The sequence below is a fragment of the Hoplias malabaricus genome, chromosome 2 (genome assembly GCF_029633855.1).
Source record: "Hoplias malabaricus isolate fHopMal1 chromosome 2, fHopMal1.hap1, whole genome shotgun sequence".
In the NCBI taxonomy this organism is placed as follows: Eukaryota; Metazoa; Chordata; class Actinopteri; order Characiformes; family Erythrinidae; genus Hoplias; species Hoplias malabaricus.
Window position 1 is genome coordinate 69,152,896 of NC_089801.1, and position 72,089 is coordinate 69,224,984.

The following is a 72,089-nucleotide window of genomic DNA, read 5'->3' on the forward strand; positions in this document are numbered from 1 at the left end:
TGTGGGGGAAAGGAGAGTGAGAGAGAGATAGATAGAGAGGGAGAGAGAGAGAGAAAGAGAGAGAGAGAGCTTGGCGAGGGCTTGTGTTCCTGGCTCGGGTCTCAGCACTGTCTCAGAGTGTCTCTGTTCGGATGGAGAGAGCGCTGTTTTTCATGGCGAGAGAGGAATATGAGCTCACTCTCACTCCAACCTCAACATTCCGACACACACTTGCCACAGCTGAGCTTGTGGCCTGCCATGCTGCATTACTGCACTGCTGCAGTACTGGAATTCTGCATTAATGTGATCATGCCATGCTGCATTAGTGAAGCAGTGCAATGTTGGCATTCTGAATTACAGCAATACTGCCATGCTGCATTACTGCACTGCTGCAGTACTGGAATTCTGCATTAATGTGATCATGCCATGCTGCATTAGTGAAGCAGTGCAATGTTGGCATTCTGAATTACAGCAATACTGCTATGCTGCATTACTGCACTATACCATGATATGGCAATGCTGCATTACTGCCTTACTGTAAGGGTGGCTGCACATTAGAAACAACCCAAGTAGGCATATGTGTGCAGAGCTTGTCTGTCTAGAAGATATGTACACGGCCAGAGCAGGGGCAGAGTTTGTGAAGTTTATAATCCAGCAGGAAACAAAACATTTGGACCATTTGAAAGAGTAATAACACTAGCCTGACATACCAGAATACACACACACATACACACACACACACACTGTGCCAGGCTGGCACACCAATAACATTATCATGCCAATAACCATTAGCCAGTCCTCCATCTTGGATTGAAATATTTGATTTTTTTGACCCTCCGTGAACAGATTTTATACTGGGATTCTCCATTAGTTCAATACTGCCATACTGTTTTATTACTGCACTAATACAAGGCTATAATACTGCAACATTGCTAAACTGGATGCTGCTACGCTTTATTACTGGATTGTTTGGATTGCTGCAAGGCTGAATTAATACACTAAATTAGTTCTGCCCTTCTGAAATGTCGCATTACTGCACTGCTACAATACTGACATGCTGTAACATTGCGGTGAAGAAATGTTGCCATGCTGTATTACAGCAATACTGCCATACTGAACTACTGCACTACCTAGCAACATTGCGGCACTACTGCAACACTGACATGTTGATATACTGCTGAAATGTTGAAATGGAAGGTTGCAATAATGACATATTACATTACTGCACTACTGAAATGCTCCTCTGCTGCATTACTGCACACATCAATCCAAATAGGATTAATAGCACAATAGCACAATAGTGGGAAAACTGAAGCACTTTTCACAGCAAAATCAAAATAGAGTGTTATCGCAGAAGCTCAGTACTAATACTGCATTACTGGCATATTGATGGGCTATGTTGATGCTAGCTGTTTTAATGTTAGCAGGAATAGAGCAGGTGATTGAGAGCAAAGGAAAATGTAGGTCACTTGGGCAAGAGAAAAATGCACAACATTAAAAATGCAGGTAAAGTTTAGGAACACAGACAAGTGACCAGCTAAGGTTAGAATTTTTGTTAAACAGCACTCTATTTGTAAAGCAGCCAGTTTAGAAGCTAGTCACATAGTTAGTGAATCACGGAGTTTGCTTTGGGATGACTATGGGAAGAACCTAACTTTCTAATACAATGCTAGCTCACATAAAAAAAGCTACTGTGTCTCACACACTCAGTACCAAAGTAACTTTCCTGATGTACCCTCTGGTTTTGTAACTACTCTGTGGTGAAATATGAGGTAAACTGAACCATCCTCCACAACTATGAGGTCACACTACATCTCTGACAGACGTGATGAGGAAACTATGCTCTTGTTAATACAAATCATCCCTCCCTTCACTGCTCACCAAATTACACTGCCCAAAATAACTGTTGTACAGAAGTCTTTGGAGCCTTCAGCATTGTGTCTGACCTACATAAATGTATTAAACAAATGTCTTTTTTTTTAAATTACAAACCTAAACCCACTCATGATTGGTTGATTTCCTAAATCTGTATGTAGTTAACAACTTCTGTCCTGAAGTCCCCACAACTGGGTAATCAAACATTTTTGATGTGTATCCTTTATTACAGGGACTTGGAGGTTGTGGGATCGATTCCCACTCCAGGTGACTGTCTGTGAGGAGTGTGGTGTGTTCTCTCTGTGTCTGCGTGGGTTTCCTCCAGGTGACTGTCTGTGAGGAATTTGGTGTGTTCTCCCTGTGTCCGCGTGGGTTTCCTCCGAGTGACTGTCTGTGAGGAGTGTGGTGTGTTCTCCCTGTGTCCGCGTGGGTTTCCTCCGGGTGACTGTCTGTGAGGAGTTTGGTGTGTTCTTCCTGTGTCTGCGTGGGTTTCCTCCGGGTGCTCCGGTTTCCTTCCACAGTCCAAAAACACATGTTGGTAGGTGGATTGGCGACTCAAAATTGTCCGTTGGTGTGAGTGTGTGAGTGAATGTGTGAGAGTGTGTGTTGCCCTGTGAAGGACTGGAGCCCCCTCCAGGGTGTATTCCCACCTTGCGCTCAATGATTCCAGGTAGGCTCTGGACCCACCGCGACCCGGAACTGGAAAAGGGTTACAGATAATGAATGAATGAATGAATCCGTGATTACTAGAAATTATTAGGTGTAACAGGGAAACACCATGGCACCCTCCGAGGTTGATTTCCTAAATCTGTATGTAGTTAACTTCTGTCCTGAAGTCCCCACAACTGGGTAATCAAACATTTTTGATGTGTATCCTTTATTACAGGGACTTGGAGGTTGTGGGATCGATTCCCACTCCAGGTGACTGTCTGTGAGGAATGTGGTGTGTTCTCCCTCTGTCTGCGTGGGTTTCCTCCAGGTGACTGTCTGTGAGGAATTTGGTCTGTTCTCCCTGTGTCTGCGTGGGTTTCCTCTGGATGGCTGTCTGTGAGGAGTATGTTCTCCCTGTGTCTGTGTGGGTGTCCTCCGGGTGACTGTCTGTGAGGAGTGTGGTGTGTTCTCCCTGTGTCTGCGTGGGTTTCCTCCGGGTGACTGTCTGTGAGGAGTGTGGTGTGTTCTCCCTGTGTCTGTGTGGGTTTCCTCCGGGTGACTGTCTGTGAGGAGTGTGGTGTGTTCTCTCTGTGTCTGCGTGGGTTTCCTCTGGGTGACTGTCTGTGAGGAGTCTGGTGTGTTCTCCCTGTGTCTGTGTGGGTTTCCTCCGGGTGACTGTCTGTGAGGAGTGTGATGTGTTCTCCCTGTGTCTGCGTGGGTTTCCTCTGGGTGACTGTCTGTGAGGAGTTTGGTGTGTTCTCCCTGTGTCTGTGTGGGTTTCCTCCGGGTGACTGTCTGTGAGGAGTGTGGTGTGTTCTCTCTGTGTCTGCGTGGGTTTCCTCCGGGTGACTGTCTGTGAGGAGTGTGGTGTGTTCTCCCTGTGTCTGCGTGGGTTTCCTCCGGGTGACTGTCTGTGAGGAGTGTGGTGTGTTCTCCCTGTGTCTGCGTGGGTTTCTTCTGGTTGACTGTCTGTGAGGAGTTTGGTGTGTTCTTCCTGTGTCTGCGTGGGTTTCCTCCTTAGACCCACTCACACACACACATACACAATCTAACTTGTTCCACCTTACATAATTTAACACAGACTCCATTACTCATTGGGCTAATAATCATTTGACAGGAATATTCAAAATGTTCCTAAATGAGTGGCCACAGCAGTCATCCCTGACTAACAATGGGTATGAAATGTACAAAATAGCTCTCCATAAAGCTCTCTGACTCTGAATCATTCACTTTTAAACCCATATAGTGTTTTGTGCTTGTCATCACATAGTTTTGGGATTAGATTATAGCAAGTGCCAATGTGGGTGTGGCCCCACAGAGTGGTATTGGGGTGTGTATGAGCATATGAGTGTGTGTGCATGTGTGCATGTTAAAGAGACCAGAGTTTGCCCTTGGCTAGACTAACACAGCTGGCTTCCTCTCTCCTGCTGTTGTTCTCTAGTGCCAGGTCAGGACAAAGCTGCAGTGTTTCGAAGCTCCTTTCCTGCTGCTGCAGTACACACACTCAACAGCTGGGCAGCTCCAGGTGAAATACGCGAACAGCGATGACCAGGGACCAGGGCAGAGCCATACACACGCATGCATAATTATGGCTGATAATTTTATATGTGGCATAAAAGGAAAATATTACCGAAACCACCCTATATTTACATAAATCTCATTACTCTAAATGTGACTTGTTTGTTGTTCTTGGTTTGCTTCTTTATTTTGAGCTGCAGATATGAGGCTTTTGTAGATAACAACTAATGGAACCCTACAAGGGTCCAATAGCAGTGTGAAGACTGCATGCCTAATTCATCACATACACATCTCAGTGGTCTAAAAAAATCTGAAATATACTCATTTATGTGGTTTCAGACCCTAACGAAAAACACTGTAGCCATGTTCCCTTAGGCCCTTGGTAGAACCATATTTGGATATATTCACTTTGATATTTTCAGCAAATAAATTCATATAAATTCATATTTTTTCCCTTATCACTGTTGACATTGTGTTTGAATTACACTGATCAGCCATAACACTATGACCACCTCCTATATTCTACAGTCACTGTCCACTCTCTCAGCATCACTGACCTTACTTCCTTCATTTCTGTAGTTCTAAAATCACAGCCTGTAGTCCATTTCCTTGTCTGCATATTTTGTTTGCCCATTTCACTCTGTTCTTCAATGCACATGACCAACAGAGTGCAGATTTGAGCGGTCGATCACTTTCAATGTCATGCTTTTGCTGCTATGAAATTTGGCATAAAAAATAACATTTAAACACTATAAAACACATCGTTAAAATACGTATTACATGTTGTGGAATCTGTAATCATTTCCCCTTCTTTGTTAAATAAAATTAGAGCATATTTTCACCAACCATTTCTCAAGAGTGTTAAAGGTCTCAAAGGAAATGTAATGTTAATTTTTCACAATTTATTTATTTATTCATTTATTTTGCTAAATGGATCCACTAAAGACATCAATAGAGTAAAAAGAGTATTACTGGCCAAGCTGTAATTTGTATCTTCAACTGCTAAGATGGAATATTATCCCCTATATTATCCATGACTAATTATCCCACGATAAAGCCCTATAATGTAATATAATGTAACTCATTTACATAAACAACTTCCTGTTCAGAAAATTCTTATTGACGCTTTCACATTTAATTATATTATAGGGTGACGCTCTCTTAAAGAGACCATTCTTGGTAGGATTTTCTGTGTTGTTTTGTAGATGTGTGTGTGTCCATCTCAGTACTGCGCCAGAGATCGTGCCCGAGAGCGTTTGGGCCAGATGTTTCAAAAGTAAATTAGAACTTTTTCCGAGCTTTAAACTCAAATAAAGAAAAGGTAGAAGAGATAAAATGTGCGATGATAAAATGATCTTCTGCACTCCCTTAGTGTTATTAAGAGAGAGAGAGAGAGAGAGAGAGAGAGAGAGAGAGAGAGAGAGATAGATAGAGCTCCTGTAAATCTGTGTACAGTACAAAGTTGGCCAGCAGCTCTGGCCAGATGTTTATTTTGCTGGCAGTGGCCTCAGACTTCATTGTTTACTGACTGAATGCTTCTGACGCAGGTCCACTGCGCTCATTCACGCAAACACACTTATTTATTTATCCAGACATCGATATTCTTTTTGTCACTGTACTCTCGCTTAAAACTGAACACACAGCACCCCCCTCATTACAAAACTACTGCCCACAAACAAAGAGAGGTATTGATTTCTCCGGGTGAACCTCCATAACACCTTTAATAAATACGGCCAACCTCAAATCTCAAAGGCTTCAGTCATTTACGATAACTCAGCAAGGTTTGTTTAGCCTTGAAGATGTGCTCTGTAGTTTAACCGTCCAACAATGCAACAACAATGGCTTCGTTGGCTCACCGTCTCAATTCTCCGCCACAATTGTGTTTATCCTACTAGGACCCAATAAAATTCTCTGGTAGTTGCTTGAACGATTAAATAAAGCATAAGCAAAGATGCTTTGATTAACGTGAAGCTGAGTACGGGTACATTCTCTAAAGGGACTGTATGTTGAGAAGACATTGCAGACATTTTATTTTTTTGAGGTAATGAAAATAAAGGAAAAAACAATTCAAAAGAAGACAAAATGTCCTTAAACGTTTGATGGTGGTGAAACCATGATCTCAAACATGGGAGGCTTCTGACGGAGCCACTGGCGGACTCTGAACATACCTGAATACAAATGCTACATGGATATTGTTCCATTTTGAGTGTTATTATGCTTTGAGGGCGAGAGAGGCACATGTTACAGCAATTAGCAAAAAGGCCAAGTCTATCAAGTGTTTCCCCAAAGAGCTATGAGATGACAGCACACCTGAGAGAGAGACAGAGAGAGAGAGAGAGAGAGAGAGAGAGAGAGAGAGAGAGAGAGAGAAAGAGAGAGAGAGAGAGAGAGAGAGACAGCAAGAGATAGAGAAAGCTTGTTGCTGTTTTTGTGGTAAGAAAGACATCTTTCTCGAGCAGAAAAGCAGAGGTTGAAACCACATGCATGAACGCCTGCTTGACCTCACACTACATAGTTGTATAGGCCTTGATGACTTATTTCAGAATGTCAGAGTGTCAGTGGGAACAAGGAAATTGTGCAGATAATTTTGCTTTAATCAGATTAAATATTGCAATTGCTGACATCATTAATCATCATTAATTATTTACAAAAAGAAAGATAAAAATTCTTTTTCTATGCAGTCTTTCAAAGAGCACAAATTCTTTTGTAGAAAATGTAGGATGCTCAGTTTCTAAGCTAACCAAAGAATATCATTCAAAGTGGTATAAATGAAATTGTTTGTTTTTCTTTTAACAGCATTGATGACAGTCTACAACACAAATATTTTCATCTTAAGTGTTGCCTTAAAAGAACAATGACTCTTGTGTCTAAATGTCTTTGAGTTATTGTGAAACTGATAATGAAAAAAAAATCTGAAAAAAAATGTGTTGGGGGTCTTTTATATTTTAAAACACCCAGCACATACGTCACCACTGTGAAGTCTTCTGTAGTGAGATTTGGTTTTCAGTCAGTCGACAAACCCTTAGTGCAAAACGACTGTAAAACATCACCATAGTTATGAACCATTCTGGGATAGTACAGTTTTAAAGAATGATGAAACCCATCAGTTTACATATTCATTCATTATCTGTAAGCGCTTATTCAATTCAGCGTCACGGTGGGTCCAGAGCCTACCAGGAATCATTGGGCGCAAGGTGGGAATACACCCTGGAGGGAGCACCAGTTCTTCACAGGGCAACACACACATTCACTCACAACTACAGACACTTTTGAGTCACAAATCCCCCTACCAACATGTGTTTTTGGACTGTGGGAGGAAACTGCAGCACCTTGAGGAAACCCACGCAGACACAGAGAGAACAAACCACACTCCTCACAGACAGTCACCCAGAGGAAACCCACACAGACACAGAGAGAACACACCACACTCCTCACAGACAGTCACCCGGAGGAAACCCACGCAGACACAGAGAGAACACACCACACTCCTCACAGACAGTCACCCGGAGGAAACCCACACAGACACAGAGAGAACACACCACACTCCTCACAGACAGTCACCCGGAGGAAACCCACGCAGACACAGAGAGAACACACCACACTCCTCACAGACAGTCACCCGGAGGAAACCCACACAGACACAGAGAGAACACACCACACTCCTCACAGACAGTCACCCGGAGGAAACCCACACAGACAGAGAGAACACACCACACTCCTCACAAACAGTCACCCAGAGCGGGACTCGAACCCACAACCTCCAGGTCCCTGAAGCTGTGTGACTGCAACACTACCTGCTGCGCCACCGTGCCGCCCAGTTTACGTGCAGAAATTCTGAATTAAAATTTCCCTTAAAACAATTATAAATCTATTATATTTAAATGAATTACTTAACAAATAATTTTAAATAATAATAATAATAATAATAATTAATCACTGTGAGTTATATAATTAAAAAAAAGGATTAAAAAAGTTCATCTATGCATCATAAAACCCGCTCTACAACATTGTCAAATTTTCAGACAGAAATGCGTATCCTTCTTGGCATTACAACTTTTATTTCAAAAGACAGTAATCAGTTGGCTTAACTGCTAAAAGGAGGTGAGGAGGTTAACTGCTAGGGGGTGAAAACTGAGGTTGAAAAGTTTAAGCATTGCTTACTGATCTAAGATCAGTAACTTTTCCAATTCCACACTTAAGCTTTTAAAGAGAACCCACAAAAGAGGTGTGTGATCAGTTTTAAACTGATCAGACGTGTGTTTACCACCAGCAATCTGCAAAGTGCTGTTTGCATACAGTAAGGAAATGGTTTATCGTCTCGCGATTCAAACAGGAGCTGACTATCAGATGAGTGAGTTTGTTTGCATGCATCAACGAGTGTGTATGCATTTATGTGTGATTATCAGACAGCGGGCTAGTCACACAGGAAACCAGTGGGCAGACAGTCTTGCTTTCTGCTCCAGCTCTGGTTACAGAACTTCCTGTCGCTGGGTGAAGCGCTTCCTGTTCTTGCTCCAGCTCGAAAACTGATCTAAGACCAAGTCACGGGTTTCACTGATTCTGCTTTAAATAGCTATGTTAGACTAATTACACTCAGTATAAGTTAACTCTTATATCAGTTAACTGAATTTGAAATATGTGTGTTGGATATCATGATGGCAACATTGAAATATTTAAATTCCGGTTCAAATGGGCCTCTGCCTGGATTTGCTTAGAAATTCCATAAGCGTCGCCCAACATTGTGGAAAATAAGAAAAAGGAAATAGCTACTTTCATTGGAATTGCAAGTGTTTTGTGAAAAGCAAAAAAACACTAACAAGTTTGTTGTGACATGTATAATGTCCTCTCACGCAGCTGAAGAGGATAAGATGACAGAACCATGCTAAATGACTCCCATCATTGTCACCGTAGTCCCCTCAGGAAGAGACTCTGTAGTTGGTGTGGAGTTTTTGCCTAGATGTAGTTTTATTTTAGTTGTATTTGTGATGTTATTTGGTGCATTATTGAACTCTTTTCCTCGTTTGGACTGTGTGGAATTCTGTACATTTAAAAGGCTGTTGGTGATTCGCCACTTCAATAAAGAGCAAAAATAAAAATAAAAAGTGCTGTATTACCCTCACCACGTTTCACTACAGTTATTTCTACATATTTCTTCTTCATGACAAAACCTCATCTCTCCAAAAATATCAGTTTACCTCAGTCATCCAGACAGGAAAAAGCACAAGTTCCCTTCTCCAAGTGTTCATCTTTGCAGTGGATTTGTTTCTGTAGAGAAACATGATTTTTTGGTTCCTAGCTGAGGTGTGAAATTGGCAGTTATTTGACTGGGGACAAAAGGCAGCTTTAATGAAGAAAGGATACAAATCTTCTTAATATTTAACATAATGTAAAACAGTGCTTCCCAAAGTGGATGATGTATGGGCACTGCTAGCATTGTGTGTTGGAGAGGGTGGGCTGTACAATAGTCTAAATCTATGTTTGGGAACCACTGATGTTTAAAAAATCGCATTTACAAAGACTGTCATATTGGACGAGATTATAAGAAGTTGCCAAAACTGTGTCACAGGTTTGTTAATTTGGGAAAAGGCAAGCATTCATTGCACTGTGCATAAGTACTAATGTATGGTGACCAGACGTCCTATTTTACCCGGACATGTCCTCTTTTTTAGACTGAAATAAATGTCCGGGCGGAATTTCACAAACGTCCGGGATTTTGTTTTTCTAGAGCTTACATAGAACTTCGAGAAGCGTTTCGTTCACAAACTAGTCCCGCCCTCTTTTACTCCGATTGGTTCGCTTGAGTGAGAAGGGGGCGTGGTGAAGTAACCTAAAATCTTCTGATTGGACGGTCTTACTATAGAGCTACCGTTATTGGTCGATAACCTTCTCTGTAAACATTTAATTGGTCAGTCTGCACGTCAGTAGTCCTTGTTTACCTCAGGCAAAGCTCAAGTACCTACCCTCATCTCGAGCAGCTATGCCGAAACGTAAATGTAAGTTCTCGGTGAATTAAAAAAGAAATTCTCATGTTTTCCCATGTGTAGTAAATAAAAGTGTAAAGGACCTAAAAGCACACATAGGTTCAGCTAAGCATACAACGGCAGCGAGGGGCGAGAGCTCATTCCCCCCCCCGTTGGAATAACCGTTGGCTAAGCTAGGCAACTTTGGCCAGTCCCCAGATAAGGCTGTTTTTCTATTTGGAAATTATTTTAAATTATTTCAGATGTCAAAATTAGCGTATATTGGTGCATTTTGAACGACAATACTGTCCCCGAAGTCGTTTTTTGTTGCAGCACATACAGACAGGACACTGGGGCAGTCTGCTCCAGGTTTGTTGTTGTTTGTGTCGGCATTGTCCCAAAAGTTGTATTTGGCTCCATCATGTGGTAGACTACGGTGACACACCCTCAATTAAAACAGCCCTTAGTTAGTTGTTATCACTAGAGGGCGTGACCTCGGTATTAAAGCGTCGTGTCTCCGGCAGCAGGAGTTTGTAACCCACATCCTCACAACCGGTGTTGTTTACGAGAGCACTTTTAAGAAGCACGTTTTATTCGTGAATTGGTTCAGAGGGGAGGTGGACTGAACACTTTACTAACACTCCTTTAGGACTGCTCCCAGCAGCAGCAGCAGGAGACAGAGGAGGAGGAGGAGAAGGGTATTCAGGTGAGTCAGGTGATTTGGCGGCAAAATCAAGGTGCGTCTCGAGGCGAGGGGCCGCAGTGTTTCTGCAGCGTTCGACTAAAATCCTGAGGAAAACGTGTCATTTAGGCCATAAACAAAGCATAACTGAAATTTACATGTATTTACCAGGATGTTTTTAGTGCCTTTGCCGTTCAGACACAAACGTTAGTCAGGAATACGAGGCAAAACTGGTGTTTGTTTTTAGTGTTTACAAGTTACTTATTAATGGGAAAAAAAGTACTTATTTAAAAACTGCTTAATATATTTTTCGCATTGAAAAGTAGAAATAAACTTCCAGAAATCTGAAATTTTACTATAAGTTTGATTTGAGATGCTTTTAGTCAAAAATATAGGCAAAGCTTCAACACCACTCACCATTATCATTTAAAAATGTAGATATTTGGCAGTTTGACTCTCTCTCTCTCTCTCTATAATAACTTTTTTTAAAGATATTACAACTCTTATTTCCTTTCACCACCATTGTGAAGAATTAGATATTAACATATATGTATTATGCAGAGATACTGAGAAGTCAGTTACATTTTCTCCACAGGTACTTGAAAGTGTTTGGGGATGGAGTGGAGGGAGCAGTCAACACTCAGCTGTGAGGTGGCCTTTGCTGAGGCTCAGCGCTGGATGGAGGTGAGAGACACTGTGGTGGTTTCACCACTCTTGGGCACCCAGAACCATGCAATTTTTCAGCTATAGCCTGATCCTAGTGCTCATAATCTAGTTAAACATTAGATTGTTCAGTGTAGTGGGTCTCATTATTTCATTGGATACTTACTAACATGGTAGTACCCCCCCGTCATCTGGATTTATGTGTTATCCATGACAAGCAATATAAATTTACAGTGAAAAATATGTTTAAAGTGATGAATGTGGTCCACTTACGGTGGACAGAGCCAATTTATCACTACCTTGGCCAAACATTAGCTTTGCGTATTAAACTCTGATAACACATTACTGGACAAATATACACACAAATGTCTGCGTTCAGTTTGTGTGGTGTTTTATTGATTTATGGCCGTGTGGTCATTCCCATCATTTTGAATAATGATGTAATCCTTGGGCATCAACAAAGCCTTTAGTTCAAGTTTAAACTGATGGTTATTTTTGTGCTTATCTTCAGTTTAACGCTGGTTGTCTTGTCAGGCTTGTGGCTGTTATGCATAACATATAATATGCCGCTTTTTCTTTTTAACTTTCTTTAATTCTACATATGAATTTGGAGTTTTGTGAGTGAATGTTGCTGTAAGGTTTCCGTAGTAACCATAGCAGGTTGTGCGTGGCCTAAACCACCACTTCCTGCTTTGAAGTGCTGCCATTTCCTTTGTCTTTACTTTCACGGGTAGAGTGCTGGCTGGCTGTGCTTCTTTTGATTTTTATATTTACATGAGAAATATAGTGGATAATGCCTTGCATTTATATATTTTATTTGAGTTATGTGGATTGTTTGATAATGCGTTCATAAGCTTGAATGCTGAGCAGGACTATTAACTGAAAAATGTAGTGCAGTAATTTTGCTGTTTCATTCTATGGTGTAAAACACATTGCATCACGTCATAAATGAACAGGAAAAAATGTCATTCTGCAAGTGCACTGTGCTGTAACAGTGACCTCAGTGTTTATGGAAGTCATCTAAGAGCCTAAAAATGAAACCCTGTTTCCTAAAATACATGGTCCTTTCCTCGTTTCAGAGTATCCTTTTTATATACTCCTTGTTATATCATCATACCGCTTCTTAGAGCTTGACCACCACCTGCTTTTTTTTGGAGAGCTGGTCATTAACAGGGCTACATTCCATGTGCCCAAACAAGCTCATGAAAAAGGGCACAAGATCTGGGCATGGATGCTTCAGTGCCCTTCATTCTGAGCACAAAGACCCTGACCCTGCCTCTTGTGTTCCGGCCTGTTGCCCACTAATGCCTAGTTAACTGTGTGAATGCATGTCGGATGCCCATTTTATGTGGTTTTCTAACTCTACACATGTGTGAATGTGTGGAGAGGGCTCTTTGCATGTTCTAATGACTTGGGGGGTGCATCTGTGGTTTTTGGCTGAATATGCAAGGGTTAATTTCAGCAGAGTTCGAACAGTAGGTTTGGGAACTGTGCTGTATTCAGTGCCGCGGTTCTCTCTAATTGTTGTTGCTTCGGTTTCAGGTCCGTTCATGTGGAATGGCTGAGTGGATATGAATTGTCTTACTGTTGTTAATGTGTAGTGGTGCTATGCTGGCATGTTTGTTTATGTATTAATGGGGGAAAATGTCATTCTACTTTTGCAAATATGCGTTACTACAATGGTTCCCAAACGTTTTCTGCGGTTCAGCACATTTGTTGACCCCCAGTGACGACAAGTACATGCACACATTAAGGTTCCACACTCTACCGTCATTTATTTTAAACACTGTAGTTTGTACAAAGATGCAACTTTTACAGGTGACTCATAACAAGTGACTGCATTATCTCTCCTTAGTGATAACTTTGGGATCCACAGTGTTGCTCCATAAGTCTGTATAAAGCCTATGACACTCGGCTGAAACTGAAATTGTGAAACATTTTTCAAATTGTGTAAAAGCTTGATAAATGACAAATATCACACATTCATTCATTCATTCATTCATTCATTCATTCATTCATTCATTATCTGTAACCCTTATCCAGTTCAGGGTCGCGGTGAGTCCAGAGCCTACCTGGAATCATTGGGCGCAAGGCGGGAACACCCTGGAGGGGGCGCCAGTCCTTCACAGGGCAACACAAACACACTCACATTCACTTACACACTCACACCTACGGACACTTTTGAGTCGCCAATCTAGCTACCAACATGTGTTTTTGGACTGTGGGAGGAAATCTGAGCACCCGGAGGAAACCCACGCAGACACAGGGAGAACACACCACACTCCTCACACATGCACAGCAAACCAGAAATCGTCCAGAATTTAGTCAGCTCACGTGAGAACAGCACATCATCTCCGGACCCAGTAATCTAGAGTTTCTCTAGAAATTCTCTGGAGTTCATTTATGAAAAATAAAAATTAGATTTACAGAAGTCTACCAAGTTTAATTTTATTTCTTTCTTCTAGCCTCATTCTTTATCGCACTTGCATTACACCTCAATATAAAGTGATGATATAGAGGGGGAATCAAAATCTGGCAGATATCTGTAATGTATTTATTGTAATTTTCAATATTAAATCAATTGAACATTTATCTTACGGTACCTGTGAGCTTTCTGATTTTGACTCGCTGTGTTGTGGAGCTCCAGTGCCTTCCCTGCACAAATTATTTTATAATATTTTAAAGAAGGCAAATAACAGGTGGGATTCTCAGTTCGGTCCTTTCCCTTATGTGTGGAACAGAAGTGGTTGGATTCAGGGGTTGGTTGTATGATCAGTCTTATTTTGTAGGCTGTGTGTGTTCTATCTTAATTGAATCGTTTGTATATTTTGCATTTGTTAATTTATTGCCATTGTTTTATTCTCTGAAACAGGAAGTGACCGGTAAGAGATTTGGGAGCAGCAATTTCCGATCTGCTCTGGAGAATGGAGTTTTATTATGCGAGTGAGTGTGTTTTAAAACCAGTCATGGTCCTTTTATTGATGCATATAATGAAAAAAGTTTTTCAATCCTGTATTTTTATTTTGAATAAGTCACACAATTTGTATTGTTTGGTAAGATGGCTGAACACAGTAAGCACCAGTCAAGAGGCAAGCAGACATGCTTTTGCTTTGAACAATGCTTGATTAAAATGAAAGCTGTTTGAAAATCCGTACAGTAGCCTGTGGAGACAGTGAAATGAAAATGTTCTCTATAAAATATAACTGCTTACAAAATCAAGTCTGTTTAGCTGCAGTTGGAATTTCCTTCTTGAACACAAAGGACATTTTTATCCATCAGTTTGCTGCTAGCCTTCATAAAGTTGTATTGTCACATGTACCAAGTAGCACAGAAGTGTATGACAAACTAATAGTTGAAGGATAAGGGGAGAACATGCTACACTGTAGAGATGTTAATGTGGTTGTTGTGGTGCAACTGGTGGCACTGAGCATGCATTAACGGTGCCAGTGGGGCTAGGTACAGCCTTAGTCACCAGTGAGGCCAGTGTGGATTTATGGTTGTTGATGGTTAAGGGAATGGTAGGGCTGTAAATCTGATTTAGAGGGGGGTGGGTTTGGGATGCCTTCACTGAGACTGTGTCACTGTGGAGGTGTCATTCTTAATTCAGCAAAATGCAGAGGGGAAGTGCTTACCTGATGACCCCTGTGAAGAGCTAGTGATGCAGTGGGTGGTTTGGGTGGGTGGTTTATGGGGCTGTGCTCAGTGAGTAACCCTAGTTGTTAAGGGTAGATGGTTGCTGATCGGTGGCCATGTGTAGGATTTAAACAGTGGGTGATTACAGAATAAGTGGCTGCAGGTAGGAAGAATGAGGGGTGGACCTAATGTCAATCTCTAAAGGATTAGTAAAGGATATTTTACGCTACATCCTGTGTATGATCATAATTAATAATAAGATTTACAAAGGTGATTATATTTCAGCATTAATTCAATAGCTTCAATTTTGTATTTAGAGAGACATACAACACTTTAGCAACAGTGATGTTTGTTTTGACACTTACTGATTAGTAGGCTAAATCAAGCTGCTGTTCATTTCTTTAATTACTTATTTAATTTAAATTTAATTACTTATTTGCAGTCTGATCAACAAGCTCAAACCAGGGATCATCAAAAGAGTAAACAGGCTTTCTACCCCAATCGCAGGCTTGGTGAGCGTTGTTTTATTTGATTACACTGAAAAATAATTTTATTTGATTATCTACATTTTTATATAAAATGCTTTATGGTGTGTGTATGTCAAATATAAATGTGTGTTAGTTTCCCTCAACTCTCCTCCTGGAGTTATATATTGAGAGCTCTTGCACTACCTCCCCTTTCATATTTTCATATCTATCAGCCATACACATCACCTGATTGTACTTGGCAAGCAAAGCCCAACCTTGAGGAGCTCTGTAACTTGATCTTCTTTGCTGTTCCTGTCTGGTGTGAGCTGCCTTCTGATTTCGGGGGTTTGGTTGTTGCAGGATAATGTGAATGTGTTCCTGAAGGCCTGTGGCAAACTTGGGCTGAACGACGCACAGCTTTTCCATCCAGGAGACCTGCAGGACGTTTCTACTCGTGTCACAGTGAGGTAAGCAGGAACATCCAGGTTGTGATCATATATTGAGTCCAAATTTGAACTGAACACAATGTTTCATTGCAATGAGCTTCATAGAAATATATAGAGCTCTGGTTATTTAACAAACATTGTGAGCTTTTTAGCTTGGTTCACGTTAGAGGCTTAATAATAATAATAATATTAAATGTTACCAGAGCGCTATGTTTTTCGTGTAAATGCATATTCTAAGACATTGCATCAAATGAAAATCATAAAAATACATTTTCACAAGCCACAAGGTAAACCACAGCCCATATGGAAGCGTACTGTATGGATGGATGTATGTAAGAGCAAAAAGGCTTAATACTTAGGAAGCTATGAAGAATAATGAAGACCTTTATGATCACCTCTAGTTAAAGTGTCATATGCTTTAATTTTTGTTCTGTGGTTAGTGAGGATAATCACATTTTTCAACTGTTCACAATGAAGGCTGTTTTATGCAAAGTTAGAACAACTGTTAAGTTTAAATGCCCTCTGTAGAAGTGGACTCATTTGAATATTTTGGCTGGTAACCTCATTCATGCATTATCTGGCAGAAAAGTACTGTGCAAATTATAAAACCACACCGGCCAGTGTCTGTGTCTCATTGCTATCTGGTTCCAAACTCAAAACTATAAACCTATCAGCTGCCAAAGGAACCGTAATTCATTTTTAACAGAAAGTTGTCAGAGTGAGCTGTGGTTAAACTGGTCAGTGTTACAGTCTAACAACTGCTTTGACCACATTAATGGCCAATTTAAACTGTGGTTAAAATAGAATTTAGTTCCTCTGCACAATAGGCTAGACAGGTGGACTTAGGATTTAAACCAAGTCAGCAAGTCTTGAAGTGCTACAGCATTCCAGCTCAAGAGAAGGACCACATTTATATGTAATTAAAGTGAATCAGGATTTTGTGTGACCGCTTAAAAGTGATAATTTAAAGAAATGTAGTATTCTTTTTTTTATTTTTATTTAGTATTTTGTAGTATTTTTACCTAAAAATAAGTTTTAAAAAGATTGAGGATCCTCTGACCTGTAATGGGGAGAATAGTGCCTCTCTCACTGCTCCCTGAGCTTCTCCTATATAAAAAAAAACACACACAAACAAACAAACGTGTCCATGCACCTTTATATGGAGCCCCTGAAGGGACATGGTGAGAATTTCTTTTTAGGGAAAAATCTCGTGAGCACCACTTCAATTGCCACTGGTTCTGAAGGTACGGAGCCACTTACTAAGACTGCAAGGGAAGCTCAGCTTTCCCTAAAATGTAAAGAATAAGTGATCAAATATATACTGTTGTGTGTACATTTCATTGAATAAATATGCACTACAACGCGCTCAACTTTTGTTCAGAATCAGCTTCTTATCACTGGTAAAGACGCGGCTTTCCTCTCAATCATTCCCGCAGATTCACAGTGCTTTAAACAGTGAGGGCGCTGAGCGTCCACAGAGTTCAATAGCGAAGCAGCGAAGTGCAGCGAAACGAGACGAGTCATTGGATAAATGCTGGGCTTTGTCCCGCCCATCAGACACTCAGCGTCTCTGGGAGTCTATGGGGCAGTGGGAGAGAATGAGTGAATTACACTCAGCCACAAGTAGGGGGAGCTCCGGACACAAAGCGCCACTTACATAATGTTCCCTTAATGTAAATGTGTGTTCCAGTAAAAAAAGTGTGGTATAAAAACGCATCAAAATAGATTAAACATAGACAAAATGTCAGTTTGAAATAATAATAAAAATTCAGGACATTTTAATCCCATAATATTCATGCTTACATTTGTGATGGCTTTTAAAATGTCATGCTTCCTCAATTATAATAAAAGCCTCCATTACCACACATTCACACTGTCTACAAAAGGACCATATAGCTTCCAGTAATGTGTGCATTAGGGAGTGTTGGGCGGGAGTTGGAGGGTGGGCAGCATGACTTCCCAATTTAGACATGATAGGTCACTCCTTAAAGGTCATATACAGAAGGTACTATAGCAGATCTGTCTATTTTTAACGCACTTTCACTTACTGTATTAAAGTGCATGGGGTGTGTTTAGTTATAAACCAATAACAGTATGTGACTGCATATAAAATTTAAAGCAGAGTGCTGCTATTTTCTTGTTTTTTAATCAGATTTTGAATATCATAAACTTAAGATCTGCAGATTCATAGTGACTCTCATGCCTGCAGGGTGTTATTTATGGTGGCATTTATTTTTAAAGGCCCTTGACTAATCCATGAATACAAACATGTGGCTCATGTAATGTTCCCGGTGTCCACTGTCCAGAGTGTGTTGATGTTTAATCTGATTTCACTTACTTTTTAAATACGAACAACAGTTAAAGTGATGACAGGCAGCTTGTGGTGTTAGGAGGGGTCATGTACTGTAATCAGCTGTGTAGTAAGCTGCTCTTGAACTGCTTTGCCCATGGGAGTAGAGCGCTGTCTGAATGATATCCCTTTTTTAATTACAGGCGTGAAGAGACCTCGAGGCGGCTGAAAAATGTAAGTTAGTGTTAACTTTTATTTCAAGTCTTCAGGTTGTGGTCCAGTATTTTTCAACCTAATATTTCAGAAGCATGCTGCAGATTACTGAAAGAACATAAAGCATGTTCACTCGAAGCAGACATGCCAGAGAGACCAATGGGCAGTTTCTGAAGCTTGTACACATTAGCTACTAGAAGTATGTTTCAGTGCTTTTACTAAATACTGGGGAGTGCTTAAGAAGTATTATAATTTTGTGATTGTAGATTAGTGCCACAGAAAGAGCTTAATTTGAATAGAGAATAGCTTTGTTTCAAGCAGATCTTCAGCAGACGTCTGGGAAATGACACTTTAAAAGAATAACCGAGTATTTTACAAAGATCTGCTAATTTCAGCACAAGGCTTTAATGTCTCATTCTCTTTCTGTTTATCATTGTTTTTCTTTGGACTGATATGTAGTTTCAGTACATTTTTTAAAATTTGAATTTTGAATAGCTGTTTAGGTGTTATCTACTCATAACCTATTCTGAGAAGCAATAAAAGAAGCTCATGCACAAACTCATAATTTGCATATGGTTTTAAATGAGCGATTGCTGCCTTCACTTTTCTTTGCCATAATATATTTTGTTTCATGCCTTTTTAGATTAGATATCTTTCTCATGTTTTATGGTTCTGGATGCTCATGATATTTTGGAGATTGTTGTTTCATAAAGGGGTAGGGGTGTGTGTGTGTGTGTGTGTGCTCAGTAAGGGGTCAGAGTTTCTCTGGATGAGAAGAGACAAAAGGGACATTTAGACACAGAGCCATTCATAATGAACGACACACACACACACAGAGAGAGAGAGAGAGAGCCCTCAGTGGTGCAGGAGGGTTATACATTTGTCTTAGCTGAAGATTTAAAACAAGCATTTGTCTCTTATTAATAACAGTGATGTTAAACATCTGTTTTTGAACATTGAGGGAATAATAAAGACAAATAAATAAATAAAATAATGGGTAAGTAGCATGTGATGTAATTGTGTGCCTCTTGCTGTAAACATGCTGTAACTTCCAATTTATGCAGGATTCTGAGCTTTTAAATTGTGTTTATTAATGCTATGTATGTTTCGTTCAGCTTCTACCTCTTTATTCGTTGTTAGGTCCTTATAACTGTATATTGGCTTGGTAGGAAAGCCCAGGCCGATCCCTCCTACAGTGGACCACAGCTCAACTTCAAAGCTTTCGAGGGCCTGCTTGGTGTCGCCTTATCTAAGGTAGGAAGAAACTGCCTTTGGGGGACCCCTGAGTGGTGCAGCATTCTGAGGTTTTCCCTATCATCAGGCGATTATGTTCAATCTTGATGCCACAAGATTTGAGGTCAAACCACTGGTTCTTTTCTAAATGCTAATGGTACCAGTACTTTAGGCTTATGTTGGAAGAAGCACATGTGATTGGGGTAGGCTGACTAATGGGTCACTTGTGCTCTGTAGGGGAAAAAAATGGCCAAATCTATTAATCAGTTTATTAAAGAATAAACATTTAAAATTTAAAGTACAAGAATTGTAATGATTAACTTCAAAGGCACACACATGTTATACTATACATGTTATTGTACTTCAAGTCTGTTTTGGATAAGAAATCAGTCATATTTTAGGGTGGATTCTGCAATAGACCCAAGTATCGACACCTAATTATTTTGTGTGTGTGTCTAGTTAATGGTTAACTTGTGAATATCCAAAAATGACATTTTTTTCCCATGTTAAGTGAAGAATTGTGTAAGAAAAGTAGTGAGTGGGTAGCATCAGAGTCATGAACAACTGTAGATTTAAGCCTAGTCCTGAATTACATAGCCATATGTATTGTGTGGGTTTTTTTTTTTTTTTAATAATAATAGAAAAGAGGATATGCTTAATCCCTCTTTATGTATTAATATTTTTGCCACTTCTTCTTTGAGTACTGGTGATATATCTGATCTGCTCAGAGAAACATTTATTTTAACAGAATGTATCCATGTTTCCTAACTGTAACTGTCCCACAAGGCGCTAGAGGAGTCGTCCTGCCCTAAGCCCAGTGTGAGGGACAGTGGATACGGGGAGAACTGCTACTCAGACAGGGAGGACCTGTTTGGCACCCAACAGCCCAGCTACAGAAGGGAGGATTCAGTGGAGAGCCTTGACTCTGTGGACTCAAGAACGCTAAGCGTCGCGTCAGACTACGCTCTCATAGCAGGCAGTGAAGGTAAGTGCGGGCAAGGAGTGTGACTGTATACTTCTGTTCATAAAATTGAATTCATGCTGATTTAATCTAAACAAGGAAACATGTACCAGGTCAGCTTGGGAGGTAATTTGATGATACACAACATTTTAACTTGAATTGACCAAATGCACAGGAAAGCTAGTGATACACAATTAAAAATGGGGTTAACTGAGAAAATTAATATATAAAGGTAACAGTTAAATAGATTTGTTTCTTTGCTGACTCTGTACTGACTGACATTCAGTTGTTCAGTGTTCTTGAAGAGTATTAAAGGCTTTGCCTAATATAACTTTGCCATGTCTTGTTTGGTATCCACTGCAAATACAAGTGTGTTTTAAACATTTTTGTGTGGAGACTGCCCCCTAGTGGGGCTTTTTGTCAAACGCAGTTGGACATGCATCAACCCTGAAGTGGTTTTAAAAAATAAATAAATAAAATCAGATGGTATCTGGTCACAACAAGTAGATCAGTTATACTGCCAGACCCCTAAATTTGCGCACTTGTTTTGTAACGTTGTGCCCATCAACCACATGATAATGAAAGTTCAGCACCTCCTGCTCATCACATCACTCTCTGATCGGGTATGTGTGACATACCATGTGTGTGTGGTAATGCTCTGCCCAGTGAGTGGTTGATTTGTGCCGTCTGGATGGACCACATGCTGTCGTCCGACAACAATTACGGACTCAAATTTCTGTGGACCAGGGTCTGGAACTTTTTCTTGACTTTTCTCCTATTTTCCATGCCATTCTTTCTCTTTTCTGTGACAGGTTTTGGAAGTGACACAGAGGCAGAGCACTACCTCAGGATGTCTGAAGGCTGTAGGAGACAAACCCATACAGGAATCAGTAGAGAGAAGGGAAATGTCCCAGTTGCTCTGAGGAGAAAACGAGTCGAAAGACACCAAGAGGGCACCAGAGGTCATGCCAGGCCACTCCCCAGGTACTGCAGAGTTGGCTATACATATATTTTAATAATGTCTGGTAACAAAAACAGGGGCAAGTCATTTTATTGAGCACTGTGCTGAAGTATACAATATACATCATAAAATAAAATCGGTTTATCCAAGCCATATGTAATTTTCAGTCTACCTTAAGTCTAAGACATTCTTCAAGTTGTTTTCCTCCTTTCTCAGTTTTGTCCGTGTTTCTCTGAAAATTAAAAGAATGGCTGATATTACCCACTCTCTCATGAGATGCATTTAAAAACAGATTATTATTATTGTTTTTTTTCCCCTACAATATAAAAGACAGAAAATCAATTTGTGTCTTAGACCAACAGACTTTTGGGCTAAGACTGAGCTTGTTGTTGGTCCATGTTCAGTTTTAATCCAATATTTCATTCCAGTGTCAGGAAGAAGTGTTAAACTGTCATTCCAGCGTGTATTTCGGTTATTTGCATTTGAGTAATCCTGAAACACCCTTTGGCTTTCTGATTTTACTCCCCATCTCTTGACTATAGTGAAAATGGAAGGGGCTTAATTGAGCCTCACCTTGAACTCCCTCCTGTTTCTGCCTTCCACCAATGGGCACGTACTTACCAGAGTGACTCTGATTCTGACTCTGACCGGCCGGAACCTGACCTCGTGCAGGATGATCTGGCAAGTCGCCGTTTTCGCTCAAAGACCTGCGCTATTCCCATGAACTTTGCTATCCCTCAGAAACCCAGGAATCCAAGGCTGTTTCCCACTGTGACCCTGAGTACTCAGAGGTCGTGGGTAACCATGTCTGATGCCTCCAGGCTAGTTACAGACCACCAAAGGTCAGAGTTTGGCGTGGCTTAATCTGCTGTGGCATCCTAACACTTGTGATTTTGCACACAAGTCAAATGCTTCTGTTTCTTGTGAGCTGTGTCCCTCTCTGCTCTTTAGGAACATGTGATTAATTGCACATTGAATGTGCAGTTTTTATCTCTACTGCATGGTTTGAAAAGCTATAAATATTTCTTGAGGTTTGTTTCTCGTAAATGTTTTGCTGACTGAATGTAGCAGCATCTTTCTAATCTGCATCTTGGCCTTTCATCTGAGCTAACAGTATTAATACTGTTTGACTAACCGTTTTGTAGTACATTGTGCAAGACGCAACTAATGTGTTGGGTTCCTAACCCTGAGTTTGAGTTTCTAATCTGGCATTGCTGCCAATTTCAAGGAAATATTTGCATTTCACATGGACAGTTTCCTCCAGGACAACAAAACATCGCTCACGCCTCATTGCATAGATGGTCAAGATAACTATCGAAAAGACGCTCTGGAGGATGAGTTTCTGGTGCGTGCATTGAATGAGGACTCCAGTGAATCGGATGAGGACCATGGCTATGCCGACCCCGTTCAGGACGACTTATATGCCCGCAAAGTGCTTCAGACCACCCATCAGACGTCAGTCAACACAGATCAAGATAAATTCCTGCCTAAGTTCTGGACACCAGAGGAGGATGTTCATGTGGGAAAGATCAGGCTGGGTTCCCAGCGCAGACCGTGGTACAAGGAGATGCAGGGCTTCAGGTTGGTCATGGTGGCGATACGGTGCCCCAAATATCAAGTGCTTTAAAGTTGCATACAAGGAATGGAGGGAGATTCATGAAGCTTATAATGAAGCCCCTCTCGATCTTAGTTGTGACGTAAAAACGGCATATATTTGCACAAAGCTTACAGTGTGTCATTAATCTCTGAAGTGGTTCGCATTTCAGACATTGATACTTTCTGTGAAGCGTTCACACAATGTTTAAACCATTTCTGAATAGTTTTTTTTAAAAACAAATAAAAACCCTGGTGAACATGACTTTCTTATTTTTTAAAAATTTTTGTCTTTTGTCATTTAGAGAGTTTTACTGCTCTTATTAAACTATTCCAGGAATAACCATTTCTGTTCTTGAGGAAGCCAGTTGTCCAGCGTATTTTATTAGATTTTTATTTAATGACCCTAGTAATGAATTAACGTGCTGGACTATAAGGTGTGCTCGAATAGAGTTGGCTATCCTAGTCTACACTGTCCCATTTGATCTTCTGAATACTTTTTTCTTAATTCCTTTGCTTTCTCTTTCTCTCTCTCTCTCTCTCTGTTACTCTACTCTTTCCTGGACATAGCCTAAATACCTCTGGCTCCTCTGAGGAAGACTCTGACTATGACGTCACTCCCTGGCTTGGTGCATCTGTTCACAATTTCTCACCTGCTTCCAAACCCTCACACACTTTTTAAGTTTCAAGCACTCCACTTTTCCCCTTTTTTTTCTTGCCTTTAGGTGCCTGTGCCTAGATTGTCCCATGTTACAAGTCCCAAAAGTGCCTGGATCTTACATTTTGTTTACCTTGTTAAGATTGTTACTGGTTCAATTAGTGTGGGATGCTTGGGGCAGCTTCAGGACTGACTTGGGAGCTTCTGCATCATGCAGGATCTAAGCCATGTAGTGTAAATCAAACACTCATATGCACATTACTAATACTCTCTGCACATCAGTGTAAAAAATGGTTTCCATTTATCTTGTCATCTCTCTTCATGCTCTCAACACCTGAACAAAGCTCTCAAAGGTTAAGTAGTTGGACTTTATCTGCAGCATCTGCTGGTTCCTTGTCAGGAGCAAGCTTAAAATGTCAGAATACGTGGAAACTTTACACAGTGGAAACATGGACAATGTAAACCTGCCTGCTGTTACACTGCGGAGGAATGTGGAGAGCGCAAGGTCTCAGAGACAGTGTGCAGGAGCGTCGTGTTCTAGAGTAAAGCTCCCTTCCAGTGGAAATTCTGAGTGCTTTACTGAATGAAAAAAATAACATACTTTTTTTTTTGATTGATTGCCTGCAGCACTGACACAATGTTTAGTGTAGAACTTAACTGTAGAATTCGTACTCTGCGTCACCAACCTAGTGTATCTAAGCTGAAACAGTAGCATATGACCATGGTATATACACAACCAATGGTAAAGCTTTAACATTAGCTTGTTTAAATATTTTTACTTTGCCCAGCGTATTTAATATAATTAGTCTTCCCTTAGTGCTTCTTCTGGATCAGTGGTGTATTTGAATCTCCTGTGTGTTGTGGGGTGGGGAGGGGGTGTTGTTCAATACTCTATTAGCTTCTTTTAAACTCTCAAATATGCGAAGAGTGCTACATTTTTTTAATTTATTGTCTGTGATTGTATTATTGGATTGGTAATACTTACATTTTCTCATATACTAGCTTTGCCTTTTGATCCTCTTGGTGATACTAACCCTGCTGATAGATTTAAAACAAGGTTTGTTGATCATGTAATGTAAGGTAATCTTCAATCATGTCAAATAAAGCATTTAATGACTTTGGTCTACTGCCTTGATATAAAATGAGGATGAAGATGATGATAATCTCATTGAGAATGCGGCAGGCATGTGGTGAATGTTTGAGAGCAAAGAGCCCACTGTTCCCTGATAGTGAGCTCTCACAAGTGGAAATAGTCTAAAGAATGGAGTGAGAGAAAATCTCTAAACAACCTGATCGTTGTTTCTGAGAGTTGTGCTGAATCTTCATACGGCCAGATGTCAGCTTGTCTTACATTGATTTTCTTATTTCTTTTGTGTCCTTTGAGAAAATTTGTCTGCTACATTTTCATGGGCCAGGTGAGGGAACCAAAACATTTTCTAAGAAATATCTAGACACCGACATAAGTGTTCATTATTGTTGTTGACATTCATTTTTTAATTAAAAATATTGGGATTTCTCATGTCTCAATTTTGTAGAGTGACATCTCAGCCGTGGCCATAGGTGTTGAGTATTATTCACATCATGGCTCGTAAAAAAAACACTTCAGAATAGTGTCTCATTCTTGGTTGTGTTTAAATCCATGAACAGTGACTGAGACGGTGCTTTCTGACACTGGGTACTCAATGTCCCGAATTATAACCTATAATTACAAAATACAGTTTTGAAATATCTTTTCTGGTCGTTTCTAGGGGTACCAACCTATGTTTTTCACACATTCCTTTGCTTTACTCGGACATATCAGAGGCATACAAGTATACATGAGGCAAGTGCTTTTAATTTCAGAACTATTCAGAAGGAATGAAGTGGTGTTTCAATGAACGGTGAGGTTATGAAAGATAACTGTCAATGTCTGTATGCTCTAGTTTGTATTGATTAGAGCATGTATTAGGGCTGAGCTGCTTAAACGAGCATCTGCATTGAGAGGACAAACTTTTAATTTTGGGGGGTGGAGAATCCCTTTTTCATAACATGAATGTGGCAAGTGTCCAGTTATTGCTGATTTCTTTTAAACCTTTTGTAACGAAATCCTCTTGTCTACATTGAAACTGAACTGAGGATTTTTCACTATCTTCCTGATCTCCTAGAGTGCCCAGGAGTCATTCTCATCGTGTTGGGTGAGTGTGTTCTGTCTGTTTTTCTGCTTGCAATTTTGCTTTGGTTGCTTAATACACCTGCTGCGTATGTTGTTTAAAAATGACCATATTTGGAGATTGCGCTGCATCTGCTTTATTCGTTGTAGCTGTTTGTGTTGCTCGAGGATGTGTTGATTTGAGAATTTGCATCAGACAGAATGGAAATGTCACCCAATTCAAACTAGCTGGAAGCAGTTGTGCTGTTTGTTCTGCTGTAATGTTTTGCTCTCGTTTGCTGCTGTGGTGGATTTGTAATAAGCTTTCTTGAATAATTTTTCTTAGCAGGCAAATGCTAAGAGAGGGTTTAATTTTTTTTTATGTGCATGTGCGCTTTCCCATCTTTTGTCCTGTGAAAACAAATGTTTAACTTGGTTGCACACACAGTATAAACGCTTGTGACCTTTCGTCCTTCGCATTATAAGGTAAACCTGTTGCAAAGAAACTTGCAGACATCATCAAACCTCATGTGTGTGTGGGTTTTTTTTTTTTTTTTTTTTTAATGATTTATTTATATATTATATTTATTTTTCAACAGGAGCAAGTCAATGAGTGACATCACCTTAGAGCCTATACCACAGGAGTCTGAATGCAGTGTGTCCTTCAACCCTTTGAGGTCATATCAGTCCCCCCAGTTAAAAGATAGCGAGGTGATCCTGGAGCCATCTGGGATAGATCAGGTGCAGATGGGGTACTTGCAGCAGGCCAGAACAAAGGCCGGCGAGGACAGGTGGCAAGAGGTGAGTGCTGCAAAACAGTATTGTATTGAGAACTGTCACTGTTCGAATTCTTAAAGAAAGCACCTGTTTTGCACTTCAATTAATTGATATTTTATTTGGGACCAGCTATAACCTGTTTTCCTGTTTTGAATTTTTCTTGATGCTGTTGAGTTTATTCAAAGAGGCTCCGCATTATGTTTCAAATGGCATACATAGGAGTGTACTATTTTATATAATGTATAATTATATACTGCTTGCTATTTTTCATACTAGAGGTCAGGATGCCACATGGAGACACTTGATTTACAAAAGGTATCATTTGGTTAACTCAAATCTACCAATTGTTTAAAAAAAAATAGTAACAAAGTCTCTATAGAAATGCATGTTGGTCACTTAGTGCATGCTGTGTACACAAGGTTTGGGAAATACCAGAATGCTCTTTTTGTGCATGTCCCATAGGGGGGCAGCAGTGATAGAAAGCTTTCTAAAAGAAATTTAATTGTTCTTTTATTGTTTCAGTCCTTTTATCCATTCATTTTCTTCTCCAACTCCTGTGTTTTTGGCTCATGTAGGACCTTGACAGGTGGAAGACTCGCAGACTGAGTACAAACTCTGACCTGCGCAGGAAGAAAGAGGAGAGAGAGCAACTCGAGCTCTTTGCAAGTGGGGGAGATGGCTTAAGGACTGCTGTGCTTAGAGGAGTGCAGGAGGAGAGGTAACATACACTCACTTTTTGAAGAAGAACCAGTAAGCTCTTGGGAAAATTGGCATTGCACATGCAAATACACCCACACAGTAGGGGCAGTGAGCATACACAGATGTGGAGCATAGCGGTGGACAGTAAGCTACAGCACCCAGTGAGAAGTTGGGGTTTAGTTTCTTTGTTCAGAGTTACTTTGTTCATTAACAGTCTTTCTTCGATGGTCTGTCTGCACTTGTCACAGGAAAAAGTTATATATTCAAATGTCCAGAACAGGTATTCTAGGATCAAGGGTGTGACCTAGTTGCAGGATTGGTTATAAAGCCTGTGTGTGTCTGTGCATCTCATTTTTTGTGTTGGGTTGTGTACGATATTTGATATTCCCATCTGTTCTATTTTTTTCCCTCCATTGTAGTGATCAAGAGGGTGTCCTGCAGCGTGCCACATGCCAGCAGCCTCAGGTCAGATCCCAGGAGCCCTCCACTGCCCAAGAAGCTTCCAGCAGACGCCATTATTTATCCCAGCCTCAAGACTTGAAGGAGGAGCCCTTGCTTGGTTCACTGGCTTCAGATGAAGTCCTTCCACCTTCTGAAGCCTCTCCACAAACACCAGTTTGCAGCATGCCTGGGACCATGAGCTCAGCTGGTTCTGGAGCTGTTAACGCCACACTAGTGGACACTTTATCTACACCTGTGGCTTCTTCTCTTAGTAATGGTGCAATTGGAGGTGACACTCCTGTGACTGATGAAACCAGTGTGACGACATCTGTGTTTTTCAGCCCACCAGAATCCACAGACCCTGAGTTTATCCAGGAGGCAACAGAGCCAGCTCAACAGAGTGTTAAGTCTGTGGATGGTGTTGTCTCTGCGTCAACACGGATGTCTGCCACACTGCCCAGGGGATTCCGGAGGTCAGAGGGGGGCTCACGACTCTCCACAGGAGTCACACCGAGGCCTTTTGGAACTAAGGCCACCAGGGTGTCATCTTTGCCCAGATTCTATTCTGTGAGTACTCCTCAGTTGGTAAAGGTTTGTCAGTCCGCAGTTTTATTTTGTGTGTGTGCGCAAGTTTGTGTGTCAGTTTTTGTCTCCCCTCTTATTAGGAATATACATTTTTTACCTAAAAAAATGAAGTTTTTTATGAAGGTAGTAATTACCTTTATAAGCACAGTAGTCTTTAATACAGTTACAGATTGAATTTTTTTATATATAGATTTAAGTACATTTTCAGTGTTTTATACAGATATGAATCAGCCAAAGTCAAGAAATGGTGCCATATCCATATTTTGATTCAACATTAATTGAGAAAATATTTCTTCGATTTTTTTTTTTTTTTTTGTATTTATATTAAAGAATGTATATTATAAAATCTGTTAGAAGTTTTGCCCACTATATTCCATGTTGACACATTTGCTTTCTCAGTATTGTGCCAGAACGTAGCCCATGTGTGAGAAACAATGTGGTCCAAGTCTCCTATATGCTCCGAATGAGACAGAATAGGACTTAAGCTGACTTTGTTTTTATTTTACCGAAGTGTGTGTGCACGTGTGTTTTTAAGAGCTTGGTCAGTATGTGTGCACAGTGTTCTGCCTGAAGTTTAGTGTTACTCCCCTCTCCCTTATCATCTTGCAAATCACACATGAATAATAGAACATGGCTGTTGTGCCACCTTATTCTCCCGGCAGATAATGAAACCCTAGCTTCTGTCTTATTTTATTTATTTTCTCTCTCTTTCTTTTTTCTCTCTCTATTTTTTCCTCTTTCCTTCTCTCTCTTTCCCTCTCTCTCTCTCCCTTTTTCCCTCTCTCTGTTAATGAGGCCAGTATTATACATCACGCTCAAGTTCAATTCAAAATCCTCTGAGAATTATTTGTACCAAAATAGTTCCACATCACTGAGCTTTTAGTGATTGCAATTGCACCATATTTAAAATCTAGCTAAAGACCTAAATAATAAATTAATGTAGAATAGAACTAAAGTTACATAAAACCCTGCACACTATTTAACAATGTTCTAATTCTAGCACATTCTTAATAACCTTCTCCTAACTTTCCCGCAGATGGACGACTCCCATAATGTCCTCATCAAAGGCCAGCGAGAGCGGCCCCAGCTCCCTAAATCGTTCACCTGCCAAGAGGTCACAACTCTGATGAATAAGGATCAGATGGGTTCCAGTACACAAAATGGCAGCCACAGGATTAAACAGGAAGAAGATGGGAAGAATCATTCGGCTCCTGAAATTAAGTCCTTCATGTCTGCTAGCATTAAACAGAGAACCGTTTCTGAGAGTGGGCAATCCAAGGTGAGGGGGTGGGAATGTTGGGCAAGGCATAACATCTTTTCATTCCCCAATGTTGTGCAGCTTTAATGCCTAATTATTTTCTTGGTAAATTTAAATTGCTCTTCCCTTACCTTTTGAATTAATACAGTATAAATCGGATATAGATCTGATGTCATTTTGAGTGACGGAAGACTCCAAATTTGCCACGTTTCGGAGAATTAATAGCAGCCACTATTGCTCTTTGAATTTCAGAATTCAAACAATTAATGTACACGTTTTTTGGACAGTGACTATAATGTGAATTTTGATCTCTGGTGTCTGTGTTTACTGTGCAGTAATATTAGAGCGCTACTCATGTCTAAGCGTATATTAAATGGTTTGTAATTGTGGTGTACAGAGCGGAAAGCGCTGCATCAGTATGTCAAGATACTCCGGTTACCCTGCAGGATGCAGGTGATACAGTAGCCTCAGGTGACATGTTGCTTGCTCTTGCTCTCGCTCTCCCCTCTCTTTCATTCGCTTATTCTGTTGCTTGTGCTCTCACTCGCAGGCGGGTCACACGGATATGCGAGTCAGTCTAAATCAGAATCCAAGCAGTGGTACAGACTTTGGCTTTCAGGCTCATTGGGATTCCACTGGGGCTTGCATCAAATTTATCAAACCAGGTAAAACATGATTTATTTTATTATATTGGGTTAATCTTTGAGGAATTTTAAGTGTTGAACTCTTCATTTTCTTCACACTCTTGCTGTGTGTATGGACACACAAACTTGCAGTCCATAAATGCAGATTTCCCTTAGCTTTGTTCTGTTGCAGAATTTCAACTCTTTAATTTTGATCGTTTCCTCTGAGGCGAAAAACAAAAACGGAGCCTACCTGAGAGAAGACAAACATGAATGATTGATTGTGAACAGTGAAGGTGTTGCTTACTGTGCATCAGTCTGATTAGTCAGCTGATGCCCACTGATGAAGAGATCATGCTAATGCATTGTGGTTCTCCGTTTAGATTTATCATGCCATGTACATGAATGTGCATTTGCTTTGCTCTCTCTATTCGGTGAGTTGAAGACAAAGATACAGGAACTGGATTTCATCTTGAGGGAGGATGTGACTGGTTGTATTTACATGAATCCTGTCAGTCATACTACTACTTTTTTGAGTAAGCTAAACTAACCATATTAAGTTGTCCATTCTGGTATTGTCCAATCGGGATATCTGTGAATTCTTCCCATATTACATCAAACACTTTCAGGCTTTGATTTTAATTGTACATGTCCATTAACCCTTCCAGATCTGCTTGAGAACGCCACAATGTGGTCAGCTCTTTGGAGGGTATTGTAGCTTTACAGGGTTCCTTTCTAAATTCTAGTATAGATTCTCCAAATTTTGCCGCTACTGCTCGTATCCTTCCCCCTCCCTGCTCCTCTCCTACCCTACAAGTATGTGGAAGAATTGAGGAGAGCGAAGGCCAGAATGGGAGAACAAGTATTAATGGAAATAATGGGACAGTTGATCCCGTTCCAATAAGATGTTGACTACTGTTGAACTGAGCCTATCACAACACTGACTTATACCACCCTTCTAATACAAGCCAATTGCAGTTGTTGCACAGAGCCAACACACAAGGCAATTAAACACCCGCTTATATTTGCATATCTATTGTTACACTTATATAGCGCCTTTCTAGATACCCAAGGACACTTTACAATCCACACTGCTCAGAACACTCAATCCACACACACACTGGCGAGAAGCGGCAGCCGAACGTGCACAGCGTACTCTCGACCAGAAACGACTGTCCACCTGGAGGACTGTCCTGGTGAAACCCTAGTGCCCGATGCAGAGTGCCAATCCATATCTGGGCGCACACACATTCACTCGCACAAACAGACATTCATTCACATGCACACATTCACTCACACAGCAGGACGGTTATTAGACAGAAGCCAATTCACCTAAGCTCCATGTTTTTGGACTGTGTGAGGAAACCGGAGCCCCTGGAGGAAACCCACGCAGACACAGGGAGAACATGGAAACTCCACCCAGATGGGTCTTGAACCCAAGCCACCGTGCCGCCCATATCTGCTATTATGATTTACATTTTGTATGTAGCCTTCTCCATGTTCTTGTGCTCTGAGGGTGTACACTGCGGCGTCACTCAAATATTTACGACTTCCTGATTAGCATACGGTGATGTATCCTCTGCTGGAAGCCCTTTCGGTGGGTATATTAAGTGGCTTCTTTCATCTCCAGTGTTTGGACAAGTGGCAAGTTGGCATCACAAAATCAGTTTCTGGGTTATAGAGAGGAATAGTAGGTAGGACACAGCACTTATTTTCTAGGGGTTTTGGACACACCTCTTGTGTGCTTTGCTCTGTCCCACAGGAGGACCAGCTCACCTGTGCCATCTGCAGGTGGGTGATGAGATTGTGGCTGTGGGTGGGAAGTACGTGGCAGAGATGAGCTATGAGCAGTGGAAGGCCAATATGGATGCTGCACTGAAGGAGGGAAGCCTTCTGATGGATGTTAGGCGACATGGCCTGAACGGTGAGGCAGTGTCTGATTATTTGCACTGTAGTGTTCCTCAAGTGACACAATCCTGACTAGTGAAGTAATACACTTTATTAACTAGCATCTAAACGTCGAGTTATCTTTTTGATATTGTAATATTTGGATGTTCTACTCTGTGAACATGTCTCATAGTTTAATAGGTATTTTTAAATATCTTTGTGCAGCTTCTCTGGCAACTGTTGTTCACTTGCTTCACTCTACTTTTCTTTTTTGAGACAGTAAAAGTTGCCAGTAAATGGGTGTTTGCTCACACTTTGTTCAGCCACTAGGTGGTGCTGCAGTCCAACTGTAACTAAGCAAACTTTGACAGTATTAGTTTTGTTGGCACTAAATATTCCATATTCCCCCATTGATTTAAGTAAGTACTGATACACATATTTCATGTCACCGTTTACTGGCATCTTTACAGAGAATTACTTAGACTGTACCTTGTATCTGTAACAGCATCTTGGGCTTCTTGCTCATCTTTCTTCTCTGATGGACTCTGGACTATGATGCTAGATGTGTCATGGTGGGGAAGGTGGTTTTTCTGTCTCCTGGTGTTGTCCTTGCTGTCCACTGCTCTCCTCAGTTTAATTACTTGATTTTACAGCCTGAGTGCTAATGGCTAATGTTAGCAGTTATTTAAAATTCTACTTAAAGTTGAACTAATTGGAATCAGAAACGTTCTCTTAATGTGGACTGTGTGTATGTGTTGGACACTGGACTCAGCCTGGGACGTCAGCCACACATCCCTACCATTTAAAAGCCATAAGACCATCAATCTGACCAGTATGGGTTCAACACTTGTAGGTCAGCCTGAGCATTGCTTTGTGGTCAACAACAGCTGTGATCTGCCTGTGGAGAAGGTGACTGAATCAAAGGTCAATGGCCATACTGTTAATGTGAGTATACTTTGAAGGAAAGGTGCACATGTGTACTGTTCTGATATTGTACAGAATGTTCTGTGACTACTCTCACTGTCCTAACTTCCGTAGCCTAATATTTGGCTATTTTTTTGCATTGTGGCTCAAATGCAAAACTAAATAAGGAAACGTCATATAAATGTCTTGTTTGATAGACTCTGTTCTATAGTTTACATATGCTTTTGCATTAAATGGCTGAACAGAAAGAGAGAATTTCTTGTTATTGCATACATCTGGCTAAGCATCTTTTTAACACTAAATTAAGACTAAATTGCCTTTCTTGGTTTGTTTAGGTAAAAGCCGTAAATAGACGTGTCTGTGACGTTCCCACCATGACCAAAAACAAAGGTGACTACTGTATGTGTTCACACAAGCCTTGAATTAAGTATATCTTCTGTTTTAATGTTGCATTATCAATACAGAATATAAGAGAAATCAGATTTAGTGCTGCTTATGTCTATACTGTTGCCTTCTTCTTGTACTCTGTGTAGAATATGAGCACATAATTATGAAAAATCGCAAAAGGAGATTAGAATTTTTCATGCAGAAAGGTAAAGGTGACTCTCTGTAGATAGCTTTTGCTGTGTGTGCTACTGGGTGTTAAGGTCTATGTAGTATGTGGTTTTGAAGGGACAGCTTTTTGATTTCTGTGTTCGTCCTGTTTAATGTAATACTTTTACTTTTGGAAGCACTTTACCTTAATCCTATTGAAGCAGAGGAACTTGTTTTTACAACTAGTGCCGTAACTTTGGAAAACTATTCTGGTATTTTCAAATAATCCTTTACAATTTTAAATATAAAGGTAAACATTACTTACTGCCACAGTAAAGCCATTTTCACTTTCTTAGAGCATCTCAGTGGAGCCTATAAAATGAAACTGTTTACTTTTCTTTAAAAAAATAAAGGCTAAAACAAAATACAGCTTCATATTTTTCAGCAGTCAGAAGTTAATCAGACATTACAACTGGAAGATATCCTGATGCAAACCTTATACTTTTCCAGGTTCCTCTGATTCCACAGTTGACTCTTGGGTCTACCTCTGTGGTAAACGAAGGCAGTGTGTGCTGTGTCTTTGTGCTGTGTGCTTTTGTTAGAACTGGGGACATGGCATGTATCGGTCTTAATGTGTGTGGCCTTCGAATTAATCAGTGTGAATTAATTTATTTATTTTTGCTAAATTATTTTTGCTGCGTGGGTGCTGTGAGAAAGTTGCTGTTTCATAGAGATGGGTTCTTTTTAAGATTAAAGCTAAATGTATAAAACAATCAATTATATCTTTGTTTTGTTGTTTTTCTCCCGCACCAGGAGGCTCAGAGTCTGTTATTTCAGATGTAAGTAATTAATACAAAACAACGTTATTTAATGAAAATTATAATTGATTAATTTCCTAATTCCTATGTTTTTGTCATTTGGCAGTTACAGGTTCCTTCCATCAGTGCATCAACCTCAAGGTGGTCATGGGATGCAGAAGAAGAGAGGAGGAGGCAGGAGAAATGGCAAATGGAACAGGAACGCATCCTGCAGGTAAAGACAGAAGTTATATAGACTACATTTTGGAGTAGTGGCTGAATTTGTGAGTACAGTTTTACTGTGAGTAGAGTTTTGCTAAGGTTTTGTTGTGATGATTTAGATGTTACTATTAAGACATGTTGCAACATGATGGAAATATACTGGCCAGAATATAATTTTGCAGTTTGTTTCCTAGCTGGCATTACAATATTTGTGTGTGTATGTATGCCTCTATCAGGAGAAGTACAGGCGTGATCAGGAAAGACTGGATGAACAATGGAAGAGAGCTCAGCTGGAAGCAGCAGGAGAGGAGTACAGCAGTCCTGAGGTCAGACAGCCAGTTGTGTACTTAATGGCAGTTCAGCTCTACATACTTCCAAACTCTAACAATATATAATCTCAAAACATTTTCACTGATCATTTAATAAAGAAGCGCATATATATAGAAAGAATAATCTTTTTCAGCCTTAAGTTTGCCAATTAAATGTTAAAGTATCAAACATAATGGTGTATATTATGATTTGTAGGCCATTTGCAGGCTGCTGTCAGCAAAATGTAAACATAATCAGAGACTAACAATATTATCCATGTTATATTGGCCCAACAAGCACTTCAAAAATCCATGGAAGACCAGAACAAAAACTATCATTCACATATATAAAAATAATTATTTTTTTATATTATTTTTTTAATAATTGTTATGGTTTGGCAGGAAAAAAACTAAGGAAAATTAACGGTGACAGATCTATGGTAAATCTGTTCCTGTGAGCCACACGCACAGTAGAGAATCTGCAGAAAATAACAATTTAGAGAGTATCTACTGATTAATCCGTGTTCATCTACCACTGTTCTCTGAAGGCTGCGCATCGGTTTTGTCTGGTATAATTTCCAAGGGGATGTGTCCCCCAGTTTAGGGCAACATTACAATGCATTGCTTAAAATATATCCCATTAACTGTAGTTGTGTTGTATTCTGTTTTCCGTGTGTATATATATGTGGCAGCAGAAACTCTCTTCGGTGTCAAATGGAAGTGCTACCCCTTACACCCCACCCCCTTTCCTCTACCAGTCAACTGGCTCTACTTTTTCAAGTCAACGGGCTCCAGAGGTCAGGCAGGTGACTATGAAAAAAGCATCTGGCCATCAGACGAAGGAGGAGTGTGATTCACCTACAAAGAGTAGTCAATGGTGAGATGGAGAGTGTTCCCTGCTGTAATACTTAAAACATTGTTATAATTATACTCTAACCATGAAAGCTTTTGGTTTGGCAAGTCTGCTTTTCTTGTATAGCAAAAATAAGTGTTCTAAGTCGTTAAAATTTTTAAAAGCATAGTTCCACCACATACAAACAGGCTAGAAATTAGAAAATCAAAGGGTTTTTTTTTATATAAATGAACAATTATTGGGATTATGGAAAATGGAACTGTAAACATGAAGTCATTAAGTTATAGAAATAACAATTTGCCCTTATGTCTGCTGCAAATATCACTGCTTTAATATTCTGCATGACTGCTGCTTGCTACTGCTGCTGCACTACGTCAGGCCTAGTGAGTCCTATGGATTTGCCGAGCTTACAGCCTTGGACAGGTCAGTCTGTGCTTCTGTGCTTTGAATGTGAAGTGCTTGTATGCATCTTATTATGAGGAAAATATACTCTTTAATGTTTGTTGTTTTATTTTGAGTACCCATGTGGTTAATACTCCAAGCTTGAGCATATTCAATTTCAATTTTCGTAGTTCTTATTGCTTTGTTTTGGGTTTTTTTAAACAGGAAAAAGTCTAAATCTTCACCTGCACTTGACAGCAGTCACAAGCAAGATTCCAGAGATCTGAGTAAAAAAAAAATTCAGTTTAAATATTCTCTTGCATCTGCATTTGTTTTCCTCTTCACTGACTGTATTTTCTGTCTGTGTTGGCTGCAGTGAGTGTTAAGAAGAGAGGACAGGTCTCTCGGGCAGAGAAGGATCGTCGGCAGATCCTGGAGGAGATGAGGAAGAAAACTCAGCTCCACACTGACAGCAGCTGGATCCGCCAACGAAGCACCTGCACCATCTACAAAGAACCCATCAATGTGGCTCCAATAAGGAGGTCTGTATGACAGACATGATTGCCTTTTGTATAGGAACATGGTGCAAACGCAGGGTCAGAAGAGACAAGCCTGGTGCATGTCCTTAGCGTTCTAAAATTTTCAGGCTACTATATATATATATATATATATATATATATATATATATATATATATATATATATATATATATATATATATATATATATATATATATATAATTTTTTTTAAACTAAGTTTTACATTTTATAACAGTTTTTTGAGCCTGAATCATTCAGCGTTTATAGAATCAACCAGTCATGCAATGTACAGCACACAAAAGGGGTACTTTTTTATTTTTATTTATTAAATTTATCATTTTTAAATGTTAAAACCTCTTTATGTAGTGTTTAGAAAAGTGTGAATGATTTATTCTAGAGATTTTACAGCAGGCATTTTACTACTATAATCATGTTCTTAAATTGTCAGGACCCCCATAAAGCAGGTGTGATTTGGATAGTCGATAATCCTCGGTGCTGCAGATGGTACTATTGTGATGGTGGTGGATTCTTGGTGTATGTTGAGCTGGTACAAGTGAAGCAGTCACAGCAGAGCTCCTGGAGGTTTTAAATCCTTCAGTGTCACTGCTGGCGCAAGACATGTCCAGCCAACAGCATCCTGTAGGTGTTGTCCAGTGATGACCAACACAAACTGTGCAGCAACACATGAGCTGCTGTCTCTGACTTTACATCTACCAATGGACCAGCAGGGTAGGTGTGTCTAACAGTGTGGAGAGTTAATGGGCACAGTGTTGTAAAACCCCAGCGGCACTGCTGTGTCTGATCCACAACTACCAGCACAACACACAGGAGTTGTTTGGGCAGTATGCTCACTGAACAATCTCTAACAACAAACTTGCAAATATTCTTTAAAGCTTACTCCCACTTTCAAACAACAGATATGATTCTCTGGACAGCCTTCAAAATAGCAGCCCTTCGTTCAAGCAGTTCTCTACCATGTCTAATCCAGCAAGGCCTCACTCTGCCTTGGCCAACATCACGCCATACAGAGGTTACTCTGGTCGGTGCAGTTTGGGTCCAGGTGCTGCCATCTTTTCCAACTCTTCAAGACAGAACTCCTCATCTTCCACCTCCTCTACTCCTCCAGTCACATCTGAAACGGAGGTGCGGCCCAGTTCACAGCAGCATGGCAGGTACAAATAAGTAGCATAAGTATTTTCAGATGTGAAGATCAATTCTGACACACCAGTGCAATAATAACTTATTATTATTTATTTTATTTGGTCGGGTTTGGAGCTCATGTTCACCGTTTCATGTTTTTCAGTCCAAATTAACCATATTTAAATGTTTTTGCATACAATTCCTTCATGTAGTGGTTCCCAAACTGGTCTCTTCTTGTCCTGGTTTGCATATTTTGTTGGTTTCACCTCTTCTTACACACCTGACTTAATTGAAAGAATGTCCTGCACCATCTTTTTTTTTTTTTTTTTTTAAGTTAAGTTGCAGGTGTTTGAGTTTGAGGAAGGAAACTACCAAAATGTACAGCTTACCAGTTTTCCCAAATCAAGGAATTTTTTTTGCGGGGCCCAGATGTTTTATCACTCTCAGGGTAATTTTGGCACCTTCATTCGCCCCCCCCCCCTTATTCCACGCTGTTGGAGCAGTCTAACCCTGTTCAGCCTAACTGTGCCATTGCCATGTCCCATAGGCTGGTGAGTGGCAGGCGGATTTGCTCACGTTGTGAGCAACCGCTGGGTAAGGGAGCAGCCATGGTCATCGACTCTCTGGACCTCTGCTTTCACACGGGGTGTTTTAAGGTGAGCCTTGGAGGTCACCAGATGCCTGAGACATCTTTCCCTTGCAACTGGGCTGGCTGGTTAACCTGAGACCTCTAGGATAATAGCACCAACTAATACTAACAGTTTCCCTTATGTTGGGTGAGGCATCATATCACATGTGGTTTTGAGGGCCAAGATATTACAGTGATTGGCAGCTACTCAACATACTTAGCTAGGGCATGTTCTTTGTAAAGCATTTCTTTCTGTGATGCTTTAATAGGGCTGCATGATAAAACACTCCCCTTTCACGTTTTAATAAGTTAAGGATTTTCTATATAAACACACTCTAAGGCAGTCAAGCTATGTATTTTAATCAGTTTATTTCTCATGTCAGTGCAATATCCACTAACTTTATTAAACATGTTATTTTAGAGCCATATCATGCAGCCTTCATACGCCATTTAAACTTATCCTTTGCTAACTAGAAAATGGAAAACAATAGCGTATTTAGAATGAGTATTTTAAAATCTGTCACTTCTGTCATGTCAAAGCCAGTCATTAAAAATGTAAGAGTGATATTTATCAAGTTTTATCCCTAAATTCTACATGTGGTTTGGTTGCCTGTTTGTCAGATCCTTCCTACTATAGGTTCACAACAGCTTCTGCAAAATCAATGACTCGGCTGTCTCTTTCACGGGGAGATAGATTACCCATCATGCTGCTCTTCACAAAGCTTTATTTCCTTGGGTTGTGTAATCATTCCTTCACATTGATTCTAGCCTTGCAAAGACCTTTTAGGTTCTTATGATGATAGTTGCTGGCTCTTGCTGGGATGCAGGTGTTTTTCCTCTCACAAAATGGCAGATTGTTGATGTGTTTTTTCATGTACATGTCCTGCATTTGGCTTCATCAAAGCCAAACCTTGGTGGAGGGTGTCTCTTCATCTAATGTCATTTATTGCTTATAGACACTACTTTTTGACTGATTTGATGTGACTGATGTACTTGCTGACTAGGGGATGCAATGTTTAGTTGAGCTAAGTTATTCATTATCTTCAAGTATTTTAGAAAAATGTCAATATGTAGTTCAAAGTTTTGACAAAACACAAGACAATGTGAATATAAAAAAAGTCATTATTTTATTCACAGCTGCATAAACCAATTAAAAATCAAGGATGCAAACCTACAGACATTTCATACTGAAAGCAGTAATATTGTTGAACAAATCAATCAGTGAATTATTGCCCAGTAAAACTGTTATGTAGCCTAAATAAGCTGTAGACCCCAGTACTCAGAGGTAAAATGTGTGATTAATATGCTAATGGAGCATTGATTGATGATGCGTAATAGACATAATACTTTGCTGTCAAGGTATGTTTTCATTTTTTTAAATAAATTTTTAATAAATATGAATTTATCATATGTTTTAGTTGATTAACAGAAAAAACATTGATTTGGATTGTAAGGGTTGTATTGAATATATCCATAATCAGTCAAGCTTATTGTCTACTGTACTGTCTCTTCCTCCTCCGGCTCTACAGTGTGTTAGCTGCAGAAGTGACCTCGGAAGAGGGGCAGAGTCCAGAGCTCAGGTGCGAGTCCGACACAGACGGCTCTTCTGCAACAACTGCTACAGCAGACTCAGAGGTCAGTATAATATTTTAACTCCAGTTTTACATTTTAATGTGCAATTCAGGTGGTGTCAATTTTCTCTGACATCAACATGATGAGACGATGAGAATTAAGACTTTATGGTATGCTATAGTTTTTGTCTACACAGTATGATGGTACAAAGTATGAGAAATCACGTGGCTAAAGATCCTTTTCCAGTTTGCAACTAGTTTTAACACTGTCTCCACACATTGTTCTCAGGTGCATATTCTTTAAAGAGCAACACCAAAGAGAATGATTTTAAAAAGACATGGAAGTTAAAATGTTGCTCTTTTGGTTGTTTGATTATTGATGTAAGAAATCTCTCAAACAAGTAGTCTCTGTTAGACTCTGTTTAGCAGTTCATTAAAATCACGTGACATGACACAGAAAACACACGAGCCGGTCATAGTGCCCAGGGAGAGCAGAATGACTTTTTATTTGAAATATTTGCATTGGTTTTCACACACGAAAAGATGATCAGAATCTATGTAGGTCTATACTTTTGGGGTCAGGGACAAAAACTGTGCCTTTTTTTTTTTTTTTTTTTTTACTTTTCCCAAGGATGTTTACAGTTGAATGTTTTATCTGGAATTTAAGGTTAACCAATTAAAATCTGCCTGAGGTGATGACAAGGCAGGACTACACGGCCACTGCACATTAAGAATCTTATATTAAATTCTTACATGTAGTTACAGCTGTCACCCAATAACTATACGTTTATTCGAGCACTAAAGGATTGTGTACAGACATTGCTCGGTCTACTACAGAAAAAATATTAAACAGCACTCTAGATGAATAATTATTTGAAGATGTTTTTAGTAAGGGTTGTCATATATTAATATACTTACCAAGGAACTGAACTTTGTGATGGCCCTTCAGTGTCTATTCGCGTTACACACTGGATCAGGCCTGTTTGAAATTCACTTAAACTACACTGTGTTGGTCGTTGACTGCAGCCATTCCCTCAGAACCACAAGCAGTAAGAAGAAAATGGGTGGGGCTAAAAGGCCACTGGTGTTGCTCTTTAAAGATTGGTGTATGCACATTATACAGTCAAACATATTCTTGCGCGACACTGTGTGATTGTTTAACACATTTATGAATATAAATACAAGGTTTTTAATATAATCAAAGTACCATAGACTATTATAACTGCAGAAATTTAGGTCATATTTATTTTAGTGTCAGCACCAAGCTTTTTATGTAGCTTTTGTGTACGAAATTGATGTTTACATGTGGAAAAAAAACTCAACTGACCCTTGAGGTTACTGTTGTCATTTTTGAAGATAGTTACAATGTTTATAAATGTAATAAACAAAAATGTACATGTACTGTACCTGCAGTAAAAAGTGAAGGGCTGTAAAATTACATTAGCACACATAAGTAAAATTAGTTCTTTAGCCAGCTCTGTAGAGTGTTAACTGTGTTGTAATTACTGTTATGTGATTCAAGCAGCACCTCTGTCAGAATACTGTCTAGCACATAGCAGTGAAGTGTTATTTCAAAAAAGCTATTTGGAAATGCAGCTCTGATTTCCATAAACATTTAGCACATGCAAAACTGTTTAGCTGGAGAGAAATGAGTGAGACGGTGAATATAGGTTGAGTCATTTGACACTCAGCTGTTGAACTTGTGAAAATGTTTTATGAGCTATGTATTTTAATCAAGCTTTGTTTCTCATGACAGTGCAATATCCAATAACTTTGTTAAACATGTCATTTCAGAACTATATCATGCAGCCTTCATATGCCATTTAAACTTATCCTTGGCTAACTAGAAAATGGAAAACAATAGCGTATTAAGCAATGAATATTTTAAAATCTGTCACTTGTGTCATGTCGAAGCCAGTCATTAAAAAGAGTGATATTTATCAAGTTTTATCCCTAAATTCTGCATGTGGTTTGGTTGCCTGTTTGTCAGATCCTTCCTACTATAAGCTCACAACAGCTTCTGCAAAAATCAATGACTTCACGGGGAGATAGATTACTGATCATGCTGCTCTTCACAAAGCTTTATTTCCTTGGGTTGTGTAATCATTCCTTCACATTGATTCTAGCCTTGCACAGACCTTTTAGGTTCTTATGATGATAGTTGCTGGCTTTTGCTGGGATGCAGGTGTTTTTCCTCTCACAAAATGGCAGATGTTGATGTGTTTTTTCATGTACATGTCCTGCACTTGGCTTCATCAAAGCCAAACCTTGGTGGAGGGTGTCTCTTCATCTGATGTAGTTTTTATTGCTTATAGATATTAATAATTGACTGTACAAAATACGTTGAGTCATTTGACAGTCAGCTGTTGAGCTTCCAAGTGACATGTTGAACATTTTTTACTGATTAGACTATTGCATAATCCTTCAGAATCTGCTTATTGGAGAAATTAAAGTAGCACCTATTGGTTTATTTGCGCTGCGTAATATGGATTTTTAGATGTAGCAGTACTGATAAACAGTAGATGTGTGTTCAGATTGTCTGGGGGAGAATAAACAATAAAAAGCATAGTTTTTATGGCTTATATGTGGATTACATGTACCATACTGTATACTACCCCTAGTAAAATTTCTGGAGTAACCATGCTTACAAGGATGTTCACCTAGCTCTATTTCATTTTTAGCAAATAATCGAACCATAGATCATAGATATGACAAAAGCTTGATCAATAGCTGAAAAAAGTCTCCTGTAATTGACCTTAAATTAATTGAACTTTTTTCCCTCCCCCACAGATCCAATAGTAGACACAAACAGGATGGAATTGACTTGTAAATCGCATTTCAAATACAAATAACTGGTGTGCCTGCAGGATTATAATGAAGCAAATAATGTCGGGAAAGGCAGATCAACCCAATGACGGGACCAGCCAATATTCTAGATCTCAATTCGATTGAAACTTTATGGTGGAAATTAAAAATATTGATCCATTACAAGGCTGTGTTCTGCAAAGCTGGTCTGTTTTTTGGTATTTAAGAAAGTGGCAACTATTTTGATATAGAATTGGGGTTTTTGTTTGTTTTATTTTTTTCCTCCTCAAATTGGAAGGATTCAAGTTAGAGGAGGAGCAACAAAATACTTATTATTTTTATTATTATTATTATTATTATAATATTTATATATATTTCATAGTTGTTCCCTCTTCAAATAATTAAATAAATTTGTTTTCAGTATGTTATACCCCCACACACAGTTTGGGTGATGGGGAAACAGTTATTTAAAATTGCTTATGCAAAAGACTATTTCAAAACTGTCATATGGAAATGGCTCAGTGTACGTAATATATTTGCATTAATTATTTTAGCTTTTTACTTGGCTTTAAGAGACATTAAACCTGTTGGTCTCGTTCCAAAAATGTAAATATTTCTAAATTTATTTATATAAACCACTCTGAATAAATAATTATGAAGAAATTTGGCATAACTGATGGAACTCGAGGTGGCACAGTTCTCTCTGTTCTCCCTGTGTCGGTGTGGGTTTCCTCCAGGTGCTCCGGTTTCCCCCCCCCACAGTTCCAAAACACACGTTGGTAGGTGAATTGGAGACTCAAGTGTCCATGTGTGTGATTGTGTGGCGCCCCCTCGGGGGATGATACGGGGTAGGCTCCGGACCCTCAGCTTCAGACGAATGAATGAATGATGGAACTCGTCTTAGTGAAAGTGCGTACTTTAAAGTTTTGTAGATGCTCACTAATTTCACACTGTGGCTGTGAAGGCCTTAAAGGATGTTTTTCTGTGTTTTCCTAGTCCGTTCCGGCATCCCCAAGTGACCTTAACACATTCCAGGAGATCATAGAGAAGGATTCCCTTGAGGATACTTCCGACACAGAGGCCGTGAGCACAGCCTGATACTGACCCTAACAACATCCTTTTACTAATTAACGTTTTACAGGGAATAAACTTTATATTTATGTTAATGTAGGTCATTCCATTCTCTCTCTTTGTGGATTTGGATTTCTTTTTCATCACTTTTTAATTTCTTTTGAATTAACCTTAACCAGGCTGTTGAACTAGAATCTGGGCATTATCACCATTATATTCAAACTTCGTCTGTCCAATAATAACTTAATCTGCAGGGCAAATCTAAACTGACAGCGAATATCGTGGAAAAGTGGTTTTTTTTGCGTTGCAGCTTGGTACATTGGCCTCATTATTTGATCTTGCATTACTTATCAAAGATTGATTTAATATAATTTTTTATTGTGTATGTAAGCACGGGATGTAAGCACTTTCTAACTTTGTCATGTAATGTTTAATTTTTGGGAACGTATTGGTTTGATTTATATTTGTGATGGGGAAAATAGAGATGCATCTATCACCTTCACCAACATACATATACATATATATACTGTCTTACACTTGTAAATAAAAGGATCCTATATGCATTTTATTCAAATGTAGCCTATACTTTCACTGAAATTGATTTTTAAAAAATAAAAATGTTTAGTGTGATCCACTAGAAGGCGCTGTAGACTGTCTCTTTAGTGCTGCATAAATAAACGGGATGATAGAAACAGACTGATACAGACGGCAATGTCAGTGCCGCTGTTTTTTTTTTAGGGTTTGGGTTTGTGCAGACTAAACTAATGCTTGCACCCAAATAAAGTAATGATCTAAAAAGTCCTTGTCTCTTGGACCAATTGCTAAATGGATGTGAAAATACTCAAATTGGAGTGGCTCCAGGTAAAGCTGAATTTGGTTTCTTATTTGCTTGTTATTCAAATTTCTGTTCCACTTTTAAATGGTGCAGAAGTACATCAGAATAAGGGACCATTTTTAAGGTAGTACAGAAAGTTGAAAAGCAGCCTCTGTAAACATGCCTAAAGGTAAATGTCACTACCCATTATTTCAGTTCTAGTATAAAGTGTTATGTTATAAAAAAAAAAAAGTACATGTAATTTGAGCTCCTGCTGATGTAATATGTTTGTTACATCAATTGTATTCAAGTGCAAATGCCCCAGAATTCTTACATAAGAATTTAAAAATGTAATTTCACTGTAATTAGGATCAGATGTGGGTGTAGCTGAATGTTCCAGACTATATAATATCCTGAGACTGCTTTTGTCCACTTTTCATCATATTAATGTTAAGCTATAAAGCTATCAGAGGAACCATATGTGCTTCTTCATTCAAGCAGTGAGGCAGAGCTTAACTGACCTTCCTGCCTTCTGATATTAATCCTGAATCACCCAATTATTCACCTCAGTTCTATAGGGTGGACTGGTCAGTGTATGGCTTTGCATGTTCAGTTAGTGACTGCTGTGATGACTTTTACCTGCATCTTCATTTTCCTGTCTGGTTTCTGTCTTGCTTGTCTTAAACCCACTAAGCTGTTTTTTTTTCTTTCTTCTTCCCTCCCCAAGTCTGGTCTTCTCTTCCTCTCCTTAAAAGGTTCTGAAATGACCAAGACGAGATTGAAGTTGACTGCTGCATTGGCTTAAAGCAGTCTGGGCTTCTGACTAAATGAAGAAGAAACAGTTATGGTTAAATGGATAACAGTGCTTTTCGTTCTTCCTTCATTCCTGTCATTTTTATCAGGATTTCCCTGCTATATCTCCCCAGGAGGTCACTCCTTCCTGTCTTCTCAGAAAGAAAATGTCGATATGAGCTAATCTCTAGTTCTCCATTCCCTGTCTGATAAACATTTGGACAAAATGGGACTTGGTTATCATGAGTTTGGGATTCCATTATATCTTGCTTTCTGAAAAAGTGAAGTCTGGAATGTATAGTGCTGTTCAAATAATGGACAAAACAATGCAGTCATATTTTTCATTATTATAATGTGTGTACAGAACTGTTCCAACTGTGTAATATTCCAGCGAATTTAATGCAGTGTGTTATGGCATATAAACCACCTAATGAACCAGCTGAACTGGAAAATCAGTCAAATTGAATTGAGGCTCCCTGTCTATGTCCTCAAGTGCCAGCCTCACATTCCCTGTCACTGCCAGGTGTCTTCAGCCCAATACCCTTTTCATCATCTTCCCAACATCTTTTCCGCTGGCATTTAATCTGCTCTTCTATCTACGACCCTCTCCGCTCGTGCATTTTTATGTGTTCTTTTTCCTCCCGCTGGCCTAATTCTGTGCACATGGCCTTTCTTAAGGGCACACGTAGCACTTTTCTACCTCCTGCCATACAACGGAACAACATGAAGGTCACATTTTCATTTATTTAACCTCATCTGGCCTGTAGAGCGGGAATGCGGATCACTTTAGGTCCAGACCTTCATGTCCTCAAGAAGCACACACTGGGCTTGTTTCTGTGGACGTTTATGAATATTGTTTACTTCTGCAGTGCATGTGCATAATCAGTTAATAGTTGCCTTTCTTTAATTGTAATTCACATACAATACTGTGCAAAATTCAGAGACCACCCTTTATTTAACTTACCATTAAGAAACACAAATTAGACATTTCACTTTTTAAGTCTCAAGCACTAGAAGTCATTTTGAAAACATACCTGCTGCTTTGCATTCATTTTTTTTTTTTATTTTCTTAAACTGCATTGTTTCTGACCCATCTAAATTTCTCCTAGTTTTTAAATATATTTTTTTCTTTCACATATTCGTTCTCTTATAATAAATATTTCTTGAACAATTTGAAAGTAGCCATTTTGACTGGATGCAAGGCCTTCTGACTTGTGCACAGTACTGTGGATTCAGCCCTAAAAAAACAAACAAGAATTAAACTTGTGTTCTTGGTAGGAGTCTATACATGCATTAAAGGAAAACTGAATTTGTTATATTTAAATGTTTTGACGTTTTTAAGATGATAAAGGTTTGTCTCCATTATCTCGTTCCTCATACATAGTTAGCCTTGACTAAATGGCATGGCCTTTGGTGATTCATCATTAGTCCAGGCTTAAGTCTGATATGGGTTCCTATGGATTGGGTATATTATAGTAAACAAATCCTTGACCTCCATCTGTGCTATTTAAGTTTTAACTCTACATGTTTCCTACTCGTGTGCTCTGGTAGATGTTTCACATAAGTTTTTACTCATTAGCAATGATGGCTTAAATTATCTATTTTAATTTTATTGGCCTGTTTTATGATCTGTGACGTCTATGGTTAGCCTATAGCTTGGGAAAACGGAGGCTATGAGAAAATGCTGAATACCATGGGGAATAGTATGCAGTAAATTAAGCATGTAAACCCTGACCAGCTTCTGAGGCCAGCTCCGCTCGGTTAAATGAGATCGTACTTGAGTGAATGAAATGCCCATGCTTTATTCGCCAAGGGAGTTTCTCTTCCTTTCAGCCATGAGCCTACTAAAAATATGCTGGGAGTATTTTTTGCAGCACAATGTAAACTACGTACATTATATTGTCAAAACAAGTTTAAGTACGCATTACTGGGATTCCCTTGGGGAAAATGGCTCTGGAGAAAGCCTGCAGTTGAGTCAAACAGGCTTTGGGCAAGTCTTGTGATCTTGTATACAAATGACTGGTGGGAAATAATAGTTGTCTGAAAAAACGTGCAACTCGCCGAGTGAAACCTCTGAAATCTTTTGTTGCTCTAGATTTCACTGCATCACAGTAGTTTGGATGTACTTCATTCTTAAATGTAAAGAGGTACGACATATCACTGCAGAGCTTTTCTGAGAATGGTTTTTGTAAAGATTTGAAAACCTTTGGAAGGTATAATGTAAATGACTGGAAATGTGCGCTGGAAATCCTGCAGTGAACTACTTTTATTCTTTAAACGCTGTAGACTGGTACTTAAATTGATACTGTTGGTCAATTTTCTGTAGGTCAGTAATGACTTGAAAACTACAATTGTTTCAGACCTATTCTACCAATTTCTAGAATTGTTTTTTGCCCACTTCATATTTTTGTTCCATCTTATGTCACATCTCTTAATAAATATTTAATAAAGCCATTTTGACTGAGTTATGTATTCTCTTCAGTACTCTGTGTGTGTATATTATTTTAGTGTAATATATAGAACACGTAACGTTTCTGTGGCAAACAATCTTATTTATCGTGAACCGTGCTTCTGAGCAGAAGATCATTTTGGAACCCAATATTTCAGAATGACTGGGCATCTGTGAAAGGCTCTGGAACAGCGCTGGATTTCGATCTCTTGCTAGATCCCTTTGTACATATTGGACGGCATGGTCTTTTAAGATATTGATTCTTGGATGGATTAGCTGTAAAGCAAATGAGTTGCAAGCTTCATCTCCACTGTCAGAGAAAACAAGCAATCGCAAAATGTGACAGAGGACCTGAAAACCCAATAATAGCAATCATTTCTTTCAGCACCTACTCCCACCACATCCATATTTAAAGACAGCTTTGACAAGCCGTCATCAGAACAACCAGTTATTACTTGGCTGTCTTGTCTTTTTGCGTCTCTGTGAGGGAGAAAGTGTTTTTGTGTCTGGATCATTGTGTACATTTTCTTCTCTCAACAGGTGGTTCATTACACTAAAAAAAATGGATAACCACGTTGCTTTATCACTCTGTCTTTCATTTTCCATTTTTCCTCTCAAAGACCTCCTTATTGTTAACCTTGAAAGCATCCAGGCTTTAAACTCTCAGCTGTTGATGTGCGGATGGGGTAAGCTAAATGTCAAGGAGAATGTTTTGAGAAAATGTGTTCAAATACATGTCGTATTTCGCAGAAAGAATGTTTTCGTTTGGGTTAATAAATGCTCATATTCAAAAGAATGGTGTTTGTGTTTTTGGGGTGATGAGTGGTCAATACCCTTACTGTCTTTCCTGTAACATCATGGGGTTTAGTAATCAAGAAAGGAGTGGAGTCTGTTTCTCCAAGTGAGAAAGAAACATGGACATTTTAGACAATGGAACTGTTTTGTAGCATGTACTTTATAGATTTCAGGGTGTGGCTTGTCTTGAACTTTTGTAAAACTCCCAATCCTAACTAAAGTAGCAGGAGAACAGATTATATTCTGTTTGTAAACAGTCAGCCTGATGCTTAACAGATGTAACTCACTTGGTCTTTAAGGATTAGTAAAGTCACCTAGAATGCCTTGAGTGAGCCATATTCCACACAGCAATGTAAGGGATTGATTTTGGAGTTGATGAAAGTGGATTTTCAAGGGAAGCCTTTGATCGTTTATGTAATTTCTTCAATAAAGACATTGCAATCTGAAGTCGATTCTTTGGTAAAGAACTGCTTGATTATTTATAAGCTGTGAATTATATAGTAGATTGGGTTCACTTTGGGGCCCAGTAAATGCCCAATATTTTCTCTCGCTCTCTCATATACTCTTCTTCAACACATCTCTAATATTTTATCCTTAGGTTAGATTTGCCGTACTCAGCTTGACAGGTGAAAGAGTCTAAAGTTTACCACAACCACTAATGAGACGAGCGCTGTCTGTATCGCAGAGGTCATATCAGCAATATTTTATTGTACAATATCACCATCAATGTTTAAAAAGGCTTTTCCAACAGCATGAATAAAATCTCAGATTCATTTGACTGAAAAGCTTTTGAATTGCATTGGGCTTGTTGCTTGCTATAAAGAACTGATGCTAAAAGAAAGTCGCATGACTCACCGTGCTCATTGACGAACAGCCTGGGAATAGCGGTTCCTGCCTGGCTGTCTTCATAAAGTCTAAAACTGTGCCTCCCCACCCTTAATTTTTCTCAAATCCAATGTTTTGGAATGGGGCTGTGACTATGGAATTTGGAATGATAATTTACAGTTGTTTGGGGCTGTTCTTTTGCTTATTGTTTTCTCAGATGTCATCATTATAATTTATTTACTGCATTATTTTTCTTTGAGTACTCGGCATCACAAATTCTCTTTTAAAGTAGGCATCAGAAACATAACTGAGCCAAACCAGTCCAGACTAGTATGATATTTTGACGTATTTTAAAGGAATTACTCACTAAAATGACATATTTTGAGATGAAAATATCTCAACATACAATGTCTTATAAAATGAAAGGATATCATTAAGATATTCATTCAATGCAAAGGGTGTAGATTTGCTCTTGACATTGTGGGGACCTATGAATCTACCCCTAACCCACCCCCAAACATTGCCTGTTTGTTTTTCTCTTTGCTCAGACTGAAAGAGAACTTACAGTTGGCAGTTTGTTGTGCAGTTAATTTCCAAACCTTGTTATTCATAGCTACAGACGATTGTAGCCTGCTGCATGCTGTGTGCCAAAGCCTAGCATTGCCTTTAACGTTATTATGATGGACTCATTTCATTAGCGAACTTGACTTTAACTGACTTGCATATTTCTTTTGAAAAATAGCTATTTATGTCCACCTTCTTCTTTTTTGCTGCCATCTTAACTCACTTTTGACACCCATCCGTCACCCACACTGCACCTGAGTCTTGCATTAAGTCTGTCTTAAGACTGGAAAGTTTTCCTTCCAGTTCTGACGCTGCTAACAACCAAACGTAGCTACAGAGACTCACGTGACAGCAGGGTAAGGCACAGCCAATCACACCGGCCAAATGTGTTACAGGAAGGTAGGATGCTAGTACAGAATGTGATTTAACCCTTTCTGCACCTCTAGTTTAATAAGATGTGGGCAGATCAAATTATTGGTGGGCACCATTCAATTATCGCAGGACATTGGTTGCGACATGTCACTTTAGTCCGCGGTAATTCTACACCCTTGATTCAATGTAATAAATCAATTTCAACAAATTTTTTTGTCAATATTTAGATAAGTCGTCTTTTTTTTTTTTTTTTTTGGTATTCTAAGCCACATTTTGTCATAGTGCTGCCAGAATTGAAAGGAAAACAAACAAACAGAAGTCCCAAGTGGTTTTACCTGGTGGCAATAGGCTTTCACATTTTCAAAGCTCCCGATATTCAGCCAGATTGGACTAGGCCTCCTTTCTTCTCACATTCATAAAGCAGACCCTCTAAATTCATCAACGGATTTTTGTATGTGTATTGTGCTCTGAAACAGAATTGCACATAGTTTGTGTGGCACCAGGAGGCAAAACCATACCCCCCCCTGCCACCCCTTTTCTGTCTCTAAAACCTCATTGCTTTTCTTCTCATTGCTGCTCGATGCTTTCACATCTCTGCTTAACAGCTGTGACACTTTACTGGGCCTTATTCAGAATTCCATCAACACGCAATCTGCTCTATTCACAGCAGAGACACAGATAGTGGGGGAAGGGAGAGGAACTGAAAGGGAAGGTGGTAGTGAAATTAAAGCATTGCCCTGGTCTTCAAAATCAAAGGATAATCACCTTGACCTGGACTATGACAGTCAAAAGCCTGGCTAATCGCCTTCACCACAGGAAGGGGTTGAAGAACAGAGGAGAAAGCCTGGTTAGTAGGGAACCTCTGCCGTCTCAAGTCCTAGGTTCCTTCGCACGCCCACAGATGCCGTGCCTCCACCCAGTGATCACGGTTGGATGAGTCTGATGGGGGTGGGGTTAGCAAAAAACCAGAACTGACAAACAAGCCGAGCAGCTTCTTCAAGCTTTTGGAAGCTAATCCAACGTGAGGGTTTTCCAGGAATAACACACACACTTGGCCCTCGCTCCCTCGTTCTCCTTGGCCAGCTGCCCAGAAGATGCCTTGGCAAGCTGAGAGAAAGTCAGATTTCAGCCAGCTAGAATGCACTTCATGGATTTCCTGGGAATTTACAACATTTTGCTGAAGTAAACAGAAGTAGCAGTCAGTGGCTGGAGTGCTATTTGACCCGCAACTTCCCTCTGTCCTACTTAAACAAACAAAGTTGTACTGGATGATATTGATGAATTTTAACATGAAAACATTTACTAATTCCCTATGCTTTGAATAATCAATCCTCTTCACACACTTATTTTACCCAGTGGTTGTCAGTCACTTCAAAACAGCCATCCACGTCACGGGACAGCTCACCATGCTTGAAGGAGAACTTCAATTATGTCACTTAACATACATCCCTGTTATAATAGCATTGTGCTTTATGATAGTATGACACTGTGGAAGACATCATGTCTCACCCCTGTCCCTAAGAAGCCACACCCGAGTGAATTTAACGACTACAGGCCTGTGGCTCCAACATCACATGTGATGAAGACAATGGAGAGACTGGTCTTATGCATACTGAGACCCCAGGTACGCCATGCACTGGACCCACTACAGTTTGCATACCAGGAGAAAGTGGGCGTGGAGGATGCCATCACTTATCTCCTACACAGGACACATTCACACCTTGACAAGGGGAACAGTGCTGTGAGAATCATGTTCTTTGACTTCTCAAGCGCTTTCAACACCATCCAACCTCTCAGACTGGGAGACAAGCTCCAACAGATGGGTGTGGACGCTCACCTGGTAACCTGGATTACAGATTATCTGTTAGAGCGGCCACAGTACGTGAGATTGAAGAACTGTCTCTCCGACACCATGATCTGCAGCACAGGAGCTCCACAAGGTACTGTGCTCTCACCAGTCCTGTTCACCCTGTACACATCTGACTTCTGCTACAACACTGAGTCGTGCCACATGCAGAAGTTCTCTGATGATACTGCATTTGTGGGGTGTATCAGGAACGAGCAGGAGGAGGAGTACAGGAGCCTGGTGGAGGTCTTTGTGCAATGGTGCAAACTGAACCACCTCCAACTGAACACTTCAAAGGCCAAGGAGATGGTGGTGGACTTCCGCAGGTCAAAGCCTGTCCTGCTACCAGTCACCATTGATGGGGTCGACGTGGAGGTGGTGGACACCTATAAGTATCTGGGCTTACACCTAGACAATAAACTGGACTGGTCAGCCAACACTGAAGCACTCTACAAGAAAGGGCAGAGCAGGCTGTACTTCCTGAGGAGGTTGGGGTCCTTCAATGTCTGCAGTAAGCTTCTCAGGATGTTTTACCAGACTGTTGTTGCCAGTGTCCTCTTTTATGCTGTGGTATGCTGGGGAGGAAGCATAAAGAAGAGGGATGCTGGGCGACTAGACAGGCTGGTTAAGAAAGCTGGCTCTGTGGTGGGGGCTGAACTGGAGTGCATCACTTCCATATCAAACAAGAGGACCCTGAACAAACTGATTAGCATCTTGGACAATGAGTGCCATCCACTCCACAGTATCATAACCAAGCAGAAGAGCTTGATCAGCTGGAGACTTCGCTCACTGCCAGGCTCAACTGACAGACTGAGGAAGTCATTTGTCCCCAGGGCTATTGAGCTGTTCAATGCTTCACTAAAGGGGAGAGGAGAGTTGGACTTCTCTGCATAGTCTGTCTGTCCATCCAACACCACCACCACCTCCACCTCCTCCACATTGCACATGTGTACCTAACTGGACAACAGACAGGTCAACCACTGGACAAGTCAACCAACTCATCTACCTCATGTGTACCTTAATCTGACAGCTACAATAGTAGGTGTATACTTAATACAGGTACATTGCACTAAATTGCCACTATTTTATTTAATATATTTATTTCTAATTCTGAAACTGCACTGTTATTGCACTGTACTTATATTGCACATTCCATACCCATTGCATTATCCACACCTTTTCAACTTTTAAATCATATGCTGCACAAAAGAGATCATCCCCAGCTGCTCACAGTATCACAGACCCTTGCCAGGCTATGTTTGATTACTCTGACGATTGATTGATTGATTGATTATTCTTAAGCACACTGTCAGCTTCTTGGGTATTTGATTTTGATTTTTATTTTTTTATTTATTTATTTTATTTTTTTTAAAACTCTATTAGTCCATTGCTGTTTAGTGATTCGTGTATGTGATGTCTAAGTCTGTAAGCTACTGAGACCTTTAATTTCCCCTGGGGATCAATAAAGTATCTATCTATCTATCTATCTATCTATCTAGTGGGATAGGAAGGACAAGTTTATGAATCCAATCATGCTCTTGGACTCCAGTCACTAATGGCTGCTGCATTGCTGTGGATTGAACTTGCAATTCACTGAACTGTCAATGCTTAGACAGCTGCAAAATTAATAGTGTAACACAACACACACTACTAGTAGGCCTTTATGGGTACAGAAAAATGACAATAAATCATCATCTTTTCCACTTAAGTAATATTTTATCATTATATTTTTCATTTTAGTTCAGTTTATCTGGGATTGTAGCATGTTTATGACTTTCACTGTCATGATTATTGCCCAAGAATGGCTTGGCGTGATTGAACAAACTTGGTTTGGTTTCATTAAGCCTCTAGTCACTGCAACTGTTGGTGACCCTGCTGAGGTAAAAAACCATTCATTTTCCCTGACCTGTAAATATGTTAGGAATCCCGTCCTCAATGCTGTGGCAATAGTGAAGCTATAAATTATGCTGATTTTTTTTTTTTCTTCGTCATAATTGTAGGTGGTGCTTGTTCTCTTCCAAGCCACTTAATTAGAAAAAACCTCAAACTGGGCACACTTATAGCGTACTCCAAGTTTAGGCTTGCGCAGACACATTCCTCCTCCAGGACTCAGCACCAAAGTGAATAGAAGCAGCACAAATTAAGCCCAGGAAATGACCCGAATCCTTTTTTAAGTTTAGAGGTCCAGAGTGTGGCCGGTTGGGTTTGGGGTTGACTCAGGGTCATTGACCCAACTAACCATAGCCTCTTAGGCGGTCACCATAGAAACAACAGCTATGGCAAAGAGGCAAGTCAACGGCAGGGAAGCTAATGTCTATGAGAAAGGTATGCTTATGAGTCACCGTAGAGAGTTAGTGTGATTGCAAGTGTTCCTCTGAGAACCTTCCCCCCCCCCCTTTCTATCTTTATCGACCATTCCACTAAAGATTAAGCCACATTGTCCTTTTGTTTGAATAGAAAGGGTGCGGCGTTGTTCCAAAGGGCCGTCTCGATCAAGCAGCAGGAGATATGAGCAGATGTGGCTGTGAAAGTCCAAAAACAAGGAAACTCACTTTCCCTCTCAAATAGAACCAGCTCAAGTACTTTTTTTTTTTGTCTTTCATTGCATTGATCCAAGTACAAACACTTATTTACAGTGGCCTAATCTGGTATATTATGCTGCACAGAGGAAATAGCTGGCTTCTATTTCATTAGTATGTCTGTTTTGAATGCTGACAAAATATAATGCAATTCTCCTAGCAGTATCTGCCTGTCTCCTGAACATGGCTGAGCTACTAATGTTTATTGTGGTTGTAAAGCAAAGAGAGTGTATGTAATTAAGGCATCTGTTGTCAGGAATACAGATCTAGAACTGAAGGAAATCTGAAATGGAACTGAATAATATTTAGATAAACCCATGTTAAAGAATGTATTACTAGACATGGCAAAAACAATAGTTTACTTTTAATATGAAGAATTCTCAAGTTCTTACAGCTGAAATGTCACTCTGTCATTCACCTAAATAGGCTGATTTTGCATGTTGCATACTGTTTGTATATAATTTACTGCATTTAATGTAGCATACTGGTAGAAAGTTTGTGACAAATTTCAGTTTAGAAACCACAGAAGTGGTATAAGTACACAGTAATCTTTGGATGAAAAGGTGGAAGGTTAGCATGCTAACTTAGTATTCCAGCCATGAGAGACATATTCTGTTTTGGCTTCAGAATATGATATGTATTTGATTATTAAGCCATGCATTTCATTAGTTTGGCCATAGCCCTCCGTTACTTGCTAGCTACATTAGCCTCATAGCTTCGGGCCAAAGATGTGAACTCTGGAACCCAAACATGCTACTTTCAGGTAAATATTATTTTTCCATTCAGAAGATAATGCTGGCACCGTGGTCAAGTCTTTAAATGCAGAAGACTCTTTCTTTAATCTACTAAATTACACGTAAGTGCTTTTATTAATGATCTAACACTGATTTTTTTTAATACTTGGATGAATAACGTATGCCTGACAAACTGGGCTTTCCAATGAGGCAAAAGTCCTTGAAAGGACGCGTTATGTTAGATTTTAGTACACAGTGTTTTCTCTGTTTTGGCTTCACCAACTTGGTGAAGTTATGTAGCCCTTGGTGGTGGGGGAGGAAAGTCCCCTCAGTGTTGGGTTTTTCCTTCTATGTCACGGAGATTGTTCTCTGTACTCCCATGCACTGTCTGTGACCACTGTGCTCTCCTCCTCTGAAACTGCTGTGGCAAGACAGAGGGGAGACTTTCATAAGGCTTCTGTGGTCATGGGTTGGAGATTTAGACCATTCCAGATCAGACTGGCCTCCTTCCAAGTCCTGATTCACAGAAACCACAGAGAGTTGGGTGAAAAACCTCACTCGCATTGTTTTATCCTCTTATGTTTTAGCTAACACAGGATATGTTTGGTTTATAGTTTGTTTCTTTAGTTCTGCATTGGCGCTAAAAAGGCTAATATATCTAAGGAGTAATTCAATATCAGTTGTAATCAGTGCCAAACGGCATGATGTAAACTGTATGCATAAATCAACACATCTGCTTTGATATGTGTTGCGTTAACTACTTTTGTCCAGTAATTCTTCTTTAATTTGACACAGCAATTATACTAACCCTAGTGGCATGGATGCGTCAGAGGGTCTGTACTAAGCCTTTTTTAAACATGGTATGCTCTTTGGAATGTAATCTGTTTTTTTTTTCTGGGTTTACAAAGCAATTTGTTTAATATTTCCATATGAATTGCCCTGAAATGTAAAATGGCTGCCAATAACCACATAAACAATCAGGAGCATATCAAAAAACAAAACAAAAAATGATATATTTGGATCATTTCAGGAGAAACACCAAGTCATAAAACAAAAATCTCTTCCTGTTTATGATCTTAGCTGCATGGGTGAGGGAAAGACAATATCACAGACATGACGATTAGCTGTTAGTCAGGAAAAGAACAACGGATCACACTGGGTGTGTGATATTTTAAACCTAGGTTATTTTTAAGTGGTTCAGTTTTATAAGGAGACCTTACATCATATAAAGAACAACATTTTGGGAAACAGAGGTAGGGAGAAAATGGGCACATACATGTAGTAACTTTAAATTAGAGCTAATGGCAAATGCTAACAGAAGTGACATGAGCAAGTGATAATGTAAAAAAAAAACAATGCACCTTATATAATTAATACAGCTTTCTACATTAGCCAGGGGCGCTGGTGCTAAATGTGAAGTGTTATTTTAACGGATGCCCTGTATCTATTTCTAATGCATTGAACTGCACAGTGTATCTAGGATACTCATCCATTTTAAGTAAAGCCTCAAGCGGTTTTATGTTTGGTCAGTGGTCAACAGACATACTGTGACACTCAGCTGTCTCACTAGCCGGTGACACTTGCATTTAGGCCAGGGTTATACAGATAGTTTAATAAATCTGTCAAGATTGTAACCCCATTCATTACTGTAGGGGATTGCAGTAAATGTTAGTGAAAAAAAAAAGGTATAAATCTCCTTTGTCTTTCACTGTTTTATGTTGTTTTTCACACCAGAGACCTGTCCCAAATGTGGCCCTAAGCCCTGCGATCCTTCTCAAAGTTAACACTTTGGTCACATCAACCTCGTGCAGATCTATGGGACAAAAGACCTCAAGGTGCGTGGTCCAAACATGAACATTTGGAAGACTTGCAGGTTCTACAGGTGCCTAGTTGTGTTAGTAAATGATAAATAATTTGGTTATCAAGAGTGGCTCAGTTCTGATTACAAACAGAGTGCTTCCCTCTGGAGAAAGTTCAATAATAAATGTGTAAACATATTCATAATTAATTTTCTAATACTATTCAGTCCACAATGTTTGTCAGACAGCTGTAAGACTTGCTCATTCTGACTGGCGCTCAGCTAAATTTTTGTATTTATTTGGTAATGGGGCATTTGCTGATTCTGCATCTCTGTAGACTCCAGAGAAATCTGCAGTTAGGGCACACTGTGGTTGGCAAAATTTGAAATAGCATGTATCTTTGAGGATTGGTGGAGCACCAGGTCAACATTTGAGTCAGATCTCAGGTCAGTTCCTGAGTTGTAGTTGAGCATTAGTACAGTTGTCCAGAGAATCAACACACAGCTGAATGTAGAAAGACAACCAAGAACGAGGATTAAACAAAATGTTTTCTTAGAGTTTTGCATCCTCACATTTCATATTGTTTTTATTTTCTCCATTTGTTTTTCCTTAATGGTTGTGTTATTTACTTATTTATTTTTGTAGAAATCTATGGAAGACAGTGCGTTGAACTGATTTAATCATCTGTTGGAGCATTTCCAACTGGATACTCAGGCATGTATGCTCAGATGTCACTTCTTGTCGCTATACTGTCACAAGAGAGATTCCAGTTAAGATTGCAGTTCTGTTGCCTTAGAAACTCGCCAGCAACCTGTGTGCCTCTGAATAGATTCTACTGTTTCAGAGCTCCATTCCGCTATGTCAAACTGTTAGAACCTGACTGGCCTCCTGATTCCTCTGCACACTGCTACCACCTTTCCCCAAGTTCTGAGGTGATGAGTATTTTGCAGCATTTCCCAGTATTCCCATATTAGAATATTGTATGCAGACACAAACACCCAGTGCAGTTAAGCCACAAAACAAAGAAAGAAGAGCATTTATTACAGAGTAAACACTTGCCCATGATTCACAATACAATAGGATATAAATGTTGTTTTATTTTCCAAGCTGATTTTCACCCATTAAAATACCAACTCCTATAAATATAAACAAGCATGAGAACATATTTAAATAAAAAAGGGGGGGTGGGATGTGGGAGGCAGCAAATGAGTTAGTCCTAGGAGTTGATGTTTCAGAATCATAGAAGGAAAAGCAGTTTGACAGGGTCATACACACTTAGAGAAAAGGTACAGGTACATTATTGTCACTATATGAACAAACAGAGCAAATGTACCTCTAAAGGTACAACAATGGTTTTAAAGGTACATTACACTCTCTTCTCCAGAAAGAGAGGTGAATATTTGTAATCTTTCATTATAGAGCTGTGTAAAATAAAAGAATGGAAGTCCTGGAATTATATTTCGGAGTATGAAATTATCACAAAGTCTACAGTTATGGTATAAATATGCACTGTTGAGGGTACCACCACAGTGACAGTTTTCTGAAAGTGTAGGCATCCATGTGTGGAGCATTGTGCCTGTTTAGATTCTGCAGAACAAATTGTTGAAAATGTGAATTCTGTCTGTGATAGAAAGGTGTTACGACACCCAGTGCTTTGCAGCAGTTGTTGTTGCTGTCTATGAGGCTTCATGCATCAGTGATCTTGGCAATATATGGAACGAAACCTTAGAATCCTGAATGAAGTCTGAGAACATGACCTATTTGTTCACAATATCAATGTATCAACATTCTCAGGTTTCATTCCATGTTCTCGGTTTATATTCATATTTATTTTAAAAATGTCATTAATCTTGTTCTCAAAGAAGTTAAACAAGAAGTTAAACATCCATTTCTGTTCTAAAATCAATATCTGAAGTACGACAAATAATCACATGCACCACTCGCATAAATACCCCACAACTGTAACAGACTAAACCATGGAAAAAGAGTGAGACAAAGGTGTTAAAATCTGCAGTGCTTCAGTGCCAAACGCATCATTGGAATGTGGACAAAATTAAAGGAGCAACATGCAAACATTTCCTTCTCTAAAAATCTCTTGCATCATAGTGTGGTGTTAGTGACTATGTTGCCATTCCTGAACTGCAGTGTCTGGGGACTGTGCTGTTGGCAGATGGAGGGCCACAGCTGTCATTCACTTTTGCCGTGAGACACATACACAACACACACACTGGCCAGAGGGCCTGAAGTCTGAACCCTTATGTCTTAGACACAAACATGTCAGATCTGATATGCCCACAGTGCTGTACATTCACTGATTAATGCAGCGCTTCTTAGACATCACAAAGCATTCTCTTAACGGGATAAATATAGTTTGTGCAGTGTGGGTGTAGAAAAGGCCTCTTAAAGGCATAGTCTGGCAAAATATCACATACACACTAGTTGCATCAGACTGCATTGAGTTTTACAGCAACTTATTATTGGCCAATAATTTTGTGGAGGCCTGCTCACGCAACATTTCCTCTGAGATTCACTGGACGTTTGTCCTAACTTTGCTGCAGCAACAGCCTGTATGCATCTAGGAAGGCTCTACACTGAAAGTTGTAACATTACTGTTAGGATTTTATTACATAAAGCTGCGCTAATGTGGATGATTAGTTTATAGATGTTGATAGGTGGTGCTTCATTCCTGGAGAGCTTTATGCCTCGCTAGCCCCTGATCTGCTGTCCTAGAATGTGCCTTGTTGAAAAAGCTGTCGAGGATGAAAACCACTGTTTATAAGTTCAGTATTAATTGGCTGTAAATAACAAATAACAATTGGCAGAAAAAGAATTGCTCCTAATTGCGTCTCTGCACAAAAAAATAAATAAAAACAATTATAAAAGGCTTCCCGAGAGAAAAAGCCTAAAACCTGCACAAAATGGCACATTTATTCCCCATATCTCTTTGAGATATGCCTCATAATTTCTTGTTTTCCTTTTGAAAGATGTGGCTTGAGGAAACTCAACATCTGGTGCACATTTAGCTCTCACAAACTTGTCCATCTTTTGCATTGCCGTGCAGGGCGCTCCCACCACTTTTGGAACCACTGGTTTAGTGAATGGTTCATTTTGAAACAAAGCAAGGACTTTTGTTTGTTTGTTTGTTTTTATGTATGGGCACTGTAAAGAGGTTCTAACAATCAAATATTCTCTTGGATTGAACACAAGCATAGTCCTGGTTGTGTCAAGAAGTGTGCACACAAGTCCATGTGGCTGTGAAGTTAAACATGCTATGACAGTGCTAACATTAGCCTCCAGTGTGCTCCAGGAATACCCAAGACTGGCTTTTATCAACAGGCAGTGATCCTATCGGGTCTTGAATAGGCGGCTAGTGGCTGCTGCTCATTATCTTCCACAAAATTGGATTTGGGGCCTGCAAACAAACAGCCCCTCAGTGCGAATAAGCATTGGCGTGGAGCTAGCAAACACAATCAGCCCCCCAGACGCTAATTAATGCTGATATCCATCGATCTGGTGATTATGCAAATGGCAGTTTTGTGCAACCTCGCACCAGGTCAGCGAGGGCTTCGTTTACGTAGAGCACCTCATGTGATCTGAGCTCTTTCATCCCAGAAACTAAGAGAGTCGTGTCACTTATCAGTTCCGGCTGCAGGACTCATCTCTGCTCTGATGAGTGTCTGCAGAAAGTCTGGAGCTGGATAACACTGTCCAGAAACAGCCCGACTGGAAAGAACCACAGGCTCAATCACAAGGCACTGCAGACAAGGCAAATGTGAAATCATTTGGGAACGAGCCTGTGTGTATGTCCAGTAAAATGGCAGCTGGAAAGAGCCACATGCTCAATCCCAAATGTTTCCAGACTTGATTTGAAGTGCTCAATTTAGGGCACTGGTTTTCTTTTGGGTGTTTGTGTGGTGTGTCAGTCTTGGTGTCATGTGAAACATGCTCAAAAACTGCGAACACACCCATGCCCTGTCAATATACAGCCACTAGAGATGCAGTGAATCCTCTCTACTCATGTGCATACAGTTCAAGAGAATCAGCAATGAGCTCTACAGTGAATGTAAATATGCAATTTTTATGCAACTTTCAGCATAAAGTTCCTGTTTCTTATAAGCTGATTTTTTTTTCATATGTCTTTGTTTATTTATAATTTTCATCTTATTAAAGTTCTGATTGTCTTTGCATTTGTTTTCACTGTCATGTGAAAAACGTACACAGCTTTTCTATGGAAATAATAGAGATAATTTTATACATTAATTGTTTATCTGGCTCATGAGAGGTTAATAGGGTAATCATTCATTCATTATCTGTAACCTCTTCATCCTGTCCAGAGCCTACCCAGAATCACTGGGCACAAGGCAGGAACACACCCTGGACAGGGTGCCAGTCCATCACAGAGCTAATACAAGAGTAATCAGCCTCTGTATTTTTCTTGATAATTTGCACAATCTCTCTCTCTCTCTCTCTCTCTCATTTGCTGCTGTGTCGTGTCTGCGATTCCTGCAGATGTTCTCTAAAGAACCGTGCAAGAATAGTTCATTTGTGTGCATTTCTAAATTAGTGCATGTTGTTACTAAACAAGAAGGGATTTTCTTTTCTATATAATTAAGTCTCAGAAATAAAACATTTCTCATGAATATTCCATTGGTTTCACTGGACTCTGACTCTATTCTTATAAAGGAAAAATATAGTATCAAACATTTATGGACTCATTCTAAAATGAAGAGTGTTAATAAGCTGTTTTCCCCTTCTTTGCTGTTTTAACAGCTTCTATTCTTCTGCTAAGCCTTTAGACTAGACTTTAGACTATTGCTCCAAGGATCTGATGGTATTCAGCCAAGAAGGCAATAGGCAGCTTTAGATAGGTCAGGTACACTGTCAGAAAATGTGTCACTGTACCTTATTATATAACTGTAGATTTTAAAAGTGTGTTGATTTCACATGCCCTATTTGATTTTTAGGACTTATATTATGTTTTTTTTTTTATTTGACACTTCTTTTAGTACACAACTGGATTTGAATCTATTTAACTGGGGAGAACACATCAAATTCCTCAGACAGTGACCTGAGGTCAGGATTGAATCTAGGATTTCTGTGTGGCAGCAACACTTCTTGCAGGGCCACCATGTCACTGTGCATGGTTGTTAGGCCCCTGTGAAACGGTCACTTATATTTAGTATAAACTATACAGATGAATCATAATTGAAGCAATGCTAGACAAAGTGTACCTTTTCATGAGCAAGTTGTGAATTGTCTAAAGACATGTAAACAAACTCTTAACAAACCACTTAAATTCTGTATATTTTTAAAAATATTTATATGGATGTTTCTAAACTTTGAGCCTGCAGTGTATATCTCTGTACATGTACTTATTGATGAGTATCGATGAGTGCGTGTGTGGTCATCATTCTCACCTCAGAGACGATGGATTCTCCATGCTTCCTCACTCCTTGGTTGTTTCCTGGCCTTTTCTCTGCACAGTCAGAGCCCTTTTCTCTCTGAAAGACCCTGTGTTGGGGCCAGCAGGGGTGCAGGATGCAGCAGGCGTGCTTGGGCGTACCAGCTTTTGTTCCCCACTGCTGACTGATGCAGGCGGCCTTTTTGCGCCCTCGGAATAAGCAGCGAGGGGCATGCCGGACCGCCGCAGCGCGGAAGCTACACTTGGCAAAGAGAGCAGCGAGAGGGAGAACCGCCACGACATTTACAGAGAACAACGGCTCACAGCAGGGAAGCAATCTGCCCTTTAAACAGATCCAAGATCAGCTTTTTTTGTGGCTGTCCCTTTAATTAGCTGTATAAGTGCAGGAGCACAGCTGACCTCAGAAAAGTGTAACCATGGGGTCTCCGTATCCAGTCAACATCTTGGCACTTTGTCAGACAACTTTATGCCCTACTGTGATCACTGCAGAAACAGAAGAGGGATAGGACAAAGTAAGACATTAGCCTGCTGAATCAAACTTGTCTGAATCGAACTTGTCATCCTGCCCAAGAAAAGTCAAATTGGTCTCAGCTCAACAACCTAGAGAGATCATTTTTGTCCTGATTTTTAGAATTTTAGAAGACAAACCTGAACACTGGTCTCAGTTCACCAATCATTCATTATGATCAATTTCATTTTAGCCATGTGCTACAAAGAAAACCTGTAACTAGTCACAGATCAATACATATAAGTCTTTAAATTTCAGAGTTACCAGGCAAAATCTTAGAGCTTGGTCTCAGCTCTACAATCATATCTACTAGGTCTGCTTCATCTTACCGAAACTATACAACATCTATCCATGAAAAGTGGTCATAAATCTGTGCTCATAAATATTTATGTCAGTTTGATCCTGTTTTAATGCTATGGGAAAAACTCTGGACCAAGCCCCAGATCAGAGATCATAGCTATTAGGTCAGCTTCATCATTCCCAAGTACTTCAAGACAGCTTTGAAACTGGTCTCAGCTCTACAATCATAAATCCTTCCTGCCTTCAAAATAAGACAGGGTGTGGATGAAAAGAGCAAATCTGCTTTTTATTAATCTCCTTGGGGTTGAGGGTGATAACAGTAGGTTAATCTGACATGTGGTTTTCCTTGACGAGTTCTCCTGTGTAGATAGGTGCGATGTCATTCATTCATTGTCTGTAACAGCTTATCCAGTTCAGGGTACACACACTCAAACCTGGAGCGGGATTTGAAGACACAACCTCTGGAGCTGTGTGACAGCAATGCTGCCTGCTGCTTCCCGTTACTTTGGGGATGGCACGGTGGCGCAGTCTCACAGCTCCAGGGACCTGGAGGTTTTGGGTTCTAGTCCCATCCCGGTTGACTTTATGTGAAGGTGTGTCCGCGTGGGTTTCCTCTGGGTGCTCCGGTTTCCTCCCACGGTCCAAAAACACATGTTGGTAGGTGGATTGGTGAGTCAAGAGTGTCTGTAGGTGTGAGTGAACGTGTGTATTGCCCTGTGAAGAACTGCTGCCCCCTCAACCTTGAATTGGATAAGCGGTTACAGATAATGAATGAATGAATAATTTTACTTTGTTTCTACTGAAGGCTGAAGGGCCTTTGATGTAGTCTGGACTCACTCTAATTATCGCAAATGGTCTGGAACCAAGGGTGGCTCTCAGAGAAGGTTTGGTAAAGGTCAAAGAAACATGCCCTTTTTTCGGTCTTTATTTCCTTAGGAGGTGACATTGATTGGTTAACATGCAGTACATTTACATTTCTGCATTATTTGAATAAGAAAGAAGTATCACTAAACATGGTTATATTTATCTTTAGAAGAGTATTTGCATGTGCATCTAACCACATGTTTCTTGTGTAATTGTGTTTGCATGCTTTGTGTATACATGTTGTTGTAATACTCATGAGATAGCAATGGCTTGAGGGGTGGTCTTGACCTTTTCTTGATCATCTCAGTTACCCTTCTGCCAGATCCAGAAAAAAGATCCAGGTTTAGAGGCACTTCTCAGTACAGAATCTCTCCAGATGTTTTAGGGTCCTATTTTTGGACTATCTTCCTCAGAGCCCCCCACCTGTTTTAAATTGAGTTTAGGTCAGGCGATAGTGGTGATAATGTCAAAACTTGATTCTCGGTTTAGTGCAGTGTTTAGGGTTAATTTGATTACATTGTTGTATTAAAATCTTGGTACTTCATGGAGTAAATTATATTATGCATTGTTCTGGAGGACAAAACCTCAATCATCCACCACCATACTTAACTGCTGTGATAGGGTTCTTTTCTGTATAACACATCTTCTTTAATATGCCAAACCTAACCTGAGTGATTAATGCCAAAAACTGCTTTTGTGTATCAACTGACCATTGAACCCAGTTCCAATAAACAAAATTCTGACATCTGATTGTAGTTTTGCAGACTTTAGCAACCTCAAGTTGCGACCATCTTCTAGACATCTACTATCCTTTTGCCTTTTTACCATCCTCTATACTGTACAAGGTTGTAGAATATCCTAGATGTATCTCACTATAACTCTTATTGTTTTACACTTATTAGTTTTGTCCTTTTTTGTTGTCAACACACTTTAACACTCTTTTGTCCTCCCTGTGCTGATGTATGAATGAGCGAATTTAGCCTCTTCTTACTTAACTCCCAGTGAAACAGTGATACTCTTTCATGATTGGCTGTGTTTGGCCAGCTAACTGATTGTCTTGTCTGCACTCATAGTAAAAGTACTGCACTGTCTTCTCTGGACACATTGTATTGTCTGCAATGGAAAAGGAATTCTTTTTTTACTGTGTGCTTGTATTTAGCGTGAATGATGATACAGCCTCTTGAAATTGCTTAATAGCTTACTACTTACTAGCTTTTACTGCTACTAAGCTAATAATAATAATACTGTTGCAATTAGAATTAGAATCACTTTATTGGCCACTGTGCTGGCACACAGAGAAATATATTCTCTGCATTTAACCCAATCCGTGCAGTGAAAAACACATTTACACAAACAGTAGTGAACACTATGGGGCAGTGAGCACCCATGCCTGAAGCAGGGGATCAAACTGGCAACCTTCCGGTTACAAGCCCAGTTCCGGATTATCAATTTGTAAACACACTTTAATAAACCGTTATGTTGCTATGGAGATGACTTCAAATCTTGGCTGCCAATTTAAGTGGCCCAATCTGGACTTGGTCTTTTAGGAACCTACATTAAACAGGTTTCTTGTTTCTTGTGAAAACATAGGGGGCCATCCTGGGGTTTTATACTTGGCAACCCAAGTGTGTCGCATGTCAGCTACAGCATGGCCATAGTTAAGTGGCCACTTATGTAAACTTCCAGTGCTTGCGGTCAGTTGCTTGATTGCATTGCTCAGCCCTTGTAGCTATGGAGCTGGTTTACACAGAGACAAAGGCTTTATGGTGGCCACAAACAGAAGCAAAGTATATTTACTTCTGTTTTAATGACATGAAACTCAAGTCCCTGCAGTCACCTATCTCCTTTTTCCTCATACAAATACTATGTGCAAATATCTTTGGCCAGAGGAGCTTTGTGGTAATTTTTTTAACCACATGATTCAGTTTTTAACCATGTGATTAATTTGCCCTAATATGACCTAATATAACCTTAGATTACACAGTAGAGTGTTTTTTTTTTCACCTAAAGTAGCATAAAATTTTTTATAAAAGTCATTATGCTCCACAGAGGGGGTCCCCACAATGGGGGTGGCCATGTTTAAAAATATTTTTGAGATTTAATACAGGGTCTGATTAATCCAGAACAATGTTTGTATAATGGTGACCTTCTTTTGGACGAAGAAACATCTGAGAAAAATACTTGGTGCTCCTTTATTCTTGAATGTAGAAACTGTAATTTTAATTTTGTAAATGTAATTTTTCCTTTGTGGAGCTCAGTTATGTGCAAGATTTCTCTGCACTGGTCAGCAGTTGTCATTCTTGACCATCTTTCCCTTTATTTTTAAATGACAGCATTTGAGTATAACTTTAACGAAACATTAATTTCCTTACCGTTTATCAACATTCAGTGTTTCACATTCTCTTAAAAGCTTTTTCAAATTTGAATTGCATCATTATGCACCTTGCTCATTTGCACCCCTGACCATATGATAAGCTTTAATGACTGATGCAGCTATCTTTACACAAAGAGCAGTGAGTCATTTATGCATTTATGTTTTTACTTCTTGTTCCTCTTTCACTGCTACAAATGGCACATATCTTACAGAGCTTTTCCTCTTTTCACTGTGCAAATACATCAGAATTGTTCATTTTATAAAGTGTGAAAACAGACCGTTTATTTATTTAAGAATGGTTCTCAATTTCCTGAATAATAATGGAGACTTTCCTAAAACTACAACAGAACCATTCGGCTTGTCTCCAGTGTTTCCTTTGTAATGGTCAGAAGAACGATTGTGTGTTAAAAAAAACTGGTGAAGGGGACAAAGAAAGGGACTCTTTTCTCTATAAGCATGACCATCTGGTGTAGTATGTGTGTCTCCGGTTTTAAAGACAAGGACCAGTGGTAGTCAATGAATCACGTTTGAAATAAATGAGAGAGAGATAGTCACTTCGTCTGGAGATAAATTGGGGCTTTGTTTTGGTCTTGGCAACAGAAACTTGCAGTATCTTTTTAAGTTTAAAGACTGAGAGGACAACGAGTCCTGGGCATGTTCAAAATCATCTGAGACTCTCCAGTACAGTGTATTTATGAAACATTCTTTCATTTCTGCCCAAGTACACCACTGTCTGTTCTTTAAAGTGTGTCCATATAGTCAGTGTGATGCTGTATGCCTCACGGGTTGCAGGCCAGATTTCAGAGGCTTTATTTTGTAGGATTAAAAGATTCTTACAGAAATAATCACATTTACACAATGTTGGTTTTACTTCAGCTGAACTTGGATTTGCTTCTTTAATCTTGCACTGTAGCCAAGAACCACAAAATTATTCAACAAGAACACAGCGCATATAATGACAACTGTATGGTTGATCTGAGCCACAGAAGGGAATCCACTGTAGAATCATATTTACAACAAATCATTAAATGTTTCTGGTAATGGATCTTCCCTAAACAAACAACACATCTCTAAAATGGCAGCAATACAAGGAGATGCATTCCTTTAAATCAATGTAATCATTTAATCGCACCTAAAGTTAGTCTATTTATTTATTTATTTATTTGTGTTTTTGCCAACCCAAGTGTAGCAACATGGGGCATGTGGGTCATGGTGATTGGTTGACCACTTAAATGACACTGTGATCCTCGTCTTCCTCTAAAAGCTTAAACCAAAAAAATGTTTAAGGCAAGTATCAGTTTTTAAATTTCTGGATGAAATTATGTTCAAAACATCATCAACAAAATCTTTTTAAGAAAAATTTAAATTGAAAAAGATTATAGCTTTTTATGTTTGTGTTATGAATGAGTGTGTGTTTGGTGTGTGTTTGTGTGTGTGGTGTGTGGTCTGAGAAATACACGGCATTCATGGTGGTTTGTGGGAGGAAGTTGAGACAGTCAACACATTCAAGAGTGAAGCCTCATGCAAAAACTGGCCATACACAACAAACAACAAAATGTCAAGCAGGTTTCAGGTGTTTTTCTTTTTTTTTTTTTTTTTTTTTTTTTTTTGTGCGAGGGGGTTCAATATTACACATAGTGTGATGCAATCTCAAAAATGTTTGGCGACATTTTAATGCTAAAACAAACCTTGCCATGTCGCCATGTCACTGGCACAGACACCCACATGTTCACGCTGAATCTTAATAACGCTATGTAAATTAGTGGCCTCTAATAAACAAACACACGCCTACACTCATCCAGTCGGAGGCTAGTGTTAGCCTTCTTCTTGTGCATGAAACTGTGGAGGATGGGAATTGGTAATTTGTTGACTTTTAATGGAACGTCTTCAACAGAAATCCACACACACACAGCACACACCTGGTTTTACAGTTGAATGAGATATTGTATCATATTCCTGTATTATATTATATTATATCCGGTATCCATGTTACAAATTAACAAGAGCATTATCACCTTGGCAAATATTGGTGTGACTTTATTGAAACCTCAAACACAAGACGAAACAAAAATATCCTTTGTCTTTCATCGCTGACAGGAATTGATGATCAATTAAGATCTATTTTACTCATTTGTAAACAGTCAAAATCATTTGATTGGCCCTGGATTGGCATGTGCTTTGTGTCCTTTTTCCGTGCTATAAACACAAGTGTAGTTCATGTAAAGCAATGTTTTGGATTTGAAATGCTTTATTAATAAGCAGCTCTTTATTTGCACTTGAAACCAGACAGATGTTCAGGGAGTTATCAGGAAGTCATTAGATTCATGTCCTTAGATAAACCATAAAGGAAATGGATCTGATATTTAATTCAGTGTATAAATGCAGTATAAATTGTTAAAAACCTCCATGGGGGGAAAAGAAGAAGCTGTGCCTCATATATTGAGGCTTGAATTTGACAGGCTGCTACCATGTCACTGCTGTACTGAGACTGGTCCACTATTTTTATCTCAGTCTTATAGAAGTTTCTCCATATTTTTCAGTGATGGACAGGATAGAGGGAGGCTTATATATTGTGCATAGCAACAGATGGGCTACAGTCAGTAAACGTTAACCTACACTATATATCCAGCCGTCTCTAGACACTTCTTCTAATTAGTGAATTCAGCTATTTTATTATGCCCCCGTTATTGACAGAGGTGTTTAACTGTATCCACACCCTTTTGTATGAGCATATTGTCATCTTAGTCACAGTATGCGATGCCAAACCAGAGAGGTATAACCCCATTTCAGCATTGGGCTGGCCACAGTGGAATGGTATTGTCTGGAAAATGGAGCTCCATAACCCTCATTTTCCAGCATCTACTGTGATGGTTTTTACTGTAGCAGATGGGAAACAAACTCCCTTTATTTTCAGAAAACATTAGGCCTTATAGTGTTTCTGATAATGTGGCAAATGGCAAGGCCATTATCTAACTTCCTGCCTACACTCTTAAAAAAAAAAAATGAAGGTGCTACAAAGTGTTTTTTTGAGCAATGACACAGAAGAACCACATTTGGTTCCATAAAGAGTCATGTTTATTTAAAAGACGTGAATAACATTTGAAAGGTATAAAAACCATCACTCAAAGAACCTTTTGGTAGCAGCTTTATTTTTAAGTGTGTATGTTGAGCTAAGCGATATTCTTCAGGTTGTTGTTACCAAATAGGACGAATGTTTTAGATTAAAATAATTGAAGGATAATGATGTACTTCCTAAAACTCCTAATGCAAAATGCCTAAATGTACTTTGTATGGAAATTTGATTTGTACGTAAAATGCTTTAAAAAAAAAAGTAAATATTTAAATTCAAGATATAAATGCAGTTTTGGAAAGTATATGATTTGGTATGGATAAATTGTGTGTGTGTGTGTGTGTGTGTGTGTGAGAGAGAGAGAGAGATGGTGCAGTACTGTTGACACTCCACAGGCAGTCCTGTCTGTGCATAAACTGAATATAATGCATGGCTATTAAGCCCCATAGATACTGATGTGCGGCTGTTCTGTTCTATATTTAAATCAGACAAGAGTTGTGCAGTTCCCATGGTTTTCCATTTAACCACATCATAACTCAAATAACTGAGTGTGTGGACGTGCTTCCATGTGTGTGTGTGAAGGCCCACATGTCTGTGTTGCACATATGTGCCTATGTTCATGTGTTAGTGGCTTTGCATATGTTTGTGCTCATTCTGTGTATGTGTGTTTTGTGTGTGTCTACTGACAGACACCACAGTCACAGGATCCCCACTGGCACATTTGGTCATAGTTCCTCTTCCCCATGCCACCGTCTTCCATCTGTTTCCTAAGAGCAAAAAGGTCTGATCTGCTTTCACATCTCATTCCACCATAGGACACCATCTAACACTGCAGTCCCTTTTTCTCTTAAAATGGCATTATATGCTAACATCATCAGGTTCTATTTTTATGCTAGCTGACACATTCCACATATTCAGCTCAACTCTTCACTGACCGTTCCCTCAGTCTTGCCCTTTGCTTATCATATTCTTAAACTTTTGACCTTTCCTGACACTGCAAAGTGTTTATTTATGTATTAATTTTTTGTCTGTCAGTATTTAATTTACACTACGCAAGAGATGGGGACTTGATACTGGAGTTACACTGTGTGTCCTGATTTTAACATGAGACTATTTTAAAATTTTAGCCTGAAGGAAAAATCACAGACAAAACCGATACAGATAAGACTGTCGAACATAATGCTGAGCAGTTTGCTGAGCTGTTCTGATATGCTTATGCATAGACATTACATCAATGTCATTCTCCCACACGTTCCGGCAGTGTAGCGTTTGACGTGTGTTCAGAAAACAAGCCTTTCATCACGGAAGAATTCACTGTTAATGCTGTGCTCTCTTTCTTTAAAGGAAAACAAACAGTGAAACAAAGCAACAAAATTGGGTATGCTAGCTAGCATCAAAAAATGTGATGTTGTTAGCATTCTTGCTATATACTCTTTTCAAAAAGACTAACCTTCAAATTATTTTGCCCTTTTCGTTAAAAATTCTGTTCAGAATTCTAGGGTTCTGACTGGAAATTATTCTATGAAGTCTTGTTATCTTAAGCCAAGCAGATATACATTGTTTTTTATCCCGTTAAGAAGTCTCCATTCAAGACTCCTAAAGCTTAGCTTCAGTTCGCTACCTAAGACAGTGTGAACACAGCAATCCAATGTTATGTATTTGAAAGTAAAGGAATGGTTGGGTATACTTCTGAGAGGAAATTGTAAGGTCTAAAAAATACATTAAAATGTAATGCACATTTTCCTTAATAGAGAAACCCTCTAGCTGTAAAATGGTTAATAGCAATTAAATGATTCTTGATTTATTTTTGGGCAGGTTTTCAGTAACTGGTAGCTGCATTTCCTGGCCATTCTATCAGAACATCAGAACATATAAGTATTGACAGTAGTCCAAATACTGCTATAGAAATATCTCCTCTCTACGACAGGGGGACAAGATATTTGACACGTTAGTGGCATGTTGAGCTAGCATGATTATATGAGGCATGGTATATTTGTTCATTTTTAACACTACTTAACTTTGCTTACA

The 72,089-nt window shown here is 39.5% G+C and overlaps 1 protein-coding gene across 2 annotated transcripts; it reads left to right on the forward strand.

Annotated features, from left to right (window-relative positions):
* Window positions 1-10,483: 10,483 nt before the first annotated feature.
* lmo7b (LIM domain 7b) lies at window positions 10,484-44,743 on the forward strand. 2 transcript variants are annotated; one of them, XM_066661272.1, is made up of 30 exons: window positions 10,484-10,689; window positions 11,261-11,349; window positions 14,201-14,271; window positions 15,404-15,473; window positions 15,789-15,895; window positions 18,368-18,398; window positions 19,518-19,631; window positions 20,397-20,595; window positions 21,384-21,555; window positions 25,928-25,957; window positions 26,511-26,712; window positions 26,965-27,003; window positions 27,264-27,406; window positions 27,807-28,395; window positions 29,450-29,692; window positions 30,222-30,336; window positions 32,057-32,218; window positions 33,035-33,126; window positions 33,441-33,495; window positions 34,453-34,478; window positions 34,564-34,671; window positions 34,895-34,984; window positions 35,659-35,843; window positions 36,198-36,242; window positions 36,426-36,487; window positions 36,577-36,742; window positions 37,657-37,911; window positions 38,427-38,535; window positions 40,037-40,142; window positions 43,880-44,743. In XM_066661272.1, exons 2-30 carry the CDS (start codon window positions 11,281-11,283, stop codon window positions 43,900-43,902), a joined length of 3,678 nt encoding a protein of 1,225 aa, XP_066517369.1. In that variant the 5' UTR covers window positions 10,484-10,689; window positions 11,261-11,280; the 3' UTR covers window positions 43,903-44,743. The 2 variants fall into 2 exon arrangements, with proteins under 2 accessions (XP_066517369.1, XP_066517370.1); XM_066661273.1 differs by lacking the exon at window positions 25,928-25,957 and having other exon boundaries at window positions 43,880-44,739.
* The last annotated feature ends 27,346 nt before the right edge of the window (window positions 44,744-72,089 follow it).

What these genes read in the sequence shown, in the direction of transcription:
- lmo7b (XM_066661272.1), top strand. Translation starts at nt 11,281, where the DNA reads ATGGAGTGGAGGGAGCAGTCAACACTCAGCTGTGAGGTGGCCTTTGCT. An exon ending in GCGAGGACAGGTGGCAAGAG is followed by an intron (nt 26,713 to 26,964) that starts GTGAGTGCTGCA and finishes TTTTCATACTAG; the next exon opens with AGGTCAGGATGCCACATGGA. An exon ending in AGTTCACAGCAGCATGGCAG is followed by an intron (nt 37,912 to 38,426) that starts GTACAAATAAGT and finishes CATGTCCCATAG; the next exon opens with GCTGGTGAGTGGCAGGCGGA.